Raw genomic sequence first — 62,152 nt, forward strand, 5'->3', positions numbered from 1 at the left:
ATGGGAGACAAATGCATGTGATGTTCGAGGTAAAGTGCTGAATTAAATACAATAATTCACAAAGCTATATTAGAATATACAATAAAAATGCAATTAGTTAAAAATCAAATTTGCTTTTAAATTATAAAATGAATCGTGGGAGGCTTTTGTGTTTTTTGGCTTCAGATTAGGAACTTGTTTTTGTCTCTGTGACTGACTGGAAAAGTGCTTGGTTCAGAGATGCTCAAAGATTAAGAGACTTTTCATGCTGAACTTTCTGATATTTGCAAAAACCAGCTGACCATTATCTGATTTTACACATAATTTGTTATAGATAAGATGATAGATGCCCCAATGTCCTTCACCAACTCTTCAATAATTCAGTATACATATACAAGCTGTTTGCTTGTCTATGAGGAAAAATGTAAATAATTGAACTAATTTAATTACCGGCATGTTGGTTGCAAGACCATTATTATTACACATTATTTCCTGCTAAACCACATGCTCATCAATGTGATCAAAGAGGTAGGGAGTTCCTCTTCCTCCAAAAATACTATATATACTGACAACTAATTGTTCTAAAAATCACTGACTCCTGACTGCAGCTGAAGGTTCAACGTGGGACTTCCAAGACATCACAGGTATTAATCCTCTTGTCTAACTTTTTAACTTTGTGGTTAATTGTAGTTCACATTCAGGCAGCCATGCCCTCTGGTATGTTACCCAGCTGATCACTGTGTATATAACAGGACTATGTTTGTCTTTTTCAGAGATGAAGTGGGTTTTCTGCCTGCTATCTGCAGGTCTTTTCCTGTGTTTGCAAAACCATGTGAATGCTGGTGAGTACCTCTGCTGTATACCAAATATAAATAAATGAAACACAGTCGTTTTAAATAGTCTCCTACTACAATTAGTTTTGACATTTAGATAAAAACTAAATACTGTATAGGAATATATGCATATAGTGTATAATATACATTTTACACTTGAAAGAAACCTGCATCATAGCTTTAGAAATCCATTGAATATAACATCAATATAAAGATAGAATAAGAAAATGAAGACGACTTAATCAGAGACCAGACTAACTGAAAGATGTTTTGTGCCTTCAGAACAACGTTTGAGCAGGAGTGTCATTGAAAAGGCTGTGCTTGAAGCCAAGGCAACAGTGGATTCAGCTTATGAGTACTCCAGAAGAGTGTGAGTGTAAAACCTGCTGAACTGCTACACAAGTTCTGCAGTGATAGAAAAACAAATGGCAGAACATGAGCATTATGAAATACATACAAACTTCAAGTTGTGCGCCACCAGAAGCAATCAAAACATCTCAGTGCTCATAAATCTGACCTCTCCATACAATACAGGAGCATTGATCGTGTGAGGAGGAATACAGCAAATCCTTCAGACATCCTGAGGTTGATGAAGCAGCCTGTTGGGCCAACCCGTACTGCTGTGCGTGCTGCTGACTATATGGATAATACTGTTAAACTGATCAAGAGATCTTTGAAAAGACGTGAAAAACGCTCCATAAATGCCACAGGTGTGTATCCAAAATATGTTCTTTTATTTTTCCATACAGGGGGCTTCAAGTCACAATAAATATGTCTATTCTTTGTCTCTGGTAATTAGATCTGATCTCTGACGATGATTTGAAGGTCATTGCTGATCTGACAGGCTGCTCTGCCCAAGTCCGTATCCCTTCCTGCAGGACAACTCCCAATTTGGACAAGTTTCGCACTGGAAGCAGCAACTGCAACAACAAGTGAGGCAACTGCTAAATAACAAGCTTGATGGGTGGACCATAAAAATAACAACTGACAATTATGTCCACAGCTAATTGACTGTTTAACGTTTTTTAACCTGGGGCCGAACTGAATTTTGCCAAAGATTTTCTTTCTTTCATTTCAGAAATAAAGGTGTTAGAAATGTTAGTGACCGTTGGATTGCTAACATTCTTTGTTGTTGAATTGTCAATTACAGTACATATTGTGCATGGTACTGCACCACTTCATGTGAGACAAAAAGAAAGAATAAAAAAGGATTTATTTTTTTCTTTCCTAGAGAAAACAGCCGCTTAGGATCCTCCAACACACCTTTCGCCCGCTGGCTCCCTGCTGAGTACCAGGATACAATCTCTCTGCCTAAAGGCTGGGACTCTCAGCGAAAAGTCAACAGTTTTCTTCTTCCTTTGGTAATATATACTGTATATAAATATATATTTGTCCTCCTGAGGAGGTGGAAAAAGACAATAGTACTGAACAAAGTATAGAACAGTAACATTTAATCACATCTGCATTAATGCTTAAGCTATTAGCTTGTGCCACTTTCACCAAGGTGCTCACTGTCTACATCCTGTCCACAGGTAAGGGAAGTGTCCAACAGAATTCTGAGCACAGCAAACGCTGACGTAGAGAGCGATCCAAGCTACACTCTTCTGGTGACATTCTTCGCCCAGTGGACTGACCATGACCTTAGCCTTACTCCTCAGTCTCCTGCCATCCGCTCATTCAGTAATGGTATTAACTGTGACCAGGGCTGTGAACGCACAGAGCCCTGCTTTCCCATTCAGGTCAGTGTCATACATTAGACAAGAAAATATGTAAAAAACACACACACACACACACACACACACACACATATGCTGGATGCTAATTGCTTTTTGTCATCTAAACAGTTTCCCAGAGACGACCCCCGCGTTGGGGAGCAGTGCATCCCCTTCTTCCGCTCAGCACCAGCTTGTGGTTCTGGAAACACAGGCTACATCTTTGGTGCAAGCAATGTCCGTCAGCAGATAAACTCTCTCACGGCTTACATTGATGCGGGTCAGGTGTACGGTGAAGAGGATATCAAAGCTCGCTTCCTACGCAACCTCACCTCAGATAAGGGTCTGTTGAGGGTCAACACACAGTTCACTGACAACGGCAAGGAGCTCCTGCCCTTCTCCAGCTCGACGACCAACGTATGTGCTACCCGGGCCCGCATTACTAATGACACAAATGCACAGGAGGTGCCCTGCTTTGTGGGTGGTGAGTGGCAGCAAAATGAATGTACAGATGTTCAAAGTGTTAGATTCATTCCAATCATCGTACAGGGCTGACAGCACTTTTTTCCTGATTTTATCTGACTTTTAAGGTGACGAACGCACCAATGAGAATATTGCTCTGATCTCTTTGCACACGCTGTTTGTGCGTGAGCACAACCGTCTGGCACGTGCTCTGGCCAATCTCAATCCTCAGTGGGACGGAGAGAGACTCTACCAGGAAGCACGCAAGATCATGGGAGGATATATGCAGGTTAGAGAGGGACTTAGCTGCATGGATTCCAGAAATGTTGTATTGATAATTGGATGTTATGTTCTCACATGGTTTAATTCAACAATGAATAATAATATGTTATAATAATGGTTTAAAACAATAACTCAGTGTCTTCTCTGTCTGTCAGGTTATCACTTTCAGAGACTACTTACTTCACATTGTTGGTCCAGACATTCTTGCCAAGCAGCTGTCCACCTACCCTGGTTATGATAAAAACGTGGACCCTAGCATCTCCAATGTGTTCGCTACCGCTGCCTACCGATTTGCTCACCTGATGATTCAGCCATTCATGTTTCGCCTTGATGAGCAATACCAGGAACACCCTAAATTCCCCAGCCCATTGCTGCACAAATCCTTCTTCGCACCGTGGAGGGTCATCTTTGAAGGTATAGTCAAGATCTTTAACTTGTTATACTTCACCTTAATGGAAAATCAATTAGTTTTATGTATGTTTTATAGGCTTTAGAAAATCTAGCCTGTTGAAGGAAGACTTTGGCCAATCACAGGTCATTTTAGAGAGATGGCGTTTCTATTGGCTGTTCCACAAATGCAGACCAGAAATCTTCAACAGGGGCTCCGGGACGCATATCCAGCTTGCATATCAATTTAGGTTTAAAGATTAATTGAAAAGACAGGAAACTGTTTTCAAACTGCAATTACACGACACTCAAAGCAGAATTTTGCAGATTCGCCGACTTTGAGATTCAGAAAATCCCACAGAACCAGAGTGTTTGCATATTTAGGCTGTGAAACATGGTTGTTGTGAGTCAACTGTGTGGCAGCCTACTTTAAAATTGTAATCAGAAAGCTGTTTTGCTTGATTTGTTAAATTCTATGATGGCTAAGGAACTTTTTTGCTGACATTTTTTTTCAACTTGTATGTAAGAAGGCTATATGAGATATGCAATAATACAGTCAAAAATATTTTACTTTGGATTAATAAAAGCATGTCAATAAACTATACATGTCTGGCCCTTGAGTTGTGGGTTTCATTTCCCAGTGTGGCCCTTATAGTGAAATTTAGTTTGACGCACCCCTGTAGTAGGACGTCACTGATCAGTCTCTCTCAGTTATAAAAAAACGTTGAAGACTCGCTTTAGACGACATGATTCTCAGTGGGATCAGCAACAGTAACTTAAACTTAAAGTGTTCCTATCTCTTGTGTTCTTCAGGTGGTTTGGACCCAATCATCAGGGGCCTGGTGGGTCGTCAGGCCAAGCTGAACACGCAGAATCACATGATGACTGATGAGCTGAGGGACAGGCTGTTTAAATTTTTCGCTAAGTTGGCGATGGATCTGGCATCCCTCAACATGCAGAGAGGCAGAGACCATGGATTACCTGGTATTACACTCATTTAGTCCTTCTATTTCTTTTCTGTTTTGTATCTTTAGAATATTGTCTGCATCTGAGCCTTTGCAGATCATGCATCATCTTAAAGATGGCTACCTTTTTACCCTGTGTCCCTATAGGCTACAACAAATGGCGTGGGTTCTGTGGGCTGTCACAGCCACGAAATCAGGCAGAGCTGGCAAATGTTCTCAACAACCCCAATCTGGCCAAGAAACTGCTGGATCTCTACAGAACACCTGACAACATCGATGTGTGGTTGGGAGGAGTGGCTGAGCCGTTTGTCCCAGGAGGAAGAGTAGGACCCTTGTTTGCATGCTTGATTTCCACTCAGTTCCAGAGAGTCCGCCAGGGAGACCGGTATGTGACATAACTGACATTGTTAAAGATTTGGAGATATTTGTGTTCCCTGCACCTTTACATTCACTTTTACATTCAAATTAACACTAACATTGCACTATTGACTGACATGTACTGAAGATGTGGAAATTGCTGTGCTTGCCACACATTTAAAGATGATAAACTTTCAATTTCAGACTTTGGTGGGAGATCAAGGGAGTCTTCACTAAGGCCCAGAGAAAGTCCCTGAAGGACGTATCACTGGCCCGCATCATCTGTGACAACACTGGTGTCACTGATGTACCAGAGAAGCCGTTCCAGTATCAGGCCCGGCCAAAGTCTGGTTACACTAAATGTGATAAAATCCCTGCCTTTGACCTCAGTCCATGGAAGGAGAGTATTGTGTAGGTCCTCACTGCAGCGGTCTGACTAAAGACAGCTACATCTCAGAGCATCTGATTTTTACGTGACCTTTTTTCATGTTCCTGCTGACCTGCTTGCTTTGTTGTGTGTAATGAAATACTTTTCCTTTACCTCCTTTTTTAATAATGACAGGGCAATTTTTACATTACATTTATTTAACTGCTAGAATTAATTGTGATTGCTATGAGTGCTTTAGCTTTCAGTTGAAATGTGATATTTTTTTAGTTCCTTTTAATTTTATTTGTTTCTCTCTTTAAAATGTAATTTTAATGACTCGTAAATGAAAGTGAACTCTCTAAAAAAAATCTGTGCATTACAAGGCATGTATTTTTCAAAAAAGAAATAAGTGGAATATAGTCTTGTTGGTCTTAAGAGTTGACAATTTACATCACATTAAATGAGTGTTACTCAAACAACTATGACTCGGTATTTCATTTTTATAACAATATTTCCAAGATCTCTGGTGAACTGAGCAACATTGGACCAGGAGAAGGGGTAAATAACATGTAATAAAAATAATATAATTATTTTATTTTGCTGTGTGTCACAGTTTAAGCTCTTACACGTTTAATCTGCATTATATTGAAACTTTAAATTAGAAGAAAATGAGCATAGTTTATGATATACTTTATACTTAAAGTGTGCCATTTTGCTTAGGTGAACTCCAAATGTGTTAGCAGTTTAATTTGGTTACCTTTCACCAAATATGAATGAAAATTAGGTATATAGTTAACTTATATAGGTTGGTTGGCTAATAACTTTAGCCAACCAATATCTCAAAGTACTGCATTTAAACACCATTTTATGTATAAAAAGCAGCTTTCCCACCTCATAGTTCCTTATAGGTTTGGTATTATCTGAGCTCATATCATTGTCTGTGGCACTTTACTGATTTTTAAATCTTAAAGTTGTAGACCATGTAGAAATTTTGTTGCACTTTCAAAACCAGATTACTCAGGGACCGCTTGTTGTACTGATGCTTGTGTTGAGTGAAGAGTTTGTAAGATATTTCACAGAGTAATGGGTGTGCAGAGATTTATGCAGAATGCAAATATGATAACACTTCATGTAAGTTCAATGTTAATTTTTGTCACAGCAAGGGAGTTAACACTTTTGCATGCGCCATATCCATGTCACATTCTCATTAGGGGCTGAGCCCCCCTAAAGGTCTGATCCTAGAATCGCACCTGCTGCTACTTCATACTTGTACTCCACTACACCTCAGAGGGAAATGTTGTAATGTTTACTGCACTAGGCTACATTTATCTGACAGCTTTTGCTTTATTGCTTCAGGCTGGGCTTGTTTCTGCAAAAGCTCATTGAGTATCGGATACAATTAAAACTATTGAGGAAACATTTTCCTTTGACATTGGTCCAGTATTAAACGAGATCACTGCAGTCGGAAACGGACGTCCAGCTTGTTTTTACGTTCATAAAAGTGCCTGTTTTGCCACTGACAGGCTCAGGTTATTATTCTAAGTGTCTGACATCATTATGAAAAGTATTTCTAAGGAGGTCGTCCTTTCTGTTAAAAAGTAAGAGCCTTTTTTTAAAACATAAAAAGTCCGCGAAATTGCGTTCGCTAAACCCACCAGACTAATAAACAGTAATTTTAGCATCGTAAAATGGGCATTCTAGAACATGTCTGAGCTCTGAGCAGTGCTTTATGGGGTGCCGAATGTAAAAGTTCGGTTACAATTTTTTAGCTGATAAATTTTCAACATTTAGCTCACTTTCCTCACATTTAGCGCATTTTCCTCACATTTGAGACAGAAATTATATATATATATTATATCTAAATGTTAAATGTTAAATCTAAATGTTATATCTAAATCTAAATGTTAAATATATATCTAAATGTTAAATGTTAAATCTAAATGTTATATCTAAATCTAAATGTTAAATCTAAATCTAAATGTTAAATCTAAATCTAAATGTTAAATCTAAATCTAAATGTTAAATATATATCTAAATGTTAAATCTAAATCTAAATGTTAAATCTAAATGTTAAATATATATCTAAATGTTACATGTTAAATCTAAATGTTAAATCTAAATCTAAATGTTAAATCTAAATCTAAATGTTAAATATATATCTAAATGTTAAATGTTAAATCTAAATGTTATATCTAAATCTAAATGTTAAATTTATATCTAAATGTTAAATGTTAAATCTAAATGTTATATCTAAACCTAAATGTTAAATTTATATCTAAATGTTAAATGTTAAATCTAAATCTTAAATATATATCTAAATGTTATATCTAAATGTGTCGCCAAGTGTAAAGCTAAATATTTAGAAAATATTCAAATCCCCAAGGAAACCACGCCCACTGCAGTGGCTTCAAATCGCGCTGCACCGCCCCCACCCCCTCCCCCGCTCCCTGTGGTGAAAGCAAAGGACTTAGGTCAAAGGCAGGCATGGCCGGTTCTCTAGGTCTAGGAGACATTGAACGGGCGGTCATTGCAGGCGGGCTGCACTCTACGGTGTACCTCCCCCGGTCCAGTCCACAACATCAACGGTAAGTTAAGTTGTTTTAATTTTAGTTCTTTATGCATACTGGAGGGGGTTAGCCACTGTTAGCTAACCCAGCCAGTTAGCTGTGTGACGGATGCTAGCTAAAGTTTTGTTATCCACTTTCTGTAGTTAATGTGACTGAGAAAGGTAACTTAAGTTACCCATAACCTAGTTGACTTAGTGGTTACCAGTGACAAAACTGACCACTTACTCTATGAAGCCTGTGCTGTGGTCAACATGTGTAATATTAACGTACTTTGCCGCTATATCTGACATCTAAAATGCGGGCTCTTGTTTCAGGTTTTAACACCAGCGGTGCCCAGTGCCATAGGCACTTCCAACTTCACGTCACTGAGATCAGTAAGTTGTGATATAGCTGGATAACGTTTATGTTACCTTGAGAAAAATAGATAAAACTATTGATATAAAATAACTGTTTCTGGTTAATATTGAAGTTCAACATTGGTAATTTGAGGTGTGCAAGCTGACGGCTAACTGGCTAACATTAACTAGTGGAGTGCACGGATTTATAAAGAGATGGAGTGAGCACGCAGCGGTGTGGCGGGGCTGACAGATGTGTGTCGATTGGTGTAGAGCTGCAGTATACACTGATTTTAGCTGTTCATGTTCACTGTGATCCACATTTTGCGATGAAAATACATTACGCAGACCTTCGAGCAAAGCAAAGTTCCTGGACGTTACGCTGATACATTGTGCTGATTGTAGTGACATAAATGAGCTGCAATTTACTTAAAGGCATGTTTCTGAGGAAGAGTTGTTGTGCTGTTGCTTGCTGTAGTCTCATTTCATCAAATACATCTGTTGTGCGTTGGTTGTGTTACTAAAACATAATTGCATATCAGTCCAACCCCTTGTCATTCCCAGCTTGTCCTACAGTGATTATGTTGTTTGTGATATCCCTTGGTGTCACTGTAGTTATTTCTGGTGCAAGGTTATGATTGTGAAAAGGCAAACTGCTCTATATTACATACTGTACATGCAATACAATCTGAACCAAAAAGTTGAAGAGAATAAATAAACTGTTTTTGGTGCTATTTCATCAGTTATTCTTTACCAATTATGAAACTAATTATTATATGTTTAGAAATGGAACTGCCAGCTTTGTTCTACTACTTAACTTATGCTAATTGTAAAGGGTCACAATACAGCTGTCATAGTGTTGTCTTTTAATGGAGTTTAATGAGATGTCATGGAAATTACTTGTAAAATGCAATTTTAGCATAAGATGGCATCTGCTATGTTTTTGTTTTTATTTTACATTTGGCCTTGAAGTTGATCTAAACCATACTAACCTGTCATCAAAACAAAAAACAACTGAATATTAGCACACAGAGTTAATGCAAAGAAATGCAGCAAACCGGAAGTCATTTTTTGGATAGAAAATGCTAGACTTGTCCAGACTCTGTAATGCTTCTGTTCTGTGGTCCAGGAGGAGAAGTTGTGGGCATCCAGTACTGTATTGAAAGGTTGTATCATGGAGTCTATTGAACACACCATGAACTCTATAGTGAAACCAAGTGATTTGACAAAAAAATCAACATAGGACGAGTTGGAAATGAGAGCAGGTTTTATTGATTGAGTGCAAATCTGGATGGGTGTTTAAATTGAAGCAAGTCTAGAATTACTTCATTAAAGAAGCACTAATAGAACTATTTTTGGTTAGAATTTAAGTTCAACACTGGTCATAGTAGGCTTATGTAAGTGTTAATGTGAAATGTACTAACTTGATTGGCATATAATGATTATATCCTGTTCATGGCAAAATGACATTAATGGCTCCACAACACTAAATGTCAGCATGGAGGCCTGTATGCAGTTCTTTACAACTTTACTGTTAAACGTGGTCACTATCCGCTCTATTAAGACTCTTGGTCTGCTTGTTTTCAATAGGCTCCTCTGCCATCCATCCCTCGACGTAATGGGGCTCAATCGGGATACTTGAGACGAAGGCATGTCAAAACATACACAAAGGAAGTTATATGTTTACCTTTTTCACCGGGGGCATCGGTCTTCGTTATACCCAGAGGAGAAACTCGGACCAGGTTAGCTACGGCTGGCCTTGTTGGAAAAATTTCATTTTCCACAGAATGGTCTGAAGACCAAGTGAGAGCTGAAATAACAGCTATCTTCAGTGGAGCATTTGGGTTATCAGAGCACCAGTCACTTCCATTTCAGTTTTTGAGCATCATCAAGGGGTGTAAAAAACTGATGATACCAAAGGTCACCTCCAATTTCCCCTGGGGTGGTAAAGAAGTTGCCTCCGTGTGTTCCAGCACTTGTTTATATATCATGGCAGAAATGGAAGTTCCTACACAGGTGAGCATATTATTGAATCAATTTGTGTGGTAACTTGGAGAACAAAAGGCTCAGTCTAAATTGGTTGCTGCCCATTTATTGAACTCAGAAAAAAATCATAATCATATGCAACCAAGGATGCCCATCTTTGCTTTTAGCCCACACTAGTCCACAGATTTTTGGCCTCTACATTTCCACAGACCTTGGGCCTTGATCTGTTACTGCACATGGGACGGAACACACCCATAACCTGGTGATCCAGTGATGAGCAAACCTGTACTCAATAACTGAATGATCCCCTACAACACATACCTCTATCTCCATCTACTAGCTAGATGTTGTATACTCCCCACACTTAGAAAATATGTAATTTTTCAATCAGATAAAATTATCTCTGTGTCACACTGTAAAGATTTCACCTTGTAACTTACTGTACAAGTTGCCTGTTTTTACATAGGAGTTCACACCTTTTCTTTTGTGCAGAGCTGGTGTGTGGAGCTGTCTGATGACAGTGATTTTGAAAGCCCGGTTGTACAACGAAGGAGAGGTGAGTAAAAAAAAAAACAATCAACACCCCTCATTTGTGTGGAAAATCACAGTAAATAACAGCCTCTTGAGGTTAATTGCTGATCTGTCTTGATTTTTGTGATGAATTGGTGACTTATTGCATTATTGAACTTATTGAAACAAGTATTGTTTAGGTTATTATTAAAAGTTACTGCGTTGATTCTCTTCATGTAGTGAGTCAGAGAGATGCACCGTCCAGAGCCCAGAGGGAACACTGTGAGAGGCAAGAGAGGGTGGAAGCCAGTGCTCCATCTGATGATGGGATGGAACTACAGGGACAGCGAGGGCCAAATGAAGCTATGAATCACTTTGCAGATTTCATGTACAGTTATATGTATTAACTTAAGGTTTTCTCATGTAATATTTGTTACATTTTATGTTGGTCCATTTTGTTAGGGAACAAAACCTCTTTTATCCTCTTGTGTCTAATTAACAGTCCTATTGATGTTGAAGAAGATGAAGCCATTGAGGAGGCCATCAGACGCAGTCTTTTAGAAGAGTCTATGCAGACCTTACAGGATTCAAGGTATACTTGCTTAGCTAATTTTTAACTTTCAGTGTTGCACCAGTCAAAATAAGACACAGTCAGTGTGGCTTTCATGTGTGTTGGTAATAACCATTATCCTTTTTGTTCTGAAGGGTTGCAGAAAGTTTGAGCAAAGAAGAAATTACAGGTATTGTGAAAGCTCACAGTGAGAGGGTTGTCACAGAAGCATACAGACTGATCTACATCAGCCGAGGGAACGTGTGGACAACTGCTCTCTGACAGTTTAGTAGACGGAAATTCACTGAGAGCACCGATCAGCTGTATGTCACCTTTGCCAGTGACGAAGGCACCAACGAAGATGGAGAAGACCTCGGAGGGCCAAGGCGAGAATTTTTCCATCTGCTTGTAAAAGTCATCTTCAAAGAGAGTGGAGCATTTGAAGGTAATCTTTTTTTGCGAAGTGTTATGTACTTTATATCAAATGTACTTCTGTGCTGTGGTGTTAAAATTATTTTTCTTAAATACTGGGTAAGCTGCCCTCTAAAAGTTTGGGTAACATACATACATAATTAACTAATGAGCGCTTTATTAGCCGATTAAACTCCACAAGGATGCTGGCTTTCTCTGTCGACATTACTGTCTTTCATGGCTATAGTGGAAGACTCTGGTATCATGTGAAACTAGACAACATAAGGTGTCCACTGCTATCAACCATGTCATGCTAGCTTGTTGGAAGGGGGCTAAATAGCAATAACAAATAATAAGTTAGGCTAAATATTAGCCCTTGACTTCTCACCTCAAGATATCTGAATGAAAATGGGTTCTATGGGTACTCAAAAACTTAAAACCCAACACATCTTCAATAAACCTTGTAACATGTAACTTTATGCAATCCCTTGCAGTTTTTGCATGCAGTATAAATGTGTTTTCGCCTATTCTAAAATTCTATTCCATATACAGTATTTCTGTTATAGGTAAATGGTATTCAGATTATTGTATGATAGCTTGAGTGATTCTATTTGTCTTTACTGTATAAACACAATTGTTTTTTGTCTTTTTGTCCTAGAGTCTCTAAATGGCTTCACTCCAAGAATGAACATTTCTCATGTGCAGAATGGAGTGTACCGCACTATTGGACATATGATGTCTACCATCATCGTCCAGGGTGGTGAACCTCCAGCCCTCCTTTCTCCTCTGGTAGTGGACTACCTTCTGACAGGACGCGTCTTTCAGTTGAATGTCACTCCAGATGATGTAGCTGACATGGAACTTAGAGAAGCCCTGAAGAAGGTATGATACGAGTGTGATACAATTTTATTTGCTTCAATCCCAGTTTCTGAGGTGTTTATTTTAGTTCTGAATGCATCTATCATATCCTTATTTTTTGATTGCTCTTTAAGGTTGATCAAGCATTAACCACCGATGAGCTGGAGCAAGCAGTGGAATGCTGTGACTCATGGAGATACCAAATCGAAGGTCTTCCGAACCCAGTCAGCATGGACAACAAAGATGCATTTGTGCAGAATGCAATACTTTTCCATGTCCTCATTCAACGACAGAGCTGCTATGATCAGTTAGTTGAGGGTTTGAAGTACTATGAGGTAAGTTTAGACTTAACTATAACTGTAATTGCATTCTAGTGTACAACAGATATTGAATTGCTTGTGCATGATTTTTATCGCACACTGGAACACTGAGTTCAGTGTTCAGTCCCATTCAAAATCAACAATTTGAATTATCTACAGATCGCACGGGTGTTCAGACACCGATTACATTACTTCCCCACCACCCCCAATCGCTTTGCCTTTTTTTTTTTATAGAAATAAAACCCATTCAGTTAATTTCAGCATCAACGTTCATCTCATAAAAAAACATGCTTACTGTAAAACACTAAGCATGTTATCAATACGTATTTGGATGATGGATCATACAACTATAAACTGAAAATGTCTGCTCCATGACCATGGAACAGCAGCGGAGTCGCAGCACAGAATGGGGTAGTGACACATCTGTCCTCCCCCCTGCTATCTGCTTCAAACACATGTAGCTGTTAGCGAGAAGCTGCTCTCATGTCTCCCTGGGTCACTAAAAGCGCATGCATTTAAGGGTTAAGCTTCTAATTGGGCTTTTGTTGTTTTCACAGGTTCTGCCACTCCTGAAAGAAAGGCCTTGCCTTAGGGTCCTTCTTGATATGCCCAAAGAACCCAGTGATGTCACAGCACATGTTGTGGTTACCCTCCTGAAACCTAACTACTCTGTTCTGGGAAGTAACAGAAGACCAAGAGAGGAGTTAATGGTGGTTAAGTTCAGAGAGTTTCTTGACTGTGTGCAAGGTAAATGGATGTAAAATGTAGTATGGCTAAAAAGTAATCTCTTCCCTGATAAGCTCTAAGTTTGCTAACCATTATTTTCATTATCAGTTAATCTGCCAAATGTTTTCTTAATTGATTAGTTTGGTCCATAAAATCAGACACTTGTGAAAAATGTTTAACTGTTGTCCAAACCTCAATATGACATCCTCAAGTATCTTGTTCTGTCCATAGCCCCAAAATATTCAGTTTACTGTCATAGAGAACTAAACAAACAAGAAAATATACACATGTAGGAAGCTGGAATCAGAATTTTTCCTACTGATTAATTGATTATCAAAATAGTTGTTAATTAACTTAATAGTTGTTAACTAGTGGATTAATTGTTACAGCTTTAATCTTAAACAAGTCTCTTGATTGGCTGAATAAGGTGTCCTGGTGGTGGAATAGATCAAATATGTGGCATGGATGGGTTTTCCCAGGACTGGTTTGAGAACCACTGATGTAGAGGATATTGCAGTGCATGTCACAGTACAATGTATGCACTATCCTACTGCAGTCAGAAGTGTTACAATAGGCATTTGTGATAAGTGTTTGCTCTGCCTTATTTCTACATTCTCCTACCTATGTTGAGGATAATTACAATATGTCATTTCACTGTCTATAAAACCATGGCACGTCATACATGTCATGTTATCTCTTAACGGTCGAGGTTTTTTAGCAATCAGTTGAACAAAGCCTGAGCCAGTCAGTAGAAAGCCAGTCAGTAGACAAAGCTTCAGCAAGTCAGAAATGTTAGAGAGCTTTATTCACGGGACCCGGAGACCTACGTCGTGTTGCTACCAGACGCAGTCTGAGGTTCCAAAGAAAAGACACACTTCTTATAGGACATTCTCACAAATTACATCTCCAAGTATGGTATGACAGGAATCAAGATGAGCACAACACCTCTTTTGCACAACATTGTATACAAGGATGTAACCCCTAGCAACCAACATCAGTGACATTTACCCAAGGCCTGGTCTAACATACATGAAGGCGTCAACCCCCCTAGTCAGGGCCCCTTCTATCTTAACAAACAAGCACTTAGGCCCAATTACCTTGAGGAAGAATGCCACAGATGCAAAACATCTCTCATCATCCCAATTTCTGTTCACCCATACACACATATATGGAAATATCTTTAAGGCTAGAAATTTCTTACTACACTCTACATATTTTGAAGTCAAGCTATATGATAATTCTGTTTTGTAGATACAATTGTAATGTCTGTATTTTCTTTTGTTCTGAAACTTTTCAACCTTGTAGAGAAAGAGCTTGGGGAACATCTTAATACCAGAAACCTCACTGAGGCAGAAAAGGCGTTTATGCTGACATTGAATCCTGGACACATCCTAGCCTTTGCAACGGGAAGCAGCAAAGTTCCTGCAATTGGATTTTTTCCCAGTCCAAAACTGACTTTTGTTCATGATGACACGAAGCACCTCCCCATTGCTCACACATGCTCAAATGAGCTTCAGATCTTTAACAGAAAGAATCTGGCAGATGACAGTGAATTTGATTACAATTTTCTGGTAGCTCTCATGAATGAATCAACTTTTAGTGCAGTGTAGTCTACAAAAAAACAATGCTTGGATTGTACATTTTATTTGGAGCCCAGTGCTTTTAATGGATGGACATCAGGTTTACAAGCTGAGCATCTGGTGTAGCATGACTTGTTAAAACTGTTAAAACTTTGTTTTGCCTAAAGTCTGATCTGAACTACAGTCAGTCAGCATGCTATAATCTCCTGTAAAAACATTATTAATGTCTTCTCAGTAGTGTAAAATGACTAATTCCTTTACCAACTTTATTTCTTTCAATGCATTTACAAGAAAAAAAAAAAGATTTTATAGGAGCTCTGTTTCCTTCAGAGGAATTTTCACCGTTCACATTGCTGATGGCTGAACTGAAGAGGTTCATAACAGTTTCAGCCTGATTGTTGTTGAGAAACGTTAACATTCTACTGTAACCATCCATTGCGCCATGTACAACTAGTTTCCATCTTATCGGTTTATGATTTCTGTCTATGTGCCACATATAGTTTGGACAAGGCACAGTGCATACTCGTGTTTGTATTATAAATTTTTTGCTTGAGGTTGCACTCTTGTCAGATTTCATCATGTCCAGTTGTCAGTATTATGCATTTTTGCAGTATTGCTGTAAGGTGTAACCAGGTGTGTTCTTGTCTGATTAATATTCATTGTTCATTTTAGTTGTATCAGACAGACTTTTCATTCCATTTAATTATTTAAATGCAGTATTTCAATTAAGTGGCCAGTTCTATAGACCATTCCAGAAACTCTGAATAAGCTGTGTACGACTTCAGTAATGAACATCCTGCATTGTCATTTTGTTTTGGTGAACAGATACCTTGAGAATGTGAAGTGAGAGTATTTGCAGACCATCAGTATAGTGTAATTTGTTATTGGTGGCTAGCTGCATACCTCAAAACGGATTTCATGACTTTACTATTTGCCTTTTAGCTTGTTTCAGCAGTAATATGCACAGACATGCAAATGTTTCATTTGATTTGTTTGCAATTTGATTAAACACCACTTGCAAAAAAACATTTGCTTTTCTTGTCCAATATCAACAGATATGATAAAAGTTAATGGAAAAAATGAATCGATGAGAGGAATTTCAAAAGAAAAAAGTATATCTTTAATATTTTCATAAAGCTCACAGGTGTCAATCATCTTACAAAGTAAGTTACAGTTGGTTGCTTCACACTTTCACTGTTCTGGCATAACAAACTTGTGTTTTCCAAAATCATACGTATTATTCACAGGTTGGAGAGGATTAGAGAAGTGCAAGACATGGAGGTAGGTGGATATACTGAGTCACACACACAGGAATAAACTGATGTAAGAATTCACAAGATGGAATCAGATTTTTTTTCCTCAAAACATGACTCATACCAATTAATTGACTATCAAAATAGTTGACAATTAAATAGTTGACAACTAATCATCGCAGTTCTAAAATACAATAACAAAATTCATTTATAAATTTGAGTAATTTACAATATCGTGTAATGTTGACATGGGTCAAAGTCCCACTCACCCCACCCCTCTTCTGTACACACAATGAAGAGAAAATAAATCTGTATCATTGTCCACATTCAAAGCCTCCATTGACTCTAGTTCGTAGAAAATGGGTGCAAACACATGACTGCAGTTTCTGTTCAAGTCACGATTGAATCGTTCAATTCGCTGGTTATGTACAGAGCTTCCAGTCAACACAGAATTTTCACCTCTGTGCATTCTCCCCAGATAGCAATTTATCTTTGGCCCAAATGTGGCCCACATATGCAGTTCTCTTATGGCCCACATTTGGCCTTGAATGACGGCGCTGACCTCAGGTGAGTGTGGCTCCCGAAACTCAGCCACAGGTCCCCCTAATGTGGCCCAAATGTGGCCCACATATGCAGTTCTCTTATGGCCCACATTTGGCCTTGAATGACGGCGCTGACCTCAGGTGAGTGTGGCTCCCGAAACTCAGCCACAGGTCCCCCTAATGTGGCCCAAATATGCAGTTCTCTTATGGCCCACGTTTGGTTTAGTTTGAAATGTAAACAGACTACAGATAACTAGTTACCCAGTTTAAAAAGTAACCATTTTAATTACTTTATCAAAGTAGTGAAATTTATTACATCTGATTACTTTTTGATTAGTATTCTAAACATGTTTATAACTGGGCTATACAGCTGAATAACAGTGAATTTAAACCAGGCAGTTTAAACCTCACAGTAGTACCAACATAGTCAGACTTATAAAATGCAATATCTACATAAAGCTACATATAAGCTTTTTAATTGAAAAGATTTTTTCAGATGTAACCCCATTGTAATACTAAATTAATTACATTTTTCCTCAGTGACTAGTTACATGCAGTTTCTTGCTCCCAAACCTATAGAAACACAGTGAACCAGCAGCTATCAGGGTGCGGCAGCTGACTGATGTGCATTCGCAGACTCAAACAGTTTAGAATTACAAATTTACAAATGTTCCCTAAATACCTCAATTGCCTCAGAAATGCCATGGTAGATGCTTGCTAGCCCTAACCCTGCACCCAGAGAACCTCTAGTGCATACTCAGTTACTGCAGTAAGGAAAGTCAGACGGGTGTATGGTAAAAGTTAGCTTGAAAATAAAGTTTTTAGGCAGCTTGGACTGAATTTTGTAATGCTTTTTATTTGCACATTTAACAGTTAAGACTGGTCCTGGCTGGTTTCTGTCTCAAGTTCTCTGGCTGTTTGTCTTTTTAACTCTGGAACTTGGAGATTGTTTCAAGCTACAAATTGCCTTGAACCTTTTCAAACTCAAAAGTGGGCCTATGTTGACAATACCTGACCAATTTGGTATTCCTAGCTTCATGTTTAGGTTAAGTGTGTTCAGTATTATAGTTTTGTCATTTTAAGAAAAAAGGAACACATACAAATATTGAACATTTGAAAACACACTAAAAGAAAATTAATCTTAACATTTACTAAAATAGAACATGTTAATAGTATAAAATGAATCTTAACCAATCTATAAAACACAATAAAACAACTATTTACGTGTGTGTGTGTGTGTGTGTGTGTGTGTGTGTGTGTGTGTGTGTGTGTGTGTGTGTGTGTGTGTGTGTGTGTGTGTGTGTGTGTACCCCCAGGATCCTCCAACTTAAATTCAAGGCTTTTTAAGACCTTTTTAATACCATTTCAAATTAAATTCAATGCCAACTTCGTACCCATTCCGACAGAAGTATGAGGGGAAAATGTAAAATCTGTATATATTTTTCAACCCTAGAAAATAATGATGTACAAGTAGGCTACTTGAATTAAATAAAACATTTTATTTAAATTATCAGTCATTTAATACAATTTACTGAATAATAATATAATCGAATTAAATAAGATATATTACACTGCATAATTTTACTTTTACTTTTGGTACTTTAAGTATATTTTGATAATACTTTTGTACTTTAACTTAAGGGAGATGTTGAATGCAGGACTTGTAACTGACAAGTAACTTGTAACTCTACACAGTTTTTTTCTACTTTTACTGCAATACATGATCTGAGTAAGTCTTCCACCTCTGTAAATCACCAATAACAGTCATGCATGAAAACCTGCAGCAATGTTTAACACTGAAAACACACAGCTCAGTTCAGCGTTTACTTGCAGCTCTGCTACAGTAGCAGATAGCCGTTAACATTACCTGCCGGTCACATCGTCTCTAAATAGTCCGCTCACACTGAAGTCCTGCACAGATCAAGAGATGTTAGAGTCCGATGACTGCTCGATACGCTGCCCTTCTCGCCCTCTCCGAAATCTTTTTAGACAGGTTGAGTTGAGCCTCGAGCGCAGTCAGCGCCACCAGCCTGCCGTACTGGCTCGTCCTGAGGGCCTTCTCTGGTGTCTGTTGAGGAAAACAAACACAAAACACAGAGTGAGGTCTGATGTAACAGACATAAAATGGACTGAGTCTTTAAAGTACATATCTTAGAGTTTTACTTACATTTTGTAGCCTCGCTATAAACTCCCTCTCCTCCTCCAGTCCCGAGGTCCCTGACTCCTGGTAGGGGACAGGGGTTTCGTCCTCGGAACTGGAGGAGGAATCAGGATTGTGGGACCTCTTCCTGGTGGTGGAGGCTTCTGGTGACTCTGGTGATGGTACAGTGGGGGTGAGGGCCTGGCGGAAATCCCTCATCCTCTTTGACTGGGCCACGTTCAGGCTGAGGGCGTAGAAGCAGTCAGCTGTGGCCGTGTTGTGGCACAAAGGTGGCCACCATCTTCTGCTGCTCGGCAGACAGGTTGTTCTTTGCCTTAAAACAGTAGAAGAGAAAAGATTGCTACAGCCAGCATATAGCTTTCTGATCACGGTCGGAAACTAAGCAATCAGGAAAAGTTAACACATTGAACATTTAAAATTAAACAGCTGATTAACGTGAGCTTGTTGCTCCGTGTGAGCTGATGACCTCATCTGTTGACATTTCTGAATGCCTTCCTACAGCTGCTTCATAAAAGCTTTCCACACAAACTAACGTACATGTGTCATTAGTATAGAAAAAAAAATTTGATTTTAACTGTGTCGGGCTCAGACACAAACTTCTTAATGCCTGTCGGACGCGGGCCGGGCTCGCACAGAAAAATTCGGCCCGATCCAGACTCTAGTGTGTGTGCATAACGTTATGAGCAGTTTGCAGTTCACTGTGCCGCTAACTGCTCGCATCATCTGTACCGATGATCTAACATGTCCAGGGATACCATATATCGTCTGCAAAAACTCCCACAGTTGTGCACAAGGTCTAGGATACTGTACATCAAAAACATAAAAAGCCTTAAAGCAGGCATCTACTGCCCCAAGAAGAGATGGGTGCTCCAGGGCATGTCCATGCACTATAACAAAGGCTTGCGATAACAGATGCCTGTCCCCAAGAAGAAGCACATGTGGGACCTCTGTGCTTGTCCTTTTCGTAAGGTATTCAGCGATGTTTGTTCCAACGTGTAGAGAGAAAAAAAACTTTATAAAGACACCTTTACTTCAGATATTAACCCTCGTGACAGGCATAAGCTTGAGTGATAAAATGAAGGCCAAAATTATATATAATCTATGTGGATTTAAATTATGTATTAAGTAATGGGTTAACAACTGGAAAACTATGTCTTTCTGTGTTTGCTCTAACAACATTTCGTTTTAATAATGATAACAATAAACTGAAACAGATCATTGTTGTGCAGTGGTTTGGTCTGACACGTGTGTGTGATAGGTCTGAGAGAGGTAGGTAGTAGAGGATGGATACCCCAACTGAGCCCGACTGGACCCAATGGGCCAGGCCGGGTTCGGGCAGATATTTAGAAATGATGTTCGGGTTCAGTCACATCACAACCAATTTTAAGCGGGAAATAAAAGGAAAATGTATTGAGGTCTGCAAATCTTCAGACAATCTGTTACAATACTTGCTGACGCTTGTTTTATTTGTTACATTTGTATTAACTCACAGGCTGCTCACCTATGAAAGCTTTTGTAGATTCGGCGTAGCTGGGGCGGACCGTCTTTCTCCGGATTTTGTAGGTGCCGGGGTCACCACAGGTAGCAGAAGCAAAGCGATGTGCCTGTCTGCAATATTGCAAGCATAAAAGTCAAATGTAAAATTCTACAACTCTGTATCACATTCTGGCGACTACATTTCAAAATGCAAAAAAGATTCCCTGACCTTGCTCTGACTTTACTACAAAATGCTCAAATTCCTTGATTTTCCGTGCCTGGTATAGACCCTCTTAAATGTCACGGCATTCCAGAAATGTAGTATAGTGCATGCAGAGCAATGCATTATATTGTTCTTTTCTTGTTTCTTCTTTTTATCATTATTCTTCTTCCAGGCCCTAATTTGACTAGAACCGCTTGCTGTAGAAATTCCATTCAAAATATTGATGAGTTGGTCCTTGTGCAAATTTTGGGTCTATGTCTTCTCATGTGATTTATACTTTGAGATACTGAATAAGAACTAATAAGCTCTTTGTGACATCAGTGAAACTTCATTGAACTCAATCTAACTTAATTACATTTGCAGCACCTGATCATTGATTAAAATGTGTGAAGTCCAGAGAAAATTTAACTCAGGTTCTTTTTTTCTGCATGGAAACTGGTCAAATACTAAGCCGTATAGATGACATATTTCGTTGATCGGACCAGTATTATACTAAAATATCAGTGATCATAAAGACATTTATTTGTAACAGCAGGCCTAGGCTATTTTCAGACTATTTGTTGATTTACAGCAGGATTGTTAAGTGCTGCATCAAAACCAAACCTACAGGATATATTGTTGCATTTCGGGGCAGTGGTATCAGAAAATATTACCGGCAGATACCCACATTTACAATATCAGTATTGGACATGAAAAAGTTGTATTTTGCCATTCTTATTCATAGTACATATATGTCTTTTACTAAAAACTTATAAGCTTTTATAAAATGTGCCTACCTTCAAATGTAGAGAGTAAATCACCCAGGTCCCATTCTACCAGTTTATTTTGAACATGATCATCCATCTACAGGAAAACAATAATAATAAAAAACATTACAAAGCTGCCATATATCACTTTCAATAAGCATTCAGAAATGTCAAGCAAGCAAGCGGTCATTCTCATTATGCCAACAACATTTGACAGCTAATAACATAATGAATAATCAAGAATAGTTATTTTGGCAGGCAACACACGCGCGCGCGCGCGCACACACACACACACACACACACACACACACACACACACACACACACACACTTCACTGCCAGCACAGGTTAGAATCAGCCAATTTCTATATTGCATTAGTGGAATTCAGCTGCATGGAGGTAAAGTACTCCGTGACAATAGCTCATGCAGGTCAAATTTAACACGTTGGTCCCAATTGATTAGACTGACGCAAGACTTCTTTGCCAGGTTGTTCACTAACTAAAATGAACCTATTGGCGGGAACCGGCGATGTGTTCGCCTGTCTTTGTCAGCATTACAATTTGTATTTTGTATTTAAAGGAACTACATAAAGTACTTAATACATAACATTTAGTAACGTTACACAAACAGCTAAAACACATGCAAGCCTGAGCATTCAAAGTAGGCTACATAATCACTGAATACAAATTTCGCTCTTTTTTCTGCATGTTCACAATTCAGCAAGCAAGATGGCGGCGTTCGTCTTTTAACACAGTCACGGTCATTCGTAACGTAGGCTGAGGACGGTTACCGGTAAAAAAAAAATTTGCCGCGCATTTTAACACTTCTAAATTAAAATATCCAAAACTAATTTACCGTTGGCAATGTCCGTACGTTACTAACGGTCGGTGGATTAGCTAACATTAGTAACGTTTTATTCATAAACCGCTCCTTAAACCGAGCTAGCTACCAAGCCAATGTAGCATACAATGACTCAGATATATCTTAATAAATAAGAAAACCGATAGACAACGTAACTTTGAATGTGCAAACAGACATAGAAGATAACAACGATACAGCCTTGAAATGTCTCCATTAACGACTCCTTTGAAATAACGTTAATTAAGTTAAATGTCACACTTCATAAGCTAGCTAGCTAGCAGCTGGCTAGCTTATGTGAGTCATTGTATGCTACATTGGCTTGCTAGCTAGCTAGCTAGGTTAGTGCCATGACAAATGTTAGCACGCTTAAACGTAGCTAACGTTGATTTAGCTCGGTTTAAGGAGCGGTTTATGAATAAAACGTTACTAACGATAGGTAATCCACCGACCGTTGGTAACATTCGGACATTGCCAATGGTAAATTAGTCTAAAGTCTAAAAATGGGCGGCAATTTTTTTTACAGCTAGCAGCTAACTAGCTAAGTTACGTTAGCTAATGTAACATTAGAGTTTATTCTAGAAGCACTGTTTAACAAAACACATTTTCAGCAACAAACTACCGGTAAAATGAGAATGCTTACCTCGCTTCCCTGCCCCAGGAACCAGATGTGTTTTTTAAGAAAATTAGTTGCTGCTGTTCCGACTCATCGAGAGCGAGAGACGACGATGTGGGGTGACTGGGGGTTACGTCAGTTGAAGAGGTGCGCTTGTTTTTCCCTGTGTGAAGATCCAGCGGGCGGGGTGCCAGATAGAGCGATCTCTTCAATGTGTTTCTGTCTTCGCCCGCCGTAGTTCTTTGCTGGTATTTATTTGTAACGCAAATCGTGATAGGATTTATATTTAATAACGTTACTTGAATAAAACGAAGCTAAAACATAAAGTTATTATTCTAATATCGTTAGACTGTTTTTAAACTAAGCTAAACCATCTGATCTAATCTACGAAACAAACGTTTTTTATACGTCTTTTATGTCACGTTTTTTATTCTTCCCATACCATGTCATGACTCGTGTGTGTGTGTGTGTGTGTGTGTGTGTGTGTGTGTGTGTGTGTGTGTGTGTGTGTGTGTGTGTGTATATATATATATGCGTGTGTGTGTGTGTGTGTGTGCGTGCGTGCGTGTTAAAACAATGTCATCCAAAATAAGGCGGATCAGCAGTGTTGAAAAACTGAAGCCTGGATTTCGTTCAACGTCATCAACCAAATGCAATGGGTTATAATATGTTTAACCATTTTGTAACCCAATTATGGGTAAATTTATACATTTCAGGCTTAACCCAGCATATGAGTAACCAAATTAACCCAGCATTTTTAAGTGTGTAGGGTTTTCCCTCAATGTCCTATATATGCCTTCCTGCTTCATTTCTTCTTGTATTGAGGAACAATGTGGGTTGATTACTGTCATTTTTATTTTGCTTGACCAACAGGTTGCTGGTTTGATCCCTGGAGTGACAGGATAAATGTGGGCAGTCAAGTGAAAGAGCAGCACGCCCTTCTTTTTCATTACCACTGCTGAAGTGCCCTTGAGAAAGGCACTTAGCCCACACATGCTTTAGTGGAGATGTTCAATAGCCAATAGATATGACTGTGTGATTGTGGTGGGCAGCTTTTAGAATAATAATAAATGAAATCAGTTTACACAATTTTGTTTTTGTTTTTTACATTTCCCTTCTTATAAAAAAAGTCATACCAGTTTTATCCACTTCAGAAATGCTAGCTAATAGCCTTGCATGAAATTATGAGATAAATGAGACATTTTCCAACATTTTAAAGGGACAGCATATTTACCAAGTGTATGTGTATGTACAGTTGTGCAGTTAAATGTACAGTACAGGAAGTGATGTCAGAACTCAGATTTATTCAGAATAAGGATTATTGTTGAGTCACAACAGTGCCATTACAGGGAGAGAGACATTTTCATAATATTATTTATAATATTTAGTTGGTATTTTATTTTGTTATGTTATCCACGTCATAAATGTGATATTGGTGTAAACATCATTGCATTTAAAATGGGAGCGGAATATATTTTTTAAACTCAAAATGCTGAGAAAAAAAAAAAATGTATTACAGTAAAAGTCAATAATTTAAAAATGTGTCTATCCAGTGGCATACGAATATTCTGCTGTTGTAGTCAATCTTCAGCATTTTATGCATTTTGTGGTCTGAGATACTTTTGCGCACACCACTGTAATTGAGTTGTCCCCAAATATTGCTGAGACATGACCTATCAGGGATAACATAATGCAATGCAGTGCGGTGTCATGGGGGAGTGACATTCAAAATAATCAAATATCAAATAAATAGTCTAGATTTATTTGCCTCATAACATCACTATATACTTCCACATAACTCTTGCCCAGTGTATCATATTAAGGCTATCTGCTCTACAAGACAGGCCAGCATACTTCATCCATAAAATGTGGTCTGGCTCACACAGCCCTTGTTGTAACCCTGGCTCTTTACATTGGGACCACCACCTGACAGTCGGCGCAACCTAGGTTGGGCCCGGCTTCTTACATTTGGGCCAGGTCTGGCCCACACGACACTCACCGTAACCCAGGTCGGGGCCAGCTCCTTACATTTGGGCCACATCTGGCCCACATGACAGTTGCCCTAACCCAGGTCGGGCTTGGCTCATTACATTTGGGCCAGGTCTGGCCCACACGACACTCACCATAACCTAAGTCAGGCTTGGCTCATTTCATTTGGGGCACATCTGGCCCACACGACACTCACCGTAAACCAGGTCGGGGCCGGCTCCTTACATTTGGGCCACATCTGGCCCACACGACACTCACCGTAACTCATGTAGGGCCTGGCTCCTTACATTTGGGCCAGGTCTGGCCCACACGACACTCACCGTAACCCAGGTCGGGGCCGGCTCCTTACATTTGGGCCACATCTGGCCCACATGACAGTTGCCCTAACCCAGGTCGGGCTTGGCTCATTACATTTGGGCCAGGTCTGGCCCACACGACACTCACCATAACCTAAGTCAGGCTTGGCTCATTTCATTTGGGGCACATCTGGCCCACACGACACTCACCGTAAACCAGGTCGGGGCCGGCTCCTTACATTTGGGCCACATCTGGCCCACATGAGACTCACCGTAAACCAGGTCGGGGCCGGCTCCTTACATTTGGGCCACATCTGGCCCACATGACAGTTGCCCTAACCCAGGTCGGGCTTGGCTCATTAATTTGGGCCAGGTCTGGCCCACACGACACTCACCGTAACCCAGGTCGGGGCCGGCTCCTTACATGTGGGCCACATCTGGCCCACATGACAGTTGCCCTAACCCAGGTCGGGCTTGGCTCATTACATTTGGGCCAGGTCTGGCCCACACAACACTCACCGTAAACCAGGTCGGGGCCGGCTCCTTACATTTGGGCCAGGTCTGGCCCACACGACACTCACCATAACCTAATTCAGGCTTGGCTCATTAATTTGGACCAGGTCTGGCCCACACGACACTCACCGTAACTCATGTAGGGCCTGGCTCATTACATTTGGGCCAGGTCTGGCCCACACGACACTCACCGTAACCCAGGTCGGGGCCGGCTCCTTACATTTGGGCCACATCTGGCCCACATGACAGTTGCCCTAACCCAGGTCGGGCTTGGCTCATTACATTTGGGCCAGGTCTGGCCCACACGACACTCACCGTAACCCAGGTCGGGGCCGGCTCCTTACATTTGGGCCAGGTCTGGCCCACACGACACTCACCATAACCTAAGTCAGGCTTGGCTCATTTAATTTGGGCCACATCTGGCCCACACAACACTCACCGTAACCCAGGTCGGGGCCGGCTCCTTACATTTGGGCCAGGTCTGGCCCACACGACACTCACCATAACCTAAGTCAGGCTTGGCTCATTAATTTGGACGAGGTCTGGCCCACACGACACTCACCGTAACTCATGTAGGGCCTGGCTCCTTACATTTGGGCCAGGTCTGGCCCACACGACACTCACCGTAACCCAGGTCGGGGCCGGCTCCTTACTTTTGGGCCACATCTGGCCCACATGACAGTTGCCCTAACCCAGGTCGGGCTTGGCTCATTAATTTGGGCCAGGTCTGGCCCACACGACACTCACCGTAACTCAAGTTGGGCCTGGCTCATTCCATTTGGGCCACATCTGGCCCACATGACAGTTGCCGTAACCCAAGTCAGGTGCGGCTGATTACAAGTGGGCCACATCTGGCCCACTCAACATTTGCCATTGCCGTAACTGAGCCTTAAGTGCCGAAAGTGGCACAAATTTGGCCCAAATGTGTCTGCTATCTGGGTCATGTCTTCCCAAACCTGGACATTCTCCCCTCCATGATCAGTTCTAATATGAAGGGGCCGGCCATGTTTGCTGATGGCTGAACTGAAGAGCTTAATAACAGTTTCAGCCCGATTGTTGTTGGAACACTGGAGAAACGTTAACATTCTACTGTAACCATCCATTGCGCAATGTACAACTAATTTCCATCTTATCAGTTTATGATTTCCGTCTATGTGCCATATATAGTTTGGACAAGGCACAGTGTATACTCGTCTTTGTACAGTTGTTGTTCTCCTAGACTCAACGCCAGCACCATCAAACCGTTGAATGGAGTCTCTGAGACGGCGACGCTGCACCACAATGTTTCTGGCACGCAAATGTCCATTAAGCATAACTTCTCCTACATGTGGATGTTCTGCTTTTATCTCACATATAGTTGCATCCAACTCCTCATCAGAAATGTTACAAAATTTTGTGTGTCTTATGTTATATACCCGCATGAGCTTGTATAATGTGGGTCTGGAGATCTGCAGGACTGAAGCTACTTCAGAAAGTGTTGTCCCTAGCAGCAGAAAACCCTCAATGTCTTCTTTGGAGATTAAAGTATGTTCATCCTAAATAAAAAAGGAAAAACAGGGTATCCGCGGGGTCTTGAAAAGTATTAAAAGGTGATAAATCAATTTTGGGAAAATTAAGACCCTTAAAAAGTATTAAAAAGTCTTATCACGGCTTTATAAAGTCTTAAATTTTGAAAGTATTTTTTCTGAATTAGCTGTCCAACAGTTTGAGTCCCAAAAACATCGTAAAAGTGTGTGAATTTAGTCATTTTTATTAAAAAACGAACAGGTACATAAAAAAACTAGGCTATTGTGGGTGCGTTCGTAAATTGCCTCTGAGAGCACCAGAGCGGGCAGGCGGGCGGAAGTTCAAAAGCACAATGTATGCTCAGGCGTTCCCAGTGCGTATTACAACGCACCGAAATGTTTTAAGAGAAGGTTGGTGAACGCATGAACAGAATGGGGAAGTGCAAATTTGCAGCGTCCTGGCTGGAAATGCCGGACTTCAAAGAGTGGCTGCAGCCAGTTGAGAGGAATGTCAGAGAGGCATATTGTACATTATGCAAGAAAAAATAAGTATTGTGTCAATGGGCATGTGTTGTGCTAGCCACAAAGCCGCTGCTAGGCGCCGAGAGCGGTAGCTCTCCATCGCTAGCTTCTGTGGTAATCGCGTTGCACCACCACAACCTAGTGCCAACGTCGTTACACCACCGGCAGTCGCACCTGAAGCTACAGCTACGTCCCGGGCTGTCTCTGCTTCCTCATCTTCTGCAGCCGACATCAGAGTGGCTCTGGGCGGCACAGCAACACTGCGTGCTGAGGTGTTGTGGTGTCTCCACACAGCGGAGAAACACCATTCACTGAACTCAAACGAAAACTTGGCTGAAGTTTTCAAGGCTATGTTTCCAGATTCGGATATAGCAAAGTCGTTCACTTGTGGCAAGGACAAAACTGGATACATCATACGATTCGGGTTAGCACCACACTTCAAGCAGGAGCTCATCAACACCATCAACAAGGCTGGCCAGTTTGTGTTAATGTTTGACGAGTCGCTCAACCAGTCAACAAAAACGGAACAGCTTGATGTCCACATTCGATTCTGGGAAGATGACCGTGTCCAATCTAGGTACCTCCTGCTTAGTACTATATATTATATATACTCTATATACTATATTTTTATTCATTTAATTTTCAACCTGTTATGTGTGTGTTTTGAGGAGTGTCATATTAATAAAGATCTGTTCTGGCTAGGTACCTTGGCTCTCAATTCTTGGGACACGGAAAAGCTGTCGACCTGTTGCATCACATCAAAGTAAGTTAACTTACTAGCATTTCATCTTCAATTTTTGATACTTATGGACAATCGTGTGGCTAAAGTGTAGATTAATAGATGAGACTGGGATGTGGCAAGTGACTAAAAACAGGTTGATGGGGTTGGGGAGGAGGAGCCATGGATGATAAAGAGGTTGGTTGTCTGTCAGAAAGTATAAATATGTATAAATGTGACACACACAGTGGTGTGATAAAGGTTACTGTTTTGTAGAGCTGAGATTTGTGTGTGTTTGCGTGCTTGCATGCACGTGTGTGTGTATGTGCGTGCGCGTGCGTACATGTATTTGATTATGCGTGTGTGTGGTTGCTGTGGGTTCTTTGACTAGCAAATTGTCTGAAGTTGGTTCAGAGTGACGAGTAAAGTTGGTTGACCAGACTAGCAGTTCAGTTTAGCTTGAATGGCTTGGAAGTAATTGGAGCACATTACCTGGATGTACAGTGAAGAACATTCACTCATGTTTGTTAGTACCACTTGTTTGTTTCACTTATAAAAACATATTGGTGTGCTAATATTGTATTTTTTGCTCCAGGAATTTGCACACCAAAAACATTGTTTCTTATAACCATTTTACATATAATATGAGTGAAAATCAGGCTAATACCTTACTGAATGCCAGTGTATTCAAAAATAAACATAAAAGGAATATTGCCATTAATATACTTGCTGTTGTGTTTATTCTCAGGAATGTGTTGCAAAACTGAAACGCTGGGACATTAATGGCACAACTGATCACGAAGTCCAACATCCTCAGAAGACGTAGTAAAGAAAAACGGAACGAATTGGTCCAAACTGAGAAGCTGCTGAGAACAAAATCAGAAGAACTGAGGCACATGTCAGCATGATTGTTGTTGAGGGTGGAGCAAAGTTTTGTTTTGTTTTTTAATAAACTTTGCTTTGATTTACTATCCCAGCCTATTTGATTTTTTTGTATCAGAGTGGTCTATAGTCTTTATCACAAACTAAAACTGTTAAGTTAAAAGTATCACTGATGTAAATGGTTACAGCTTGAAGTGGCGGTGAGGTATTAAAAAATATTGAGAAGTTCTTGAAAAAGTCTTGAAAAGGTATTAAAATTAACTTCAAGATTCCTGCATATACCCTGAAAAAAACATGACATTCACTAATATCATAACTTGCTTTTTGCCATGCATAGGATGTAATAATTATATTCCACACAAGTTACTACATATCACATTACAATTTACATATTCCTACTTACAGCTGCAACGATTTGATTGATTAGTTGACAACAATTAAACTAATTGTCAACTATTTTGATAATGATTAATCGGTTTGAGTATTTTAGTTGTAGCCCTAATCCTCAAATTACCAATGTTGAACTTCAATATTAACCAGAAACAGTTATTTTATATCAATAGTTTTATCTATTTTTCTCAAGGTAACATAAACGTTATCCAGCTATATCACAACTTACTGATCTCAGTGACGTGAAGTTGGAAGTGCCTATGGCACTGGGCACCGCTGGTGTTAAAACCTGAAACAAGAGCCCGCATTTTAGATGTCAGATATAGCGGCAAAGTACGTTAATATTACACATGTTGACCACAGCACAGGCTTCATAGAGTAAGTGGTCAGTTTTGTCACTGGTAACCACTAAGTCAAATAGGTTATGGGTAACTTAAGTTACCTTTCTCAGTCACATTAACTACAGAAAGTGGATAACAAAACTTTAGCTAGCATCCGTCACACAGCTAACTGGCTGGGTTAGCTAACAGTGGCTAACCCCCTCCAGTATGCATAAAGAACTAAAATTAAAACAACTTAACTTACCGTTGATGTTGTGGACTGGACCGGGGGAGGTACACCGTGGAGTGCAGCCCGCACACCTGCAATGACTGCCCGTTCAATGTCTCCTAGACCTAGAGAACCGGCCATGCCTGCCTTTGACCTAAGTCCTTTGCTTTCACCACAGGGGGAGGGGGTGGGGGCGGTGCAGCGCGATTTGAAGCCACTGCAGTGGGCGTGGTTTCCTTGGGGATTTGAATATTTTCTAAATATTTAGCTTTACACTTGGCGACACATTTAGATATAATATTTAGATATATATTTAACATTTAGATTTAACATTTAGATATATATTTAACATTTAGATTTAACATTTAGATTTAACATTTAGATTTAGATATAACATTTAGATTTAACATTTAACATTTAGATATTATATATATATATATATAATTTCTGTCTCAAATGTGAGGAAAATGCGCTAAATGTGAGGAAAGTGAGCTAAATGTTGAAAATTTATCAGCTAAAAAATTGTAACCGAACTTTTACATTCGGCACCCCATAGTGCTTGCTCTGGCTGTCTTCAGCCTGTGCGTGTAGGGTGCACGACTATTTCATTCCAATTTCGGGTCTGTCAGTCACAGTGAAAAAGGGGGACATTTCCGGGGACAGCTCCAGTCGGGGAAAGGGTCACTGAAACCGGGGACTGTCCCCGAAAAACCGGGGACGTCTGGTCACCCTACTCTTGGACTCTCTCTGTTCCCCGGACTTCAGTGTCTACTCCTCGGTTCCCTCGGCCCCGGTTCCCTCGGCCCCGGTTCCCTCGGCCCCGGTTTCCCCGCGCTCCCTCGCCATCCTACCTCAGCCCTCTCATCCCTCGCTATCCTAACTCCAGCCCTCTAGTTCCTCACAATCCTGTCCCAGCCCTCGCCATCCTACTCCAGCCTTTGTCATACTTCCCCAGGCCTTGTGTCCTCGCTCCTGTTTTTGGCATTCTTCTCCCCACACCTCCTTCCTTTCCTTTGTTTAAATAAACCTGATTTTGTTGAACATTGCATTTGGGTACATTCTGTATCCCAGCGTAACAGCAAGATCAAATTAAAAATTAATTTTACTATGCTGCTAGGAAGAATCATGCCATAATTGAATTAAGAAAGGAAACTGAAAAAGCAAAGTTCAAATGTAAAATGATCATTTGAAAATGTAAAGGCAATGTTCCCTTTATAAATCACAGATTACCCTCAAGTGTGCGTATGTGAATCAGCCTCTTATCCCGCTCTCTACACGGCCATATTTAACCATAAATAGTCAATGCAAAGCACCTTGTGAATGCTGAATCAGAATCAGAAAAGGCTTTATTGCCAAGTACGTTGCACATACGAGGAATTTGTCATGGTGTTGTTGGAGCATGTCACACATACAAATATAAGAAGGATAAAAAGAATCCCAGAGGACTCCGGAGGCAGTTGCAAGGTACCGAAGGGCCCGAAGGGCTGCAGCCTCTGCTGTGAAAGAGGCAAAGCAGCGGGTGTGGGAGAAGTTCGGAGAAGACATGGAAAAGGACTTTCAGTCGACACCAAGGTGCTTCTGGAAAACCGTTCGCCACCTCAGGAGGGGGAAGCGGGGAACCATCCAAGCTGTGTACAGTAAGGATGGGACGCTGTTGACCTCAACTGAGGAGGTAATAGGGCGGTGGAAGGAGCACTTTGAGGAACTCCTAAATCCGACTAATACGCCCTCTATGGTAGAGGAAGAGCTGGAGGATGATGGGGGATTGTCGTCAATTTCACTGGTGGAAGTTGCTGAGGTAGTTAAACAACTCCACAGTGGCAAAGCCCCAGGGATTGATGAGATCTGTCCAGAAATGCTTAAAGCTCTGGGTGTGGAGGGGTTGTCTTGGTTGACACACCTCTTCAACATTGCGTGGAAGTCGGGGACGGTGCCTAAGGAGTGGCAGACCGGGGTGGTGGTTCCCCTTTTCAAAAAGGGGGACCAGAGGGTGTGTGCCAATTACAGGGGTATCACACTTCTCAGCCTCCCCGGTAAAGTCTACTCCAAGGTGCTGGAGAGGAGGGTTCGGTCGATAGTCGAACCTCAGGTTGAAGAGGAACAATGCGGATTCCGTCCTGGTCGTGGAACAACGGACCAGATCTTTACTCTCGCAAGGATCCTGGAGGGAGCCTGGCAGTATGCCCAACCGGTCTACATGTGCTTTGTGGATCTGGAGAAAGCGTATGACCGGGTCCCCCGGGAGATACTGTGGGAGGTGCTGCGGGAGTATGGGGTGAGGGGGTCCCTTCTCAGGGCCATCCAATCTCTGTACGATCAAAGCGAGAGCTGTGTCCGGGTTCTCGGCAGTAAGTCGGACTCGTTTCAGGTGAGGGTTGGCCTCCGCCAGGGCTGCGCTTTGTCACCAATCCTGTTTGTAGTATTTATGGACAGGATATCGAGGCGTAGTCGGGGTGGAGAGGGGTTGCAGTTTGGTGAGCTGGGGATCTCATCGCTGCTTTTTGCGGATGATGTGGTCCTGATGGCATCATCGGCCTGTGACCTTCAGCACTCACTGGATTGGTTCGCAGCCGAGTGTGAAGCGGCTGGGATGAGGATCAGCACCTCTAAATTGGAGGCCATGGTTCTCAGCAGGAAACCGATGGGGTGCCTTCTCCAGGTAGGGAACAAGTCCTTACCCCAAGTGAAGGAGTTCAAGTACCTTGGGGTCTTGTTCACGAGTGAGGGGACAATGGAGCGGGAGATTGGTCGGAGAATCGGCGCAGCGGGTGCGGTATTACATTCAATTTATCGCACCGTTGTGACAAAAAGAGAGCTGAGCCAGAAGGCAAAGCTCTCGATCTACCGGTCAGTTTTCGTTCCTACCCTCACCTATGGTCATGAAGGCTGGGTCATGACCGAAAGAACCAGATCCACGGTACAAGCGGCCGAAATGGGTTTCCTCAGGAGGGTGGCTGGCGTCTCCCTTAGAGATAGGGTGAGAAGCTCAGTCATCCGTGAGGAGCTCGGAGGAGAGCCGCTGCTCCTTCGCGTCGAAAGGAGCCAGTTGAGGTGGTTCGGGCATCTGGCAAGGATGCCCCCTGGGCGCCTCTCTAGGGAGGTGTTCCAGGCATGTCCAGCCGGAAGGAGGCCTCGGGGAAGACCCAGGACTAGGTGGAGGGATTATATCTCCAACCTGGCATGGGAACGCCTCGGGATCCCTCAGTCGGAGCTGGTTAATGTGGCTCGGGAAAGGGAAGTTTGGGGTCCCCTGCTGGAGCTGCTACCCCCGCAACCCGATACCGGATAAGCGGACGAAGATGGATGGATGGATTTACATTATTTACAGTACTTGATTTACAGCTGATTTGTGAAAAGGTAGCCTACTCAACCTTATTTAACAGTAATTTTGTTTTATTGTGAACCGTCACAGGAAGTGCTTTTATTTTGAAGTAGGCTACACAGAAGTTGTCTGTTGTGTAGCGTAGCCTACTCTTGCTAGCTTACTGAGATGCAACCAAGGGGGTAAGCTTCGCTTCAGAGCCAAGGGGGTAAGCCTCTCCTCGGACCGCGAACCTCCTGGCGCCATTTTAATGCTACAAAGCCATCACCTCCCGTTAGCATTCCATTGACTGCCATTCATTTTGGCGCCACTTTGACAGCGAATAACTTTACATCTGAAGCGTTTAAAGACTCTATTTGTCCATTGTTTATTTCTAAAGAAACACGACAATGTATAAAAGGCTCCATTACCTTGTATATCACGTTATGGCACCATAGCAGACGTTTTTGTAAAAATAGGCTAACAATTGTGTCATAACCACGCGACTTACTGTTGCATAGTAGAGGAATTACCGTATAGTACAGGAGAAACATGCAGGCAGTTTCGTCTCACATTAGCTGTTTAAGTGTAATTACTAAGGTTAACTAGCATTTTAGTTAGCAATAATTAGCCTGTGCCTATGTTATCTCCTTACATATACCGACGCTCTCCGTCTCTGCAAGATTGGGAATGATTGAGATTTCTCTTGGCACAGCTACCAGAAGACTTACAACTTTCAGACGCGTTGCTCACGGCACATTTACGTCTTCTCTCTCAGTTGGAAGCTGCGCAGTAACGCTCAGCGCTCACCGGAAAAATGCTTCTAATATCCTTCACTGGTCCTTGTCCAGAGCAACGGGATCTGTTGGTCCATTCTTATATAATGTCTATGGATACAACATGTCCGTCAGGCTCAAGTTGTTCACTTTCTTGTTTGTAAAACTGCAACATATTGAACAGTAAATGGTCACAGTAAAAGGCAAGCGTTTTTGGTCGTCATTCGAAGCCATTCCACTACAGGCATAGTTACTCTCTACGGCTGATAAAATGCAATGATATTTACCTCAACATTAATTCCCGACATGTTTATATCGGTCAGCCGCTGACGTACCGTCCCCTGTTGGGACATACATACATGCTGTCCGTACCGTCTCTGGTTCTGGCTCTGACCACGGGAACAGAAACAGGACAGCTCACTTCAATGCAGCGTAATAACTCCTGAAAATAATATCCATCTCGCAAATGTATTTGTCTCTGCAGTCATCTCAACCACCGAATGCAATGACAGGAAATAATACGGCTTTTTTTTTCTACTGTGAAGAAATGTGTCGCGGTGTTGGTGAATTCTTAAAAAAAAGAATGCACCACTAAATGTCGCGTTAAAATGCGTTGTAACTTGCGTTACTGAGATTGTAACAAGTATAATATTACCAAAATTTAATTAGTAATGCGTAGGAATACATTACTGTAATTGCGTTACTTTTGTAACGTGTTACTCCCAACACTGGTGGCGAGTACCTGTATTTGGACCGGGATGGCATGGTTCCGGCGCGTTGCACTCTGTACTGGACCCAATCAGTACATAGATCCAAGAGCTCAGCTTTAGGGAATTTAAATCGGCATATTAGCCAGTCATTGTCGTGGTCCCTGAAGTGTCTTTCGCTCCTGATTCTTCCATTAGCGTAGTCCTGCTGCAGGGCCAGCAGTGCCATCATGCAGCATTACGCATGGGTTCACCGCAATATTTATATGATTACAACAATTTCTTCATGCAGGTTTTGTCACAAACAGTGTTAAAGTTTGGACTGATAACGAGGACATTAAGGGTAAAGATTACGCAAGAGCTTAACGGCTGTATTTTCAGACTTTGACATTTGATGATATATGCACAGATTTAAAAGACAGATATTTAGAGTTATTTGTTATTTAGACAGTTATTTATTTAGTTATATATTCTGCTATCCTGTATTCCAGTTGGGCCATCCCCTCCTCCTGCGCTCCGTAGCGGACAATGTGATGGCGAGACAGCGTCGATTAAACATTAAGAACTATTTTTTATTTAAGATTTGAGTTGGAGGTGTTTGGAACAATTATCACTCAGTGAAAGCGCAAATAACACTGCTGGATTTAATCTTCATGGTAACGTGGATGATATGGAGTGAAAAACAGTGCGTGAGCCATCAATACTTGAAAATATTACGAGTAATCGTTGTTCCCATTTACTTTCTGCAGTCTGACTTCAGTTCACCGCCTCACCATCTGCGTCGCCAATTCCTATTTTGTCTCCAAAATGTGCGTACGCATGGGTCAGAGTTTGCGTGGAGGACCGCGCATTCTCCCGTCAAGTTAGTTTTTTATAAATCACAACCTTTGCGTGGGAAGTGGCGTAGGCTACGCACATTTTCAGCCCTGTTTTGTGCGTACGCCAAAACTGTGTGTAGGATCTTTACTATAAGTGTACGTACGCCCAAAAACCCAAAATGGCATACGGTAAAAAAAAAGTCAGATTTATAAAACCGTGTGTACGCACACCTGTAAGCAATGTTCCCTTTATAAATCAAAGATTACCTACAAGTGTGCGTACGTGAATCAGCCTCTTATCCCACCCTGTACACGCCCATTTTTAGCCATAAATAGTCAATGCAAAGCACCTCATGAATGCTGATCAGTATATGAATAACACTGGCAGTTGTTACACCGAATCATGATGACTGGTGGAGAAAAAGCAATAAACTTCTCAGACGTTCAGGAATTGCTGCAAATTGAATTATAATTTCAGCCTGTTCTTGCACAGTGTAGCGAAACCTGATCTATAACTACATGTATTAATAATACTTCCAAAACGGCAGGCATTACGGCACTCGGGGACAGCTTCGATATACCAGACATATATAATAAGATTTAACAGAACTTTATATTATATTCAAACAAGCCTTAGTGATAAAGTTGAAGATTACATGTAATATTTATTTAAAAAAACACTTAGCTGTCTGACATTTCCCTCTGGAAACAGCAGGTTTCCCCCAGAGTGGCGAGTACCTGTATTTGGACCGGGATGGACTGGGATGGCACGGTTCCAGCGCGTTATTGCCCTTTCTACTGGACCCAATTCAGTACATAGATCCAAGAGCTCAGCTTTTGGGAATCTAAATCGGCATATTAGCCAGTCATCATCATGGTCCCTGAAGTCTCTTTCTCTCCTGATTCTTCCATTAGCGTAGTCCACCTGCAGGACCAGCAGTGCCATCATACAGCATTACGCACGGGGTCACCGCAGTATATATGTTTACAACAATTTGTGATTGTTGCCAACACAGCATCAACTAGTGGTATCCCCCACCCCGAGATACAATTTGAAGACGAAATAAGTGTAATAGGCAAACACACTTTTCTTCATGCAGGTTTTGTCACAAACAGTAGGCTATTAAAGTTCGGACTGATAACGATGACATTAAGGGTAACGATTGCGCGAGAACTTAACGGCTGTATTTTCTGACTTTGACATTTGATGATATATGCACAGTATTAAAGACAGATAATTAGTTATTTACACTGTGCTCTGTCGTTATCTCACTAGATAGGGGTATTTGATGCTATCCTGTAATCCATGCAATCAGGCCATCTCCTCCTCCTGCGCTCTGTAGCGGACAATGTGACAGCGAGACAGCGCCAATTAAACATTAAGAACACATTTTATTTAAGATTTGAGTTGGAGGTGTTTATGGAACAATTATCCCTCAGTACAAGTGCAAATAACACTGCTGGATTTAATCTTCATGGTAACGTGGATGATAAGGAGTAACAAAATTGCGTGAGGCATCAATACTTGAAAATATTACGAGTAATCATTATTCCCTTTCTGCAGTCTGACTTCAGTTCACCACCTCACCATCTGCGTCGCCAATTCCTATTTTGTCTCCAAAATGTGCATACGCATGGGTCAGAGTTTACGTGGAGGACCACACATTCTCCCGTCATTGCCGTTGTGCGTACGCCACATTTATAAATGAGATAAAGATACAAAGATATATTTAAAACCTAGCGAAGCTAAATCTTACCTCGAATTATGTAGGCTAGCTTTCAGCAGCAGTTGCATCGAGATTGCCAGTGAAAGTGTGTAACGTAACGTAGAGTGTAAGCAGCGTTGCTAACTCTCAGCTAACGTCACAGTCAGATACCGCCCAACAGTCTATTGCTCCTTCCTCACTCCTCCCTCTCGTCTAAAATGGTCACATCCGCAACCAAGATGGCTGCGCCGTAACGGCAAATTCTACGACCTGAATACATGTTGAACTAACAACTTAGCAGGCTATAGGGCAGAAAGTAATTTAGCCAGGGGGATGACCCGCTGGAGGCCGGTGAGAGGCTTTGCTACGGGCGGAGACGGAGCAGGCAATCACAAAGGCTCGGGTGTCCGCAGACATAGTAGGCCACCAGAAACACCGGCGCAGGAAGGAGAGGGTGCGGTGGAAATCAGGATGAGAGGTGAGTTTGGAAGAATGACCCCATTGGAGGACTTGGGACCTGACAGGATCGGGCACAAACAACAAGTTAGGTGGTGTAGTAACTGGGGCAGGATGAGTCCGCTGGGCCTCCCTCACCACCGCCGCGATGTCCCAGGATGCTGCAGCCACCACACAGGCGGGAGGCAAGATGGTCTCTGGCTCGATTTTGGGCTTCTCTGATCCAAACTGGCGGGAGAGAGCATCTGGTTTAGTGTTGCGGGTGCTGGGTCGATATGTCAGAGTGAAATTAAGCCAGCCGAAACAGGGCCCACTTCTGAAATACAGGGCTGGTGGAGTAGCAGGTAGCGTAGGTGACGTCGACTGCGCACAGAGAGACAAAAAAGTGTTAACACAAGGATATCTACAACAACAAAAGTTTCACTAGAATTACTAGGAGTTTTGGCCAAGAGTATGTTACCATGTGAGTGACTGAAAACAAACTGGCGCTGGCTGCCTGGATCTCAGGAGTACTTGTAGGAGATCGCTTGCAGCTGCGCTGGAGAGCCAAGTGCCCTGGAGAAAACCATGCCTGCCCCCACACACACAGAACACCAAAAAAGGAAACACTAATACATGAGTCACGGATAGGCCGTGACAATGCCGCTTCTTATTGATTACGTCTCGCCATGTCGTAAATTGTAGGGGCGAGGCCTCAAAACCGAGAATATATTGGGCCGTTATATTTAAATTACGAATGTTTCCAGCCGCTGCATTTATCAATGTACAACCATTCTTGCGCTCTGATTTGTGTGATACGAACGTTTTATGTATCACATGTAAAGCCTGTTGTAAGATGATTTCTGTGCTCATATCTGCGCTGGTTTCTACGTTAGGTTGATAAACGAGGGCCTATGAGTGTAAAGTGAAGTGTGATGATCAGATACCAACCAATGTTAACTACAGAGTAATGTGTAATGTACCACAAACCTTCAAAGAAGCAATGACTTCACCAAAATCAGAGATTTGGTCTACTGCTATGAAGGAGGAGATGGATTCCCTTAGGGAAAATTATACATTCACATTAACCACACTGCCAGAGGGTAGAAATGCAGTGGGGGGGTAGGTGCGTCCGTGCAATTCAGATGAGACTGAGACATACAAGGACAGATATGTTGCAAAGGGGTATAGGCCTAGTCAATTGGCAGGTGTAGACTTTTTCTCCAACTGCAAATATGACATCAGTACTAGAGCTTAGATCGGCCCAAAAAATCAAGCCCGAACCTGCCCGAGCACGTTGTGTCCGAGCCGGCCCGGCCCGACACATTAACTGTAATTATGAGCCCGAGCCCGATTTAAACCCGACAATTTTTTAACACGTGGGCCGTTATAACTGATGTTCTCAACTACAATTCAGAGTTGTTGGAACTACAAAAATCTGTTTAGAATAATACAACAAGGACGAAGCCTGTAAACTGCGCTGTTTGTTTAGAATGGAACGGATCGCAAATGGATCTGAATGAAGAAACGTAAAAAAAATAGAAACAATGATGAACAACATATTGTTGTCACTGCCCACAACTTGTTTAAACTGCTTCCATACCTCCGACTTTCCTCCACACTTGCTCAAAGGTAATTCTCCTGTTTTTCTTTTTTTCTTTACATCTTCAAGCTCCTGGTGTGATGCGTGCGAGAGGAGGAGACTCCGCGCATGACACGTGCTGCATTTTGTAACTGCAGCCTAACTTTTGTACACATTTATTACTTTTATATAGCCTATATATATATTTATAATATTTCTGATTATGGCATAGCTATCTCCCCACCCAAATAGGATAATAAGGTAATTGATAAAAAAAAAATGAAAAAGAAAAAAGAATTTGCTTGATCAAGGGTCCGGCCCAGGCCCGGTCCGGCCCGGGCCCGGCCCGGCCCGAGGATGTGGCGGAAAATAACGGCCCGAGCCCAACCCGAGGTCCGGTCGGGCTCGGGTCGGGCTCGGGCTTGGGCCGAGAATCTAAACTCTAATCAGTACGCTGTTTGATGCAGCTAGCAGCTCAGTATGACTTAGATTTACATCAGATGGATGTCAAAACAGCATATCTACATGCTCCTATTGGCTGTGAAGTGTATATGGAGCAACCAGAAGGTTTTGAAGTCAGGTCAGACACAGGTGAACAATTAGTCTGCAAACTGAACAAGTCACTGTACGGCTTGAAACAGTCAGGAAGAAACTGGAATAAAATGTTGCATGATCACCTTAGTGAAAATGGTTTTACACAGAACCCAGCTGATCACTGTGTTTATAACAAACAAACTGCGACAGAAAGGATAATTCCAATAATTTGGGTCAATGATCTTATTATCGCTGCTAGTGATAGTGACTCACTCAAAAGTGTAAAAGAAATGTTACGTGAAAAATGTAAGATGAAAGACCTTGGGAGACTAGGCATTTCCTAGGCATTGGTTTTACACAAAGTGAAGGGGAAATAAAGATGAACCAAACAAGGTACATAACCAAGATGGAGGTTTGGTATGTCAGACTCTAAAACAAGGTCAACACCATATGAACAAAAACAGAACTTTGATGGTGATGGTGAACCTATTGATTCAAAAAGATATTGTGAAGTGATAGGCAGCATATGTGATGACATGTACAAGACCTGACATCAGTTGGATTGTCAGCAAGCTGTCACAATACTTATCAGAACCGAAAGAGCTACACTGGATAACAGCTAAACATGTGTTGAGGTACTTGAAGGGCACACTGAATCAGGAGTTAACAACATATAAAGCCCAAATCATCTCCATATCTGTATTTTGATTTATTCATTGAAAATGCAGACATGAAACCCTTTAACTTCTTGATCCACACAAAATGCCAAACAGGGTTTTTAATAATTATAAAAAAATATATAAAAATAATAATGATCATAATCTGTTTTGTGAACATTGCTATTTTGTGTCACATCACGATCAGATTCAAGTAACTTTTCTTTCTTGTTTTTTTGTTGACATGTTCTAGCCTCTTGTCTTAATAGCTTCATGACAGTTTTCCCCTAATATGATTCTAATCTCATCTAAATGTGTTTAACTAGCAGGCGTTTTAAACTAGCAGTACTGCACTGAAAAAAGTGCATTGTTCATCTTAATCTTATCTATAATCATGCATCATTTGTCTACTAATCCATTTCGTCACACACTGTTTAAAGATTAGAGTAGAGTAAATTCGTCACTACATTCTGTCTTATGGCTTTTCCAGTTTGACATTTTGGACTTCCTCATGCTTACTTTGTATCACTCCACTCCTGTCTAGACCATTTACCTGGAAAAGATGTACCACTGTTACTGTACTTCCTTGACATAAGAAAGGTTAGGTACTTTTAAAGAAATGAAAATACTTTTCTGTTAGATATTGAGGTCCTTTTTAGAATATGACTGTATTTTGGAATATGGAAAGTGTTATGATAGTTACTTATTGATATCTTCTTTTTATAAGCCTGTTGTTTAATGATCTGGGAACGTTTGACAAATTTGTATGAACTTATTAATATGTTTATTCTTTTGGAAAAACCCACATACTGCTTTCAGTCAGCCTGTGCCCAAACAAAGATACCAACAATAGAGAGGACAGTAATTATGTTGAGTACGGTAACTGAAGCTGAACAAATGACACTCCCATCTTTCCTATAAGTGAGCAAACAAGGATTACCATTAACCAAATTGTTCAAACCTTCCTTATGCATTCCACACATGCACGCACACACACACACACACACGTGACATTATGTGGTTGGGTCTAAGGATGCAGTTACTGTAGATCACCATTTATGTGTTTGTTTATTTACATTTAATATTGGATACCTTCCAAGTAATTGTGTATGTATATATATATATATATATATATATATATATATATATATATATATATATATATATATATATATATTATGTTCATAAACTGTATGTACTATTGTTATGTTAAATATCTTTCTAATTTAGCTGCAGCTCTGCACATTGGCTGTTCTGATAAAACACTAATGTAGCGGGATACCAGCATCAACATAGAAGTTCAAAGGGCTTTACATGAAAAGCCAGTAGGACAAGATACAAATGAAACCCAAGACAAGATAAAATGACACATAACTTGGATTTAACAAGAGTAAAATAAAGATAAAAATTAGCTTTCAAATGATCAAAAAAAATGTTTTTAAATCAATGCAAAAACTATTATGCACTTTAAATGTTCTTCTCTGCATTTAGTAGCAGAGCTCTGGATCAACTGTAACCGATGACTTGATTATCTCCATATGGCTTTCAAATCGTGGGAGGCTTTTGTGTTTTTTTAGCTTTAGTTTAGGAAAAATAATTGTTCTCCTTGAATGACTGAAAAAGTGCGTGATTCAAAGATGCCCAGAAGCCTTCAAACCAGGAAGTTTCTTTTGCCGATGACGCATCTGAGTGGTTCTTAGTGAATGTTTGTTCAGCAAAGATATTTGAGACAATACTTATTATTCATATGCCACTTTCAAAATATCACATTTAAAACAAAATGAAGAGAGTCTTCATAGATTATGGATCAGTTTAAGAAATAAAGAGACTTTTCAGGCTGGAAAAGTGCGTGGTTCAGAGATGCCCAAAGACCTTCAAACCAGGAAGTTTTTTTTCTTTTTTGCAGATGACACATCTGAATGGTTTCTGAATGTTTGTTCCATGACTGACTGGAAAAGTATGTGATTCAAAGATGCCCAGAAGCATTCAAACCAGGAAGTTTTTTTGCAGATGGTACATCTGATTGGTTTCTGAATGTTTGTTCAGCAAAGATATTTGAAGCAATACTTATTATTCATATGTCACTTTTAAAATATCACATTTAAAACAAAATAAATAAATCCAGTGAATTATGGATCAGTTTAAGAAATTAAGAGACTTTTCACGCTATTTGCAAAAAACAGCTGACCATTATCTTATTTTACACATGGAGAAGATGATAGATGCCCCAATGTCCTTCACCAACTCTTCAATAATTCAATATACATATACAAGCTGTTTGCTTGTCTGGGAGGAAAATGTTTTAATGTAAAAGGGAAAAAGTGAAAAGAATTACTTTGCAAATGTAATTAATTGAACCAATTTAATTACCGGCATGTTGGTTGCAAGACAGGTTTTTTTTTCTGCTAAACTACATGCTCATCAATGTGATCAAAGAGGTAGGGAGTTCCTCTTCCTCCAAAAATACTATATATACTGACAACTAATTGTTCTAAAAATCACTGACTCCTGACTGCAGCTGAAGGTTCAACGTGGGACTTCCAAGACATCACAGGTATTAATCCTCTTGTCTAACTTTTTAACTTTGTGGTTAATTGTAGTTCACATTCAGGCAGCCATGCCCTCTGGTATGTTACCCAGCTGATCACTGTGTATATAACAGGACTATGTTTGTCTTTTTCAGAGATGAAGTGGGTTTTCTGCCTGCTATCTGCAGGTCTTTTCCTGTGTTTGCAAAACCATGTGAATGCTGGTGAGTACCTCTGCTGTATACCAAATATAAATAAATGAAACACAGTCGTTTTAAATAGTCTCCTACTACAATTAGTTTTGACATTTAGATAAAAACTAAATACTGTATAGGAATATATGCATATAGTGTATAATATACATTTTACACTTGAAAGAAACCTGCATCATAGCTTTAGAAATCCATTGAATATAACATCAATATAAAGATAGAATAAGAAAATGAAGACGACTTAATCAGAGACCAGACTAACTGAAAGATGTTTTGTGCCTTCAGAACAACATTTGAGCAGGAGTGTCATTGAAAAGGCTGTGCTTGAAGCCAAGGCAACAGTGGATTCAGCTTATGAGTACTCCAGAAAAGTGTGAGTGTAAAACCTGCTGAACTGCTACACAAGTTCTGCAGTGATAGAAAAACAAATGGCAGAACATGAGCATTATGAAATACATACAAACTTCAAGTTGTGCGCCACCAGAAGCAATAACATCTCAGTGCTCATAAATCTGACCTCTCCATACTATACAGGAGCGTTGATCGTGTGAGGAGGAATACAGCAAATCCTTCAGACATCCTGAGGTTGATGAAGCAGCCTGTTGGGCCAACCCGTACTGCTGTGCGTGCTGCTGACTATATGGATAATACTGTTAAACTGATCAAGAGATCTTTGGAAAGACGTGAAAAACGCTCCATAAATGCCACAGGTGTGTATCCAAAATATGTTCTTTTATTTTTCCATACAGGGGGCTTCAAGTCACAATAAATATGTCTATTCTTTGTCTCTGGTAATTAGATCTGATCTCTGACGATGATTTGAAGGTCATTGCTGATCTGACAGGCTGCTCTGCCCAAGTCCGTATCCCTTCCTGCAGGACAACTCCCAATTTGGACAAGTTTCGCACTGGAAGCAGCAACTGCAACAACAAGTGAGGCAGCTGCTAAATAACAAGCTTGATGGGTGGACCATAAAAATAACAACTGACAATTATGTCCACAGCTAATTGACTGTTTAACGTTTTTTAACCTGGGGCCGAACTGAATTTTGCCAAAGATTTTCTTTCTTTCATTTCAGAAATAAAGGTGTTAGAAATGTTAGTGACCGTTGGATTGCTAACATTCTTTGTTGTTGAATTGTCAATTACAGTACATATTGTGCATGGTACTGCACCACTTCATGTGAGACAAAAAGAAAGAATAAAAAAGGATTTATTTTTTTCTTTCCTAGAGAAAACAGCCGCTTAGGATCCTCCAACACACCTTTCGCCCGCTGGCTCCCTGCTGAGTACCAGGATACAATCTCTCTGCCTAAAGGCTGGGACTCTCAGCGAAAAGTCAACAGTTTTCTTCTTCCTTTGGTAATATATACTGTATATAAATATATATTTGTCCTCCTGAGGAGGTGGAAAAAGACAATAGTACTGAACAAAGTATAGAACAGTAACATTTAATCACATCTGCATTAATGCTTAAGCTATTAGCTTGTGCCACTTTCACCAAGGTGCTCACTGTCTACATCCTGTCCACAGGTAAGGGAAGTGTCCAACAGAATTCTGAGCACAGCAAACGCTGATGTAGAGAGCGATCCAAGCTACACTCTTCTGGTGACATTCTTCGCCCAGTGGACTGACCATGACCTTAGCCTTACTCCTCAGTCTCCTGCCATCCGCTCATTCAGTAATGGTATTAACTGTGACCAGGGCTGTGAACGCACAGAGCCCTGCTTTCCCATTCAGGTCAGTGTCATACATTAGACAAGAAAATATGTAAAAAACACACACACACACACACACACACACACATATGCTGGATGCTAATTGCTTTTTGTCATCTAAACAGTTTCCCAGAGACGACCCCCGCGTTGGGGAGCAGTGCATCCCCTTCTTCCGCTCAGCACCAGCTTGTGGTTCTGGAAACACAGGCTACATCTTTGGTGCAAGCAATGTCCGTCAGCAGATAAACTCTCTCACGGCTTACATTGATGCGGGTCAGGTGTACGGTGAAGAGGATATCAAAGCTCGCTTCCTACGCAACCTCACCTCAGATAAGGGTCTGTTGAGGGTCAACACACAGTTCACTGACAACGGCAAGGAGCTCCTGCCCTTCTCCAGCTCGACGACCAACGTATGTGCTACCCGGGCCCGCATTACTAATAACACAAATGCACAGGAGGTGCCCTGCTTTGTGGGTGGTGAGTGGCAGCAAAATGAATGTACAGATGTTCAAAGTGTTAGATTCATTCCAATCATCGTACAGGGCTGACAGCACTTTTTTCCTGATTTTATCTGACTTTTAAGGTGACGAACGCACCAATGAGAATATTGCTCTGATCTCTTTGCACACGCTGTTTGTGCGTGAGCACAACCGTCTGGCACGTGCTCTGGCCAATCTCAATCCTCAGTGGGACGGAGAGAGACTCTACCAGGAAGCACGCAAGATCATGGGAGGATATATGCAGGTTAGAGAGGGACTTAGCTGCATGGATTCCAGAAATGTTGTATTGATAATTGGATGTTATGTTCTCACATGGTTTAATTCAACAATGAATAATAATATGTTATAATAATGGTTTAAAACAATAACTCAGTGTCTTCTCTGTCTGTCAGGTTATCACTTTCAGAGACTACTTACTTCACATTGTTGGTCCAGACATTCTTGCCAAGCAGCTGTCCACCTACCCTGGTTATGATAAAAACGTGGACCCTAGCATCTCCAATGTGTTCGCTACCGCTGCCTACCGATTTGCTCACCTGATGATTCAGCCATTCATGTTTCGCCTTGATGAGCAATACCAGGAACACCCTAAATTCCCCAGCCCATTGCTGCACAAATCCTTCTTCGCACCGTGGAGGGTCATCTTTGAAGGTATAGTCAAGATCTTTAACTTGTTATACTTCACCTTAATGGAAAATCAATTAGTTTTATGTATGTTTTATAGGCTTTAGAAAATCTAGCCTGTTGAAGGAAGACTTTGGCCAATCACAGGTCATTTTAGAGAGATGGCGTTTCTATTGGCTGTTCCACAAATGCAGACCAGAAATCTTCAACAGGGGCTCCGGGACGCATATCCAGCTTGCATATCAATTTAGGTTTAAAGATTAATTGAAAAGACAGGAAACTGTTTTCAAACTGCAATTACACGACACTCAAAGCAGAATTTTGCAGATTCGCCGACTTTGAGATTCAGAAAATCCCACAGAACCAGAGTGTTTGCATATTTAGGCTGTGAAACATGGTTGTTGTGAGTCAACTGTGTGGCAGCCTACTTTAAAATTGTAATCAGAAAGCTGTTTTGCTTGATTTGTTAAATTCTATGATGGCTAAGGAACTTTTTTGCTGACATTTTTTTTCAACTTGTATGTAAGAAGGCTATATGAGATATGCAATAATACAGTCAAAAATATTTTACTTTGGATTAATAAAAGCATGTCAATAAACTATACATGTCTGGCCCTTGAGTTGTGGGTTTCATTTCCCAGTGTGGCCCTTATAGTGAAATTTAGTTTGACGCACCCCTGTAGTAGGACGTCACTGATCAGTCTCTCTCAGTTATAAAAAAACGTTGAAGACTCGCTTTAGACGACATGATTCTCAGTGGGATCAGCAACAGTAACTTAAACTTAAAGTGTTCCTATCTCTTGTGTTCTTCAGGTGGTTTGGACCCAATCATCAGGGGCCTGGTGGGTCGTCAGGCCAAGCTGAACACGCAGAATCACATGATGACTGATGAGCTGAGGGACAGGCTGTTTAAATTTTTCGCTAAGTTGGCGATGGATCTGGCATCCCTCAACATGCAGAGAGGCAGAGACCATGGATTACCTGGTATTACACTCATTTAGTCCTTCTATTTCTTTTCTGTTTTGTATCTTTAGAATATTGTCTGCATCTGAGCCTTTGCAGATCATGCATCATCTTAAAGATGGCTACCTTTTTACCCTGTGTCCCTATAGGCTACAACAAATGGCGTGGGTTCTGTGGGCTGTCACAGCCACGAAATCAGGCAGAGCTGGCAAATGTTCTCAACAACCCCAATCTGGCCAAGAAACTGCTGGATCTCTACAGAACACCTGACAACATCGATGTGTGGTTGGGAGGAGTGGCTGAGCCGTTTGTCCCAGGAGGAAGAGTAGGACCCTTGTTTGCATGCTTGATTTCCACTCAGTTCCAGAGAGTCCGCCAGGGAGACCGGTATGTGACATAACTGACATTGTTAAAGATTTGGAGATATTTGTGTTCCCTGCACCTTTACATTCACTTTTACATTCAAATACATTCAAACACTAACATTGCACTATTGACTGACATGTACTGAAGATGTGGAAATTGCTGTGCTTGCCACACATTTAAAGATGATAAACTTTCAATTTCAGACTTTGGTGGGAGATCAAGGGAGTCTTCACTAAGGCCCAGAGAAAGTCCCTGAAGGACGTATCACTGGCCCGCATCATCTGTGACAACACTGGTGTCACTGATGTACCAAAGAAGCCGTTCCAGTATCAGGCCCGGCCAAAGTCTGGTTACACTAAATGTGATAAAATCCCTGCCTTTGACCTCAGTCCATGGAAGGAGAGAATTGTGTAGGTTCTCACTGCAGCGGTCTGACTAAAGACAGCTACATCTCAGAGCATCTGAGTTTTACGTGACCTTTCTTCATGTTCCTGCTGACCTGCTTGCTTTGTTGTGTGTAATGAAATACTTTTCCTTTACCTCCTTTTTTAATAATGACAGGGCAATTTTTATGTCACATTTCTTTAACTGCTGGAATTAATTGTGATTGCTATGAGTGCTTTAGCTTTCAGTTTAAATGTGATATTTTCTTAGTTCCTTTTAATTTGATTTGTTTCTCTCTTTAAAATGTCATTTTAATGATGATGAAAGTGAACTCTAAAAAAATTATGTGCATTACAAGGCATGTATTTTTCAAAAAAGAAATATGTGGAATATAGTCTTGTTGGTCTTAAGAGTTGACAATTTACATCACATTAAATGAGTGTTACTCAAACAACTATGACTCGGTATTTCATTTTTATAACAATATTTCCAAGATCTCTGGTGAACTGAGCAACACTGGACCAGGAGAAATGTACAGCTGGGGTAAATAACATGTAATAAAAATAATATAATCATTTGATTTTGCTGTGTGTCACAGTTTAAGCTCTTACTTCTTAATCTGCATTATCTTGAAACTTTAAATTAGGAGAAAATGAGCATAGTTTATGATATACTTTATACTTAAAGTGTGCCATTTTGCTTAGGTGAACTCCAAATGTGTTAGCAGTTTAATTTGGTTACCTTTCACCAAATATGAATGAAAATTATGTATATAGTTGATAATAATTTTGGCCAACCAATATCTCAAAGTACTGCATTTAAACACCATTTTATGTATAAAAAGCAGCTTTCTCACCTCATAGTTCCTTATAGGTTTGGTATTATCTGAACTCATATCATTGTCTGTGGCACTTTACTGATTTTTAAAACCTCTTCAGAAATATTCAACTATGTAATCAAAATGAAGCACGTTGTTGTAAAATCTTTTGGCATGGTGTTTATTTTTGAAAATAATCAATGCATGCATGAATGCCTGCCAAATTTAACTTGGTTTCTTTATGCTTTTTTACTGAAGATTTGTGAGGTGAAAACATTTGCTTTTTTCAAAACTTCTGTACTGACTTATTGAAATTCATGGGGAGAGGAATTTAAAAGGCCACCCCAGTGTATCCTGCATACAGTTTGGACACGTGTATTTTCAAATGTTGAACTGTAAGTGACCAAACGTTGTAAGAAACAAAGGCACAGCAATATCTACAGAAATACGATGAGATTTAACGTGCAATAGCCTATTGTTTTGGAGCACGTCACCTAGAAGTGGAACCAAATAAGCTAAAACGACATGGGCCTATTGCTTTGGAAAGCCTTAAGGGAGACACTTACGGCAATCTCCGGTGCTATACTGTCACATATTGCATAATGATAATAACGTCTCCTTGCCGTTGACAGCTACTGCCTAAGCGTCCATATTTTAGAAGTTCGGAGTTTGAGGCTAATATTATGTGTATGGCTTGTTCATGGTTACAGACTGTAATGAGTTAAATTTAGCTGATAAGAAAGTAGGAGAACCGGGACAAATGAAACTGTTTTTAATTAAACGTCATTTACAAAGACATTGTAAAACACTGAAAACTAATATTTTGTCACTAGCAATCTACATCTGTCCTCTGTCAAATACAATTGCATTTTCAGCTCTGAACGAACCGTTCGGGAGTTACTTAAGCAGAAGTCGAACGTACATTTTGTATCATTCGTCCCTCCTGGCCTGGACGAATGATACTGATGAAAGGTACTTCAGATAGGTGTTATTTCAGATAGATTGCTGCAGGGCTATACGTCTTGGTGAATGTATGTTAACAATCATTGCCGTCATCGTGAAGCGCGCATCTCGCGGTTATGGAAATGCATGCACTATGCCATTTATATAACTAGACTAATACATGTTTCAAGTTATATAAGGTTTCTATAGTAGGCCCACAAAATGTTATTCCACTCTGTTCTTATGTGGGTAAGGCCACCGCATACCCAAATAAGTGCCCTTCATAACCCACAGCCCGTCAGTCTCAAGGTTAACATGGCAAAACTCGACCCCCTCCCTGATAGCCCCAAATATATTTACATCTTTCTAAAACCACATTTCCATGTCTCACCTGCATAAAATATAGTATAAACACAGATATGTGTGCAATTACTTAGAATACATGGGGTTTTCATTCGTCCCACCATAGACATTTAGCATTATAGGCTGTTTTGCATCCATTGCAAACAAACATGTGAAAGTCTAGGATTGGAGAGAGCACTAAATGGTCTACTGAATAAGCATGATGTCGAACCTTTAGATGAAAAACACTCTTTAATAATCAAAAAAAAAAAAAAAAAAAAAAAAACCGCTAATGAAGTTTACTTTTGACTATCAAAAATCGTTTATCGCCTGTAACTCCGTGATAAAAGGACGTAACAGGAAGGTATATTTTGGCTGAGCAACGGAGGTTAATATGTTCTATGTTTTATCCAAATGATGTCTGTCTATGGTCGTTGCACTCGGAGAAAACTGGAATGTTCCATTCGCCCCCAGGTTCAATCGTCCCGGTTCGCCCTACAATTCTGTCCAATTAAAACTTTGGGTCGCGCGTGAAAGAAACGTGCGCATAGTTTGATAGATTTGTCTTAAAGATCGTAGCCTAGATAGACCAAAGTAGACATTCTGAATTGTCGAAAGCACACACACACACATAGGCCTGTGTGTGTGTGTGTGTGTGTGTGTGTGTGTGTGTGTGTGTGTGTGTGTGTGTGAGAGAGAGAGAGAGAGAGAGAGAGAGAGAGAGAGAGAGAGAGAGAGAGAGAGAGAGAGAGAGAGACAGTGAGTGTCATGTAACGGGCTTAACTATACACAAAGAACACATTGATAGCCTACCGGAACCCGAGAATCTCGTTTGAAATATGCATATATATTTCATAAATTAATTGACATTATTTCCCTTTTGGTGCAGAAAAGAACATGTGTTTTTTTTGGAAATTGTGAAAAATAAAATATTGTTAGCCTACATAACGAAAGTAAAATTTTCTTGGCAAATAAAATAATGCTTTTCTGTTTTACTGTAGGATTTGGTGTAAGGGGTATTCCATAGGCTATGAATCCAACAAAGGAAGCAAATTTTAGTTTTCGTTGATCAAAAAACTGCAATCCTCTTAACTTTATCAGAATATTTAACAGACATGCACAGCATTTTTATTAAGCCGATTATAAAATGATCTTAGTCACCAAATAGGCTACTGAGATATAAAAGTAAAGCCTATATAAAGCATGCGCTTTGTCTTACAATTCAAATCTCTAGGTACTGATGCCGCAAATGTTTTTATTTTTTTTTTATTTATTTTTTTACAGGCTACTTTATTTTTATTATTATCGCCTAATTATTATTCACTGGGTTTTGCCTTCCATCTTATGTTGTGCATTGTATGCATTTTTTCCATCTTATTTTATCTCGTTTTTGCTATTGTCAAGTGTTTTGTTTTCCATCCTATTTATCAGTAGTAATTATGGTATTCTATCCCTGTTTTATTTTACATTGATTCCCTGTGTTTATGCTCATGTGATTTCCTTATTGTAAAGCACTTTGTACATTATATGGGCATTGTGTATTATACAGCCTCATGTCGATAGGAAAACATGACACTAGATACGCAATAAGGCGTTTCCAGACATTGTTTGCCAAGAACATGTTGCAAATGTTTCCACTCCAAGAAGTTGGCACTTCACACATTTTTTTTCATGATCTTATCTAACCTATTGTAGGTTAGATAAGATAAGACCTAAAGTAGGCCTCTAGGCTATTACATTTGATAGGCGTACATTTTGAAATGCAGAATTTACTCAAAATGTAATTGACAAGCAAACACACAAAGACATAAATGCATGACGAAAAATGAAACAATAAATCATAACGCAAAATGTGTCACTATGTGAGAGACTTTTTTTTCTCTCTCGGATTAACAAAAATGTCGTCCAGTAAGGCCTAGCCGAATTATTGTTCTTCAGTCGGACCTTAACTTTACGACTTTACGAATAATCCTACGCTAATAACAAACACACGAGAAAAAGCATCTAGTCTTCTAAAAACACTGACATTGTATTGGATAAGTTTCCTCTCTGCTCTGTGTTTACGTAATTGGCGCACTCGAAGTTGCTCAACAGGATTGCAGGTACTGCGCGGAAAAGGAACTAGGAAGAAGAAGAAGAAAAATATTTCATTGTTTGAGCAAAATTCCAGTCACAAAATGGGTATCACATGTCGTGCCGTGCAGACTTATAAAAAGCAACAACCATTATGGGCAGTATTGACTTCTGAGAGCTGCAGCTACAGGACATAGAGGACACGAGCTTTGCGCTTTATAGGTTATTTTTCTTTTAGCCTACTATATTTTTACCTTTTCATATTTATTCTTTAGATATAGACAACCTACAGTTAATATAGTATGGTCAATAATAATGTATTAGTTTTGCATATTTACGCTTTGTTTTATATTTTCAGGTATTTGTTTAGGCTAGAAAAAAAAATATTAGTTTAAGTTATTTGACCAGTGCGTTACTTTGGAGAATACTTATAATATAATCTATTTTGCAGAGATGAATCGGGTTCTGTGCCTGCTGGCCGCAGGTCTTTACCTGTGCTTACAGGTGGATGCTGGTGAGTACTACCTCTACCATCTTATAATAGCTTCATACAGCTGCAGATACATTTAATATTTGATTGATTGAAAACAATGTCACCCTGCCACAAGTTATTCTCTTACTTTTGTATTAAACTTCAGATTTCAGTCAAAATGTTTGTTATTATTACGTTTTGTTCTTCAGTTATAATGCAACAATAGGTATTTTGTAAAATGCTGTAGTAATTATGTGGTATGAATGAAACCTGAAAAATGATCATGTCAGAAATGCACTGACCAAAACCTCAGAATTAAGAATGAACCACAAAGTCAATTAAACCAAATGTGTTTTTTACTTTTAGAATCACATTTGAGCAGGAGTGACATTGAAAGGGCTGTGAGCGCTGCCATGGCCAATGTGGACTCAGTTTATGAGTACTCTAGAAGAGAGTGAGTGTACAAACCTGCTGAACTGCTGTATACATTCTTCAGTAATTGAAAAAAAGAGTATAACAAAAGTCTATAAAATGACTATTGAAGACATTCCGAATGAATTCATACAGGAGCCTTGATCGTGTGAGGAGGAATACAGCGAATCCTTCAGACATCCTGAGGTTGATGAAGCAGCCTGTTGGGCCAACCCGTACTGCTGTGCGTGCTGCTGACTATATGGATAATGCTGTTAAACTGATCAAGAGATCTTTGGAAAGACGTGAAAAACGCTCCATAAATGCCACAGGTGTGTATCTTTTTTCAGCTTCTCCGATCTTACCCTACAAACATTTGCAAATTGGTTACTGCAGAGTTGCTCATTCCTTGTCTCTGGTAATTAGATCTGATCTCTGACGATGATTTGAAGGTCATTGCTGATCTGACAGGCTGCTCTGCCCAAGTCCGTATCCCTTCCTGCAGGACAACTCCCAATTTGGACAAGTTTCGCACTGGAAGCAGCAACTGCAACAACAAGTGAGGCCACTGCAAAATAGTAACCTTTCATTACATTTCACAAATAAAGAAACTAAAAATAAGTGTGGACAACTGCACAGCTATGTTTCATTTAGTAATGATGTCCCTGATTTGGGGTTTGGCAAAAAACTTTTGCTGTCCCCCTTTTCCCTATCTTTCCGTTTGCTTCTTAAGAAAACAAAAAAAAATGCTAAAAGCCATGAAAGCAAACTTAAAGACAGAGATTAAGATTAACACAGTATAAAAAGGATTTATTATTTATTTATTTATTAAGTTTTTCTTTCCTAGAGAAAACAGCCGCTTAGGATCCTCCAACACACCTTTCGCCCGCTGGCTCCCTGCTGAGTACCAGGATACAATCTCTCTGCCTAAAGGCTGGGACTCTGAGCAAAAAGTCAACAGTTTTCTTCTTCCTTTGGTAATATATACTGTGTATATATATATATATATATATATATATATATATATATATATATATATATATATATATATTTGTCCTCCCGAGGAGGTGGAAAAAGACAGTAATACTGAACAAAGTATAGAACAGTAACATTTAATCACATCTGCATTAATGCTTAAGCTATTAGCTTGTGCCACTTTCACAAAGGTGCTCACTGTCTACATCCTGTCCACAGGTAAGGGAAGTGTCCAACAGAATTCTGAGCACAGCAAACGCTGATGTAGAGAGCGATCCACTCTACACTCTTCTGGTGACATTCTTCGGCCAGTGGACTGACCATGACCTTAGCCTTACTCCTCAGTCTCCTGCCATCCGCTCATTCAGTAATGGTATTAACTGTGACCAGGGCTGTGAACGCACAGAGCCCTGCTTTCCCATTCAGGTCAGTGTCATACATTACACAAGAAAAGATGTAAAAAACACACACACACACACACACACACACACACACACACACACACACACACACACACACACACACACACACACACACACACATATATGCTGGATGCTAATTGCTTTTTGTCATCTAAACAGTTTCCCAGAGACGACCCCCGCGTTGGGGAGCAGTGCATCCCCTTCTTCCGCTCAGCACCAGCTTGTGGTTCTGGAAACACAGGCTACATCTTTGGTGCAAGCAATGTCCGTCAGCAGATAAACTCTCTCACGGCTTACATTGATGCGGGTCAGGTGTACGGTGAAGAGGATATCAAAGCTCGCTTCCTACGCGACCTCACCTCAGATAAGGGTCTGTTGAGAGTCAACACACAGTTCACTGACAACGGCAAGGAGCTCCTGCCCTTCTCCAGCTCGACGACCAACGTATGTGCTACCCGGGCCCGCATTACTAATAACACAAATGCACAGGAGGTGCCCTGCTTTGTGGGTGGTGAGTGGCAGCAAAATGAATGTACAGACGTTCAAAGTGTTAGATTCATTCCAATCATCGTACAGGGCTGACAGCACTTTTTTCCTGATTTTATCTGACTTTTAAGGTGACGAACGCACCAATGAGAATATTGCTCTGACCTCTTTGCACACACTGTTTGTGCGTGAGCACAACCGTCTGGCACGTGCTCTGGCCAATCTCAATCCTCAGTGGGACGGAGAGAGACTCTACCAGGAAGCACGCAAGATCATGGGAGGATATATGCAGGTTAGAGAGGGACTTAGCTGCATGGATTCCAGAAATGTTGTATTGATAATTGGATGTTATGTTCTCACATGGTTTAATTCAACAATGAATAATAATATGTTATAATAATGGTTTAAAACAATAACGCAGTGTCTTCTCTGTCTTTCAGGTTATCACTTTCAGAGACTACTTACTTCACATTGTTGGTCCAGACTTCATTGCCAAGCAGCTGTCCACCTACCCTGGTTATGATAAAAACGTGGACCCTAGCATCTCCAATGTGTTCGCTACCGCTGCCTACCGATTTGCTCACCTGATGATTCAGCCATTCATGTTTCGCCTTGATGAGCAATACCAGGAACACCCTAAATTCCCCAGCCCATTGCTGCACAAATCCTTCTTCGCACCGTGGAGGGTCATCTTTGAAGGTATAGCCAAGATCTTTAACGTGTTATTCAGTACTTTTGATTTTGATATCTCAAACTGACTCTGATAAACTGCTTTACGGATTTATCTCAAACAGGACTACTGTAACACTCTATTTGCAAGATAATCCAAACAATTTTGAAATCCTTAAATTTGAATACATTACTTCGTACTGAAATCACTGCGTTGGCTCCCAGTACAATGCAGAATGACCTTCAAAATGATGCTTATAATCTATAAAGCGTTTAAAAGTTTAGCTCCTCAGTACATCTCTGACTTGCTCATGGATCACACACAACCCTAATCAGGCCTCTCAGATCATCAGGCAGAGGTCTCGAAGCTGTACCCAGAATTAGATCCAGGTCAGGTGAGAGCTGGGGGCCTTCAGTTACTGTGGTCCTGTTCTCTGGAACAAGCTGCCTGATGACCTCAGGTCCATCACAACTGTGTCCGCATGTAAAAGCAAACTTAAAACGTTACTATTCGCTCAGGCTTTTGGTAAATTACAGTGTGTGTCTGTGTGAATTTGTGTGGTCACACTAGTTTTTTTGTTTGTTGTTTTTTGTAGATTGCCATTATAAGTTCTTATTCAGAGAATGAATACAAATAATGAAAAATGATCCCTTGTGTTTTTCAGGTGGTTTGGACCCAATCATCAGGGGCCTGGTGGGTCATCAGGCCAAGCTGAACACGCAGAATCACATGATGACTAATGAGCTGAGGGACAGGCTGTTTAAATTTTTCGCTAAGTTGGCGATGGATCTGGCATCCCTCAACATGCAGAGAAGCAGAGACCATGGATTACCTGGTATTTATTTAATTGTTATACCTATGTATTCTTCATGTCAAGAATTAATTTTGCCAACACATCTTGCAGGCTTTACAGATCACACACTTAAAACATGGCTTCCTTTTTACCCTGTGTGTCCCTTTTTAGGCTACAACAAATGGCGTGGGTTCTGTGGGCTGTCACAGCCACAAAATCAGTCAGAGCTGGCAAATGTGCTCAACAACACCAATCTGGCCAAGAAACTGATGGATCTCTACGGAACACCTGACAACATCGATGTGTGGCTGGGAGGAGTGGCTGAGCCGTTTGTCCCAGGAGGAAGAGTAGGACCCTTGCTTGCATGCTTGATTTCCACTCAGTTCCAGAGAGTCCGCCAGGGAGACCGGTATGTGACATAACTGACACTTCTAAGGCAGGTTGACGCGCATCATAATGTTTTTGGTGACTGTTCGGCCATTTAAAATAATGGGTGTACTTCAAAACACGAGCGTGAGATGCTTTCAGTGCGTTTGGGCCTTCACATTCACTTTTCCATTAAAATGTAACCACACTGTCCAATTTCAGACTTTGGTGGGAGAACGAGGGAGTCTTTACTGAGGCCCAGAGGAGGTCCCTGAGAGAAACTTCACTTGCTCGCATCATCTGTGACAACACTGGTATCACTGATGTACCAGAGAAGCCCTTCCAGTATCGGCCCCGAGGGTCCGGTTACACCCAGTGCGAGAGCATCAGTGCCTTTGACCTGAGTCCATGGAGGGAGAATGGTCAGTTAATGTCCTGAAATCCTATCTGACACAGTTGACAAAAGACAATCAATGCCAACATTATTATATTTTGATGTTATATTTGGGACGGTCCTGTTGCTATAATTGTACTCATGTTTTATTTTCATACAGGACCCAGTGGTCCAAATGGTCTGAGTGGTCCCCCTGGACCACCTGGACCTCCAGGACCTCCTGGACCTCCTGGACCTCCTGGCACCGTGGAAAAAGTTGCCTTCTCTGTGAGACTGGGCAACAACTACCCCGAAACCGGCGTGCCCATGATCTTCCGAGAGGTCATCTACAATGGACAGAACAGCTATGACATCAGGACAGGGTATTTTACGTGTGAGTATCCAGGTGTTTATGAGTTCCAGTTCCACGGGATCATCTTCAACAACGCTGGCAGTGTGGATCTGATGCGTAACGGAGAGCGGATTCTGCACTCATTCACCACCCAGCAGAGCGGTTACATCACAGCCAGTGGCAGCACGTACATTAAGCTCGAGAAGGGAGACAGCGTCTATCTGGTGGCCAACCATGGTGGCAACGGTCTGACCCGTGACAGCTTCTTCTCAGGGCATCTACTGTTCACTGAGTAGGAGACTGTTCTTTATACAGCTGTTGAACCATAATATCCTCTTAATACTGTGAAAATAATCTGTTTTAGTCAGTTATTTAAGTCTAATAAGCACTCCTTAAATGCTACCAAAAGGATGAGATAATTCCACTTTCCACTTAACATTTGCAGTTCTCTGCATTGCACTAGGATTAAAGGTGCTCTAAATTATTCTGATTTTACCTTTTCTCAGGTTTAAGTTAAGCAGAGCTATGCTGAGAGTTTGATGAAGTCACCAGTCTCTACTAACATGAATCATAAATGTGGAAAAGTTCTAAAGCAATTGAAGACATGCTAACATCTTAAAATAGACATTTTTGTATAGTGGAGCTTGCTGACAGAAAAACACAATGTTTAAAGACGTGGCATTAATACTGTGACAACTACCTGACTTTATATGTGATATTTTTCTTAATTTTCTTTTGAATTAACATGTTGAATTTTACAGCTTATCCAATTTGTTTGGAACACCCTTTTGTTTTTCCTAAATTTAAGTGTAAGTACTTTAAGTTTGACATTAAAAAAGATTGTTCTACATATCAACCACTGCCTCTGAATGATATTTATGGTGACAAAACTTCAGAACATGATACCACGTTTGCTTGCAGACCCAGAAAACCACAGTTAATGATGTTCTTAACCAGACCAGTAGATGGCACTGACATACAAGCTTTTAGGAAAGCAGGCTGGTTTTGGATGAATTACAGTTCTTAAGTTGAACTGTTGATTTGTAGGTGTAGTTTATACTGGCATAATGTAAAAAAATCTAAATAAATCATAAACAGATACAATGATAAAGTGAGTTTAGGCCTGCAGGTTTCTCCTGCAGTATATCTGTACTGCTGCAAGCCAGAATGCAATATAAGGTATATGTGGGAGTGAATTCGTACTCCCTTATATTTGAAGAACCAACATAACAGAACAAATGTGTTCACCTGTACCAGTCAATTATAAGTTTCATAGTTCAATGCAAACTATTGACTCATTGTGATGTCTGAGAGTTATTTCAGCACAACTTTTGATGTGCACTTACATCACCAGCAAATAACTAATAAATTCATTGTGATTGTTTAAAAGCACCTGTAACACGCTTGCTTAGATTTGGGCTAGTTTCAACAACCTTAGTATGCATGTTGGCTCACTGGCACGTGAGAAGACAAAGTTCTTTATGTGAAATGTAATGTAATATATAACATATTTAAGAAGCTCTGCTTTTGTCTGACAAATGTCTGACCACTTAGCAGCAGTATTTTTAGTGTTCTTTTAAGTCCATGTGGGCTGACCATAATAATTAACATAAGTAACTGTTACACTTAAATAAAGAGTACTCGACAATGTCTGCGGGGAAGGTGAAAGGTTGAGTGTAATTCAAAAGATAAACTATATTGTCATTGTCCAACCAATTCACAAGAAGATCAAAAAATGTCATATTTCAACAACTGATGAAAAAGCACTGCAGGCTGTAATAGTGGAGGCTGCCAGGAATATGGTGATATTCATACCTAACTTTTGAACTTTCTACAGGCCTATTTATTTTCGACCATATTCTAAGCGTCCTGCTTTATATTATTCTAGAATAGATCACAATAGATTTTCTTTTCTTTAAAGAAATTATTTAACTCCAAATCACAACAGGCCCTTTATAGAGATGAATCTAAATATTTGGAGCAGATCAGATTATGTTTTTGCTATTAACAAATGAGGCTAACGGTGGTCACTCCGCTTTAATTGCGGATGCCGACACTCCCCAGGGGGATCTGCATCCTTGCCTAAATCCTAAATAAGTAAACAAAAAAACGAGCGCAATATATGGCGATCGATTGAAGACGTGGTGGGTCGCATTAGCTCTGGTGTTTTCTACACAGTGGAGAGGAGGGACGGAAACCAGCTGCTGCGTCTCCACACACACACACACACACACACACACACACACACACACACACACACACACACACACACACACACACCACGCCCCTCCTGACCTCCGTGGACACAGTGCCATCCACACAGAGTGGCTCTGGGTGTCCCATGGGAGCAGGGGAATGCTGGAGTGGACGAGCGGCACACGATACCCCATTGTTTGGTTTAGCAGTCACTGATTCCCCCCCCCTCCCGATCCCTCCCTCACCTCCTCCCTAAAACACACGGGCTGGCCGTCTCAGCGGGTTAAATTGATTAGAAAGACGTTGGTGGTTTGACTAATCCCCCGTTTTCGCCCTGACTCTCCGCTTCACCAATTTAGAAAAGCCACATTTAGACAGCCCGGTCCTGCGGGTTGTGATGATTATCACGGCCGAGCCTGTCGCACCTGTGGGGCTGAAGCGGGCGAGACGAGTCGGTCCGCAGCTTCGAAAATCCACAGCTTTCTATTGACTTGATCTGTTTCTCTGTTAACATGTACACATTTCGGCCAACTTGAGTTTCACAATACTAAAATTGATAGATGAATAAATAAATAAATTATACATAACATAAAGCGTAATAACAAGCTAAAAAGGATAGGTGAAGTTTGTGAGATATTTACTGGAATAGAGAATTTTAAACGATACACTCTCCATTAAAGCCGTAGGCTAATAACTGTGATTATAGGGTCTTTTTGTTTCCTTCTGTAATAACAACAGTTTATACATAGCCTAAATGTTATATGATTGGACAAATGTGCACAGCTGATTTAACAAAACGTTCTCATGTGATGACACCAGAAACTTGTTTGAGCATATGACATACATAGGCTATGTCAACTAAAAATGTGTTTGATGACTTAGATGATATCTGATAAGCTACGCCACCTCCCACCATTTACTATATAGCTCAACCTATGCTGAGTGTTTACCATCCTACACAAGTAAAGTGCAGTAAATTCAAGTTTTAAATTAATATGTTCTCTTTGGGTTACTTTTAGTTTGCAGAGAAATCATTAGAAACTTTGATGTCCTGCACATATTAAACCATTCTGGGTCGACCACCTGAGTTTTTGAGCAAGGCACTGACAGCAGATCCTGTGTCTGCACTGGCTGCAACGTTCATGTTCTGCTTCTCTTTAATTAGACAGTCAAAGACCCAATAAGTCCATTCAAGCAACCTACTTCATAGAGCGCATCTCTCTGCATTTCAGTGGAGGAATTTTATTAAAGTGTGTCATCATATACAGATTTTTCATGGTTAAGCAGAGCTGTCAATCATGTCAGAGGAAGTGTGTGAGGGACACGGCGAAAGGGCGGAGACTCGGCAGCAGGATTCCCCAAGACTGCTCTCATAATTGGGGGAACATCTGACTTTGTCCCGCGCTGGCAGATGGTGGGGTGAGGCGGGATCCAAGGGGGGAGATTTACATCCATTGTCCAGGCGCACAAACTCCACACAGAGACAATAGTAGGCTATCGGTAAGGGGCAAAGAACCAGGGATGGAAAAAAAATCTTTTCAACGCCACGATGAACAGAACAAGAAATAAATGTTTAGCCTGCAAAAAAAAAAAAAAAAAAAAAAAGGTTGGGCCTAAACACAAAACACAGATCAATTTCGAAACCGAGAATTATCTATTGAAACAATTATATGATTAATGTAAAATGTACGAATTACTACTACAATAATAAATTGTGCTTGGGCTTGTATAGCTGTACTTTTCAGGTTTATTACAGCTCACAGAGCCTTTGCAATGATCCCAATCAGCAGCTGAAGAAACTTCGTAAGACCGTATGCAAAATGAATAGGCCACGCATTAGGTAGGCCTATATTCTAACTTGCCAAATAACACATGAGGTATAGCCTCTTTTTATCTGCGTGGTTTCTAACTGATTTCATGAGCACTTTGGCTTTGATAAGACAGTCTGTTGTATTGATTAAGAACTCATTTCGGGCCCTGTCAGGCAGCGGTCCAAACGCCAATCAGAGCGCAGCCCTGTCCGCTGCTGGCGGAGATTGATGGACCAACCAGACGGCCATTGTTGCGGCTGACACTGATGCGATGCCTCCTCAGCGGAATCACTGCGTTCAAAGGAGCAGACGGTCGAGCTGCTGAATACGCGCCTGTCGAGAGCGCACTTGTGTTAGATTTTGACTTGAATGAATAGACCAAACAGGATTTGCTGTAGGCCTACATACTATTCAG

The 62,152-nt window shown here is 40.7% G+C and overlaps 4 protein-coding genes and 2 long non-coding RNA genes across 6 annotated transcripts; 5 read left to right on the plus strand and 1 right to left on the minus strand.

Annotated features, from left to right (window-relative positions):
• Nucleotides 1-467: 467 nt before the first annotated feature.
• On the plus strand, nt 468-5,823 carry LOC116056599 (eosinophil peroxidase-like). The gene is made up of 13 exons (XM_031308791.2): nt 468-623; nt 753-821; nt 1,095-1,182; nt 1,347-1,522; nt 1,612-1,744; nt 2,044-2,173; nt 2,345-2,551; nt 2,657-3,008; nt 3,115-3,275; nt 3,424-3,682; nt 4,469-4,639; nt 4,768-5,005; nt 5,182-5,823. Exons 2-13 carry the CDS (start codon nt 755-757, stop codon nt 5,390-5,392), a joined length of 2,193 nt encoding a protein of 730 aa, XP_031164651.1. The 5' UTR covers nt 468-623; nt 753-754; the 3' UTR covers nt 5,393-5,823.
• Nucleotides 5,824-10,520: 4,697 nt separating this feature from the next.
• On the plus strand, nt 10,521-11,305 carry LOC116056604. The gene is made up of 3 exons (XR_004106616.2): nt 10,521-10,788; nt 10,983-11,130; nt 11,245-11,305. It is a non-coding gene; the product is annotated as an uncharacterized LOC116056604 (long non-coding RNA).
• An 803-nt stretch (nt 11,306-12,108) lies between these two features.
• LOC116056601 (G2/M phase-specific E3 ubiquitin-protein ligase-like) lies at nt 12,109-16,196 on the plus strand. Its single transcript, XM_031308797.2, has 4 exons — nt 12,109-12,585; nt 12,696-12,896; nt 13,439-13,628; nt 14,913-16,196. Exons 1-4 carry the CDS (start codon nt 12,274-12,276, stop codon nt 15,215-15,217), a joined length of 1,008 nt encoding a protein of 335 aa, XP_031164657.1. The 5' UTR covers nt 12,109-12,273; the 3' UTR covers nt 15,218-16,196.
• Nucleotides 16,197-20,713: 4,517 nt separating this feature from the next.
• LOC116056603 lies at nt 20,714-23,489 on the minus strand. The gene is made up of 3 exons (XR_004106615.2): nt 23,091-23,489; nt 21,619-21,685; nt 20,714-20,751 (listed from the first exon to the last, which is right to left on the minus strand). It is a non-coding gene; the product is annotated as an uncharacterized LOC116056603 (long non-coding RNA).
• A 19,851-nt stretch (nt 23,490-43,340) lies between these two features.
• Nucleotides 43,341-48,809, plus strand: LOC116056602 (eosinophil peroxidase-like). Its single transcript, XM_031308799.2, has 13 exons — nt 43,341-43,496; nt 43,626-43,694; nt 43,968-44,055; nt 44,217-44,392; nt 44,482-44,614; nt 44,914-45,043; nt 45,215-45,421; nt 45,525-45,876; nt 45,983-46,143; nt 46,292-46,550; nt 47,337-47,507; nt 47,636-47,873; nt 48,056-48,809. The coding sequence occupies exons 2-13, from the start codon at nt 43,628-43,630 to the stop codon at nt 48,264-48,266; spliced, it is 2,193 nt and encodes a 730-aa protein (XP_031164659.1). The 5' UTR covers nt 43,341-43,496; nt 43,626-43,627; the 3' UTR covers nt 48,267-48,809.
• Nucleotides 48,810-52,848: 4,039 nt separating this feature from the next.
• On the plus strand, nt 52,849-58,440 carry LOC116056598 (eosinophil peroxidase-like). The gene is made up of 13 exons (XM_035992920.1): nt 52,849-52,924; nt 53,249-53,336; nt 53,450-53,625; nt 53,720-53,852; nt 54,141-54,270; nt 54,488-54,694; nt 54,850-55,201; nt 55,308-55,468; nt 55,617-55,875; nt 56,511-56,681; nt 56,811-57,048; nt 57,228-57,427; nt 57,560-58,440. Exons 1-13 carry the CDS (start codon nt 52,864-52,866, stop codon nt 58,024-58,026), a joined length of 2,643 nt encoding a protein of 880 aa, XP_035848813.1. The 5' UTR covers nt 52,849-52,863; the 3' UTR covers nt 58,027-58,440.
• The last annotated feature ends 3,712 nt before the right edge of the window (nt 58,441-62,152 follow it).

This window comes from Sander lucioperca, chromosome 2 (genome assembly GCF_008315115.2).
Source record: "Sander lucioperca isolate FBNREF2018 chromosome 2, SLUC_FBN_1.2, whole genome shotgun sequence".
NCBI lineage: Eukaryota > Metazoa > Chordata > Actinopteri > Perciformes > Percidae > Sander > Sander lucioperca.

Coding starts and splice junctions, on each gene's coding strand:
- LOC116056599 (XM_031308791.2), top strand. CDS start 755: ATGAAGTGGGTTTTCTGCCTGCTATCTGCAGGTCTTTTCCTGTGTTTG. Junction 3,009..3,114: donor GGTGCCCTGCTTTGTGGGTG/GTGAGTGGCAGC, acceptor CTGACTTTTAAG/GTGACGAACGCACCAATGAG. Junction 4,640..4,767: donor CAGAGACCATGGATTACCTG/GTATTACACTCA, acceptor GTGTCCCTATAG/GCTACAACAAATGGCGTGGG.
- LOC116056598 (XM_035992920.1), top strand. CDS start 52,864: ATGAATCGGGTTCTGTGCCTGCTGGCCGCAGGTCTTTACCTGTGCTTA. Junction 53,337..53,449: donor TATGAGTACTCTAGAAGAGA/GTGAGTGTACAA, acceptor GAATTCATACAG/GAGCCTTGATCGTGTGAGGA. Junction 57,428..57,559: donor GAGTCCATGGAGGGAGAATG/GTCAGTTAATGT, acceptor ATTTTCATACAG/GACCCAGTGGTCCAAATGGT.
- LOC116056601 (XM_031308797.2), top strand. CDS start 12,274: ATGGTATTCAGATTATTGTATGATAGCTTGAGTGATTCTATTTGTCTT. Junction 12,897..13,438: donor AGGGTTTGAAGTACTATGAG/GTAAGTTTAGAC, acceptor TTGTTTTCACAG/GTTCTGCCACTCCTGAAAGA. Junction 13,629..14,912: donor GTTTCTTGACTGTGTGCAAG/GTAAATGGATGT, acceptor TCAACCTTGTAG/AGAAAGAGCTTGGGGAACAT.
- LOC116056602 (XM_031308799.2), top strand. CDS start 43,628: ATGAAGTGGGTTTTCTGCCTGCTATCTGCAGGTCTTTTCCTGTGTTTG. Junction 44,056..44,216: donor TATGAGTACTCCAGAAAAGT/GTGAGTGTAAAA, acceptor CATACTATACAG/GAGCGTTGATCGTGTGAGGA. Junction 47,508..47,635: donor CAGAGACCATGGATTACCTG/GTATTACACTCA, acceptor GTGTCCCTATAG/GCTACAACAAATGGCGTGGG.